At 43.4% G+C, this 59,617-nt stretch overlaps 1 protein-coding gene across 3 annotated transcripts; it reads left to right on the plus strand.

Moving 5' to 3' along the window:
• Nucleotides 1-1,597: 1,597 nt before the first annotated feature.
• neil3 (nei-like DNA glycosylase 3) lies at nt 1,598-55,809 on the plus strand. 3 transcript variants are annotated; one of them, XM_060843127.1, is made up of 10 exons: nt 1,598-1,758; nt 7,787-7,911; nt 10,140-10,274; nt 22,140-22,353; nt 26,069-26,143; nt 31,104-31,270; nt 38,215-38,384; nt 39,028-39,475; nt 44,519-44,690; nt 55,447-55,809. In XM_060843127.1, the coding sequence occupies exons 1-10, from the start codon at nt 1,666-1,668 to the stop codon at nt 55,627-55,629; spliced, it is 1,782 nt and encodes a 593-aa protein (XP_060699110.1). In that variant the 5' UTR covers nt 1,598-1,665; the 3' UTR covers nt 55,630-55,809. The 3 variants fall into 3 exon arrangements, with proteins under 3 accessions (XP_060699110.1, XP_060699118.1, XP_060699124.1); XM_060843135.1 differs by having other exon boundaries at nt 7,820-7,911; XM_060843141.1 differs by lacking the exon at nt 7,787-7,911 and having other exon boundaries at nt 1,716-1,758.
• Nucleotides 55,810-59,617: the final 3,808 nt, after the last annotated feature.

A 59,617-nucleotide genomic window follows, 5' to 3' on the forward strand; every position in this document is an offset into this window, starting at 1 on the left:
TTCCAAAGACATCCACATGCATATATACATATCATTATACCACCTCATTACAAACAAACATAAGAGCCATTTCAAGTCCTGGAAATAGTGCAGCAAAATGTCACAAGAGAAACCCTAGTTTCAGGGATATGACTTCAACATGAGGGATTTTTTATTAATTTATGGGGGCTTGCCACCAGTTGTTGCCCATTCCAATGGCCTTTTGCTGGCTCATTTTATGAATCAGTTAAGATTCAATCACATTGTGTGGGTCTGAAGTCATATATAGGGCAAACCGAGTAAGAACAGCAGATTAGACTTTTTAAAAGGCATTTGATGGGGACTTACATTATTCATCACAATGATCACCATGAGACAGTTTTGTTTTAAGTTGAGAGTATGGTGCCGGAAGAGCACAATAGGTCAGGCAGCATCCGAGGCGGAGAGTCAACATTTTGGACATAAGCCCTTCATCAGGAATGAAACTTGTGGGCCAGGGAGGCTGAGAGATAAATGGGAGGGCTTGGGGTTCAGGGGAAGCGAGCTAAGAATGCATTAGGTGGGGGAGAAGGTGATAAGTAGGAGAGGAGGGTGGAGCAGATAGATGGGAAGGGCGATGGACAGGTCAAGAGGGTGGAGCTGAGTTGGAAGGTGAGGACTGGGAATAATGTGGGGGAGGAATCAGGTTTTTGTGGAATTCAAATTTCAGTATCTGCCATTGTGGGGTTCAAACCCACGCCTGTATGCCAAGGACACTGGAATGCTATTCCAGTGACTTCATCATTACGCCACTGCTGGAGCTAGATGCTTCTGACATCCTGCAAATAATAACTACTGGACATGCTTAAAATCCTTTCTGCAGGTTTCCTGTTCCAGTCAGGCTGCTTAGAGACAAAAAGAAATTGCAGATGCTGGAGTCATGAAGAAGGGTTACACCAAAAACATCAACTTCTCCATCTCCTGATGGTGCCTGGCTTGCTGTGTACTCCCAGCCTCCTGCCACTCCTGAGTGAGAATGCCTATGCCACATGTAAGATGCAGACAGAGTAAGGGGGTAGGTGGGGGTTTTATGTAAGGTGGGCTGATATCAATATTGTTGTGGGGCAGAAAGGTAGAGATAAGATGGGGACAGGGCAGGATGTGAAGGCAGAGGCAGATCAGATAGGGGCTGAAAACTGATATGACCTCAAAGGGACACTTCACATCCAGGACCAAAAACAGCAATTTGAGTTTCTCTTTCAGGTTTGCAACACCCGCAGTTCTTTGTTTCATTGAAGTAGTATAAATACTCTTTTCTAATGGACTCAGCCCTTATCAGCTTCATTGACCTGCAGGAATAGGTCCACAATACAATCAATGTCACCCACACTGTACTTGCGCAGACGCAGTTCCACCCCACGTTTGATTATTTAGGCGGGTTTTTCACTGCGCATGCCCAAATGCTGGCGACGGGGCAAATGTTGAGCAGAAGCGCATGCTCTGTACCGGCAGTGGTGCTCATGGGAATCGCTGAAACGCATGCCCCGTCCCAAATCCGTGGAAGTTCTTTCACTGAGGCGCATGCTCTGTGCCGGCCGCTGTGCGCTGGGCGCATGCTCCATGCCGGCTGCCCGTTTGAACTGGTTTTGGCGGGTTCCTTCACTCTGTGTCGTTGCTGGTTCCTGTTGTTCGCTGACCTCATTGGACATGGTGGAAGGCCCAGGTTGTACCCTAAATGGAGAGAAGATCAGGAGCCGGGTGAAGCAAGGGCAGCGAGTAGTGGAGCTGAGAGGGAGCCTGGTGAGTGGTAGGAATGGAGTATATCACAATAAACTCTGTCAATATAAAGTAACTATCAGTGTAAGGGTGGTGTGGACAGTGCCTGTCGGTGTAGGGGGCGGTGTGGACAGGGACTGTCGGTGTAGGGGGCGGTGTGGACAGGGACTGTCAGTGTAGGGGGCGGTGTGGACAGGGACTATCAGTGTAGGGGGCGGTGTGGACAGGGACTGTCAGTGTAGGGGGCGGTGTGGACAGTGCCTGTCAGTGTAGGGGGCGGTGTGGACAGGGACTATCAGTGTAGGGGGCGGTGTGGACAGGGACTGTCAGTGTAGGGGGCGGTGTGGACAGGGACTGTCGGTGTAGGGGGCGGTGTGGACAGGGACTGTCAGTGTAGGGGGCGGTGTGGACAGGGACTATCAGTGTAGGGGGCGGTGTGGACAGGGACTGTCAGTGTAGGGGGCGGTGTGGACAGGGACTGTCGGTGTAGGGGGCGGTGTGGACAGGGACTGTCGGTGTAGGGGGCGGTGTGGACAGGGACTATCAGTGTAGGGGGCGGTGTGGACAGGGACTATCGGTGTAGGGGGCGGTGTGGACAGGGACTATCGGTGTAGGGGGCGGTGTGGACAGGGACTGTCAGTGTAGGGGGCGGTGTGGACAGGGACTGTCGGTGTAGGGGGCGGTGTGGACAGTGCCTGTCAGTGTAGGGGACGGTGTGGACAGGGACTATCAGTGTAGGGGGCGGTGTGGACAGGGCCTGTCAGTGTAGGGGGCGGTGTGGACAGGGACTATCAGTGTAGGGGGCGGTGTGGACAGGGCCTGTCAGTGTAGGGGGCGGTGTGGACAGGGCCTGTCAGTGTAGGGGGCGGTGTGGACAGTGACTGTCAGTGTAGGGGGCGGTGTGGGCAGTGCCTGTCAGTGTAGGGGGCGGTGTGGACAGGGACTATCAGTGTAGGGGGCGGTGTGGACAGGGACTGTCAGTGTAGGGGGCGGTGTGGACAGGGACTATCAGTGTAGGGGGCGGTGTGGACAGGGCCTGTCAGTGTAGGGGGCGGTGTGGACAGGGCCTGTCAGTGTAGGGGGCGGTGTGGACAGTGACTGTCAGTGTAGGGGGCGGTGTGGGCAGTGCCTGTCAGTGTAGGGGGCGGTGTGGACAGGGACTATCAGTGTAGGGGGCGGTGTGGACAGGGACTGTCGGTGTAGGGGGCGGTGTGGACAGGGACTGTCGGTGTAGGGGGCGGTGTGGACAGTGCCTGTCGGTGTAGGGGGCGGTGTGGACAGTGCCTGTCAGTGTAGGGGGCGGTGTGGACAGTGCCTGTCGGTGTAGGGGGCGGTGTGGACAGTGACTGTCGGTGTAGGGGGCGGTGTGGACAGGGACTGTCAGTGTAGGGGGCGGTGTGGACAGGGACTGTCAGTGTAGGGGGCGGTGTGGACAGTGCCTGTCAGTGTAGGGGGCGGTGTGGACAGTGCCTGTCGGTGTAGGGGGCGGTGTGGACAGTGCCTGTCGGTGTAGGGGGCGGTGTGGACAGTGCCTGTCGGTGTAGGGGGCGGTGTGGACAGTGCCTGTCGGTGTAGGGGGCGGTGTGGACAGTGCCTGTCGGTGTAGGGGGCGGTGTGGACAGTGCCTGTCGGTGTAGGGGGCGGTGTGGACAGTGCCTGTCGGTGTAGGGGGCGGTGTGGACAGTGCCTGTCGGTGTAGGGGGCGGTGTGGACAGTGCCTGTCGGTGTAGGGGGCGGTGTGGACAGTGCCTGTCGGTGTAGGGGGCGGTGTGGACAGTGCCTGTCAGTGTAGGGGGCGGTGTGGACAGGGACTGTCGGTGTAGGGGGCGGTGTGGACAGTGCCTGTCAGTGTAGGGGACGGTGTGGACAGGGACTATCAGTGTAGGGGGCGGTGTGGACAGGGCCTGTCAGTGTAGGGGGCGGTGTGGACAGGGACTATCAGTGTAGGGGGCGGTGTGGACAGGGCCTGTCAGTGTAGGGGGCGGTGTGGACAGGGCCTGTCAGTGTAGGGGGCGGTGTGGACAGTGACTGTCAGTGTAGGGGGCGGTGTGGGCAGTGCCTGTCAGTGTAGGGGGCGGTGTGGACAGGGACTATCAGTGTAGGGGGCGGTGTGGACAGGGCCTGTCAGTGTAGGGGGCGGTGTGGACAGGGCCTGTCAGTGTAGGGGGCGGTGTGGACAGTGACTGTCAGTGTAGGGGGCGGTGTGGGCAGTGCCTGTCAGTGTAGGGGGCGGTGTGGACAGGGACTATCAGTGTAGGGGGCGGTGTGGACAGGGACTGTCGGTGTAGGGGGCGGTGTGGACAGGGACTGTCGGTGTAGGGGGCGGTGTGGACAGTGCCTGTCGGTGTAGGGGGCGGTGTGGACAGTGCCTGTCAGTGTAGGGGGCGGTGTGGACAGTGCCTGTCGGTGTAGGGGGCGGTGTGGACAGTGACTGTCAGTGTAGGGGGCGGTGTGGACAGGGACTGTCAGTGTAGGGGGCGGTGTGGACAGTGCCTGTCAGTGTAGGGGGCGGTGTGGACAGTGCCTGTCGGTGTAGGGGGCGGTGTGGACAGTGCCTGTCGGTGTAGGGGGCGGTGTGGACAGTGCCTGTCGGTGTAGGGGGCGGTGTGGACAGTGCCTGTCAGTGTAGGGGGCGGTGTGGACAGTGCCTGTCGGTGTAGGGGGCGGTGTGGACAGTGCCTGTCGGTGTAGGGGGCGGTGTGGACAGTGCCTGTCAGTGTAGGGGGCGGTGTGGACAGTGCCTGTCGGTGTAGGGGGCGGTGTGGACAGGGACTGTCGGTGTAGGGGGCGGTGTGGACAGGGACTGTCAGTGTAGGGGGCGGTGTGGACAGTGCCTGTCGGTGTAGGGGGCGGTGTGGACAGTGCCTGTCGGTGTAGGGGGCGGTGTGGACAGTGCCTGTCGGTGTAGGGGGCGGTGTGGACAGGGACTGTCGGTGTAGGGGGCGGTGTGGACAGTGCCTGTCGGTGTAGTGGGCGGTGTGGACAGTGCCTGTCGGTGTAGTGGGCGGTGTGGACAGTGCCTGTCGGTGTAGGGGGCGGTGTGGACAGGGACTGTCAGTGTAGGGGGCGGTGTGGACAGGGACTGTCAGTGTAGGGGGCGGTGTGGGCAGTGCCTGTCAGTGTAGGGGGCGGTGTGGACAGTGCCTGTCAGTGTAGGGGGCGGTGTGGGCAGTGCCTGTCAGTGTAGGGGGCGGTGTGGACAGTGCCTGTCAGTGTAGGGGGCGGTGTGGACAGTGACTGTCGGTGTAAGGGGCGGTGTGGACAGTGCCTGTCGGTGTAGGGGGCGGTGTGGACAGTGCCTGTCGGTGTAGGGGGCGGTGTGGACAGTGCCTGTCGGTGTAGGGGGCGGTGTGGACAGTGCCTGTCGGTGTAGGGGGCGGTGTGGACAGTGCCTGTCGGTGTAGGGGGCGGTGTGGACAGGGACTGTCAGTGTAGGGGGCGGTGTGGACAGGGACTGTCAGTGTAGGGGGCGGTGTGGGCAGTGCCTGTCAGTGTAGGGGGCGGTGTGGACAGTGCCTGTCAGTGTAGGGGGCGGTGTGGGCAGTGCCTGTCAGTGTAGGGGGCGGTGTGGACAGGGACTGTCAGTGTAGGGGGCGGTGTGGACAGTGCCTGTCAGTGTAGGGGGCGGTGTGGACAGTGCCTGTCAGTGTAGGGGGCGGTGTGGGCAGTGCCTGTCAGTGTAGGGGGCGGTGTGGACAGTGACTGTCAGTGTAGGGGGCGGTGTGGACAGGGACTGTCAGTGTAGGGGGCGGTGTGGACAGTGCCTGTCGGTGTAGGGGGCGGTGTGGACAGTGCCTGTCGGTGGAGGGGGCGGTGTGGACAGTGCCTGTCGGTGTAGGGGGCGGTGTGGACAGTGCCTGTCGGTGTAGGGGGCGGTGTGGACAGGGCCTGTCGGTGTAGGGGGCGGTGTGGACAGTGCCTGTCGGTGTAGGGGGCGGTGTGGACAGGGACTGTCGGTGTAGGGGGCGGTGTGGACAGGGACTGTCGGTGTAGGGGGCGGTGTGGACAGGGACTGTCAGTGTAGGGGGCGGTGTGGACAGTGCCTGTCAGTGTAGGGGGCGGTGTGGGCAGTGCCTGTCAGTGTAGGGGGCGGTGTGGACAGTGCCTGTCGGTGTAGGGGGCGGTGTGGACAGTGCCTGTCGGTGTAGGGGGCGGTGTGGACAGGGACTGTCGGTGTAGGGGGCGGTGTGGACAGGGACTGTCGGTGTAGGGGGCGGTGTGGGCAGTGCCTGTCGGTGTAGGGGGCGGTGTGGGCAGTGCCTGTCGGTGTAGGGGGCGGTGTGGGCAGTGCCTGTCGGTGTAGGGGGCGGTGTGGGCAGTGCCTGTCGGTGTAGGGGGCGGTGTGGGCAGGGACTGTCGGTGTAGGGGGCGGTGTGGGCAGGGACTGTCGGTGTAGGGGGCGGTGTGGGCAGGGACTGTCGGTGTTGGGGCAGTATAGGAATATCTGGATGTCTGGAATAACAGTCCGATGATGATACCACTCGGCCAACACGTCTTCTCAATAAAGGGCAGGTATGGAAAGTGTCTGGCAAAATAGCAGCAGTACATGCAGTGACTGTCAATACAGGGATGGTGTCTATATTGACCGTCACTGTCCATGCGGTGGACTGTCATCAGTGACAGTCAGTAAAGGTTCTTGGAGCTGCATTTGTCCAGGCGCGTTGGGCATATTCCATCACATTTCAAACTTGTGCTTTTTAGATCATTCACTTCCCTGCATGAGTTCAGCTCCAACAATATGATAAGCTCACCACTATTCTGGACAAAGCACCCCCTTTGATTGACTCCCCATTCACCACCTTCTACGTTCCTTTCCTTTACCACTGTGCGTTCCACCCGCAAGATATATTGCGGCCCAAAATCTCCCCCAACAGCACCTTCCAACTTGTGATCTGTAACACTGAGAAGGACAAGGACAACAGTTGCATGGAATCTGACCCGTAAATTCCCCTCCAAGCTACTTACCATCCTGATTTCGAACAGTAGTGCTGTTCTTTCAGTGACACCGGATCAGAAAAACTATAAGGACATGGCCCAAGAGCTGGAAATTGGGATTAGTGTGGTTAGATCTTTGTTGTGACCGGTGCAGATGCAATGAGTTGAATGGCCACCTGAGCTGCAAATGTTTAGCAGTCCATGTCTGTGGATTTCAAGAAGACACCAGCATCTTTTGAAGGGCTTTTGGGGATGTACAGTAAATGGTGGCTTAGTCAGCTCTGCCCATATCCAGGAATAGGCATATAAAAACAATTAAAATCGGGCTGTTCTGCATTCATGTCAGCAAAATAACTCACGAAAGTCAAGAGAAATCTGCTACTTCCCCTAAAAACCTGTTGAGGATGAGTAAAATCAAAAGCACCGAGACCATAAGAAATGGAAATAGGAGTAGGCCATTTGGTCCCTTGAGCCTGCTTTGTCATTCAATAGGATCATGACTGATCTAAGGTTTCTCATATCCACTTTCATATGTTTTCCCCATAACCCTTGATTCCCTGACTAATGAAGAATCTATCTATCTCAGCCTTAAATATATATGAGAACTCTGCCTTCCACAGCTCTCAGTAGCAGTATTTCAGAAGACTTTCAGCCTGCCAAGAGAAGAAATACTCCCTCATCTCAGTCTTAAATTTACACCACTTTATTCTAAGACTATGTCCTGTTCTAAACTGAGATTTGTATATTTTTGTTTAGCAAAGGGACTCAAAGGTACAAGTCAAGGAGTTAAGGTACAAGTAAACCATGAACAGGCTTGAAGGGCTGAATGGCCTCCCATAGTTCCTGTACTCTTAACATTTTCTTCTGACTTCTAATTATAGTTGAGATATCATTGAAAAATGCTGAAGATATACGACTTTAAAATGAGGATAGAGTAAAGTTGCTTAATTTAAATGATTGAACTCTTTAAGCACATAAAAATGTAAATGCCCTAGTTATGTTCTGCTTCAGAACTGCAAATGAGCGAGAGAGGTTAAAAGTTTATGTTTCAGATCAATGATCTTTTATTGGAACTGAAAAATAAACTTGGAGATTTACCTTTTTATTCTTTCTCCAGATCACTCAAATTAATGGATCTGTTTCTTGTCAGAATGGAATCCTACTCCTCAAAGGAAAGGTTTACACTGATGTGAAGACATTGGGCAAGGAACTTTTCATTTTCTTTGGCCTAACTACGCTAAGGTAGTCTGTCTCTTTTTTAACTGAATAAAGTACACCCTTGTTGAAAGACTCTGTTTATTGTAACAATCCTGCAAAAATGTTGGACACTGAAATGTAAGATTCAAGTTCAATTTTTCCATGGCTGAATTCAATGATAATGTCTCCACTGAGTCCCCTGAAAAGAACAAGTATTGACTGAGAGTTCTGACCTGGGTTGTTGCTCTTAATCACCACCTATGTTGGAGTAATTATAAATATGCACGCAAGAATTTCAAAATAAGTAGTACTTATGAAGTGCTGAGGGTTATCTTAGTGAGCTGCAGATTTTTAAAATATTTATAAATATTGCTGCAATGTATCGAATTGCATGGTTTAATTACTTAGTCATTGGGAATTGTAATTTAACAAAAATGTATCCGTAATATATTTGCTCAATGTATCAATATCATAGAGATCAAATAGTTAGTATAGTCTCTTTCTTATTGCTTTGTGGAATGTATTTATTGCTGAATCAAATTAATTGCAGTGTTTTATTTATAATGTATTGAGCCAGTAAGAACAGTTCTTGTATCATTGAAAAAAAATTGGGAAAACCATTTTTTGAAGCTTCAGTGACAACTTCAAAAATCATACAGTAGAACTGCTGTGGATAAATGATATCTGGAATGTGTTTGCATGTCAGTATTTTGGCTTGTATTGAGAATAGAACTCGACTGTTTGTGAACAAAACACTGAACTCCAACTTAAACAATGCCAATTCCAACATTTACATGATCTTTATATCTGACTTGTTCCACTAGACCTTGATAATCTTTTTTTTTATTCATTCAGGGGATAAGGGAATTGCTGGCTAGGCAGCATTTATTGCTCATCTCTAATTGCCCAGAAGGCAGTTAAGAGTCAGCGGCATTGTTGTGGGTCTGTAGTTACATATAGATCAGACAAGGTGAGGATAGCGGTTTCCTTCCCTAAAGGACATTAGTGAACCACATGGGTTTTTCCAACAATTGGCAATGGATTCATTAATTCCAGATTTTTATTGCATTAAAATTCCATCATCTGCTGTGGGGGGGATTCGAACCTGCTCCCCAGAACATTACCTGGGTCTCTGAATTATCAGTCCTGTGCTATTACCAAAAGGCTATCACCTCTCCTAAATTACAGCCCTAAGATATCTTAAGAGTCTTGGTGTATTACTTGCCCATTTATTTCCTTCATTCTCACTATCCAAGGCCCCAGACATACCTTTCAGGTGAAGCAGCGATTTATCTGCACATTATTCAATCTAGTTGACTGTATTTGCTGTTCACAAATGGCCTCCTCTATATTGGGGAGACAAAATGCAGACTGGGTGATTGCTTTGCAGAACATCTACGGTCTGTCCATAGATATGATCTCAAACTTCCAGTTTCCTGCCACTTCGAAACACCAGTGTTCCTACATTTCTGTCACAGTGCTGCTGTAGTGTTCCAGTTACTCTCAGCGAAAGCTTGAAGAACACATTCTCATTTCCTTGTAGACTCTAGAACTCAACACAGTGTTCAATCACTTTAAAGAATAATTCTTCTTTTTATGTTTTTTTACCCACCCCCACACCCTGCCCCTGTCATGACATGATGCAGTGCAGCCAACCCATTCTTTCCTAATCTCAGTTGTCATTATCACTTATTCAGCCTCTCTTCTCATCAGGTCTACTGTCAAGAAACAACTACCACTCCTTGTGCCTCCCAACCTCTGATCTTTCATATCTTGCACGGTGTTTCTCGCAAACTATCGCCACAGCTCTTTGGCCCCCACACACAACACCCTGCCCACCAAACCTCTTTGTCAGCATGAGTACTGCCTTTTCCTATCTATTATCAGTTCTGATGGTGAGTCACCAGATTTGAAATGTTAACTCTGCACGCTTCTCATGGATGCTCCCAGACCTGCTAATATCTGCTTGCAATGTCTAATTTTGTCTCAGTTCTCTGGCTCTGCAGACTTGCAGACTAATTCGTATTTGAAAATTTTCATCAATTCAATGTTTATTTAAAAGTGAGTGTATCATTATTTTTAAAAAATATTTTCCTGAGTAATTTTTCATTAATGCAGACACCAGTAAATGAACATAGGTTAAGGATAACCAGAAGTTTTTGATTTGATTTTATCTTTCACTATGGAGAGTTTGTCGAGAGGGGCATTCAAGGAAAATTCTGGCATGCCCTTAGTTTGAAATAAGTAAAAATATCATTCATATGCCATTACAGGATACATTTTGGTATGCATGGTTCAGTGTGTATCAATTCATCTGGGAGAAGGCACAAGGATGGAGCTGCAGCAGTTTTAGAAATCCAGCTGACCAATGATTTGATTTCCTTCTTTGACTCCACAGTGGATGTCAGGTAAATATGTATAAACTTAATCTTTTTTTGTTTATTTTTTAGATATTCTTTCTAATTTTATTTATCAATTTATATGGTGTTTTAATCTCTGAAAGTAAATCACAAGTTTCTTATCAAAATATCTGAACTTTAGAACTGAATTTGATGGGTGGATGGTGAAAACATGATTACTGTTATGGTAGGATCTAGAATTAGGGGTCATAGATTAAAAATGCAGGGGCGCCCATTTAAAACAGAGTGGAGGAAACATATTTTCTCTGAGGGTTGAGTGTCTTTGCCTTTTGACAAAGGGGATTCCAATGCATGTAGAATGTTTAAGTACTTTTAAGGCAGAGATATATAGATTCTTTACACCAAGGGCTGAAAGATTATTGAATATATGTAACGTTCAGGTTAAATTCAGATCAGCCATGGTCTTATCAAATGGCAGAGCAGGCTCAAAGGGCCCAGTGGCCTACTTTTGTTTTTTGTTCATGTGTTTGTATAGTTGTGTGTTTTTGGTCCACACATTTATTTCCTATGCTATTTTGAAGTATGGGTTATCAAGCCACTACGTATGAAAAATGTCCACAATTTTATTATCATATTGTTGTCTGTGCACTGTTAATAGTTTTAAGTACTTGCCGTGTCAACTGTGAGTTTTCTCTGTTGTAGATGTATTCTCATGTCAGGCAGTACCCCAGTGAATCTGTGCTGCATCCTCTTCACTTTCTGAATGTTCTATAATAAAGATCCATTAACTCATAGTGTAAAAGATTTTTATGGCACAGATTTGATCCTCATCAGTGAGTATAAAAGTTCCCGTAGCCACAACCAACAGTTATATACAAAAACCACTTTCTCCTAAAAACCACGTAAAGACTGCCACAAACATTACATAGGGCAAACTAGTAGAAAACTACCCATCAGGATACTTGAACACTAACTCGCCACCAAGACACATGATCAACTATCACTGGTGTCCATACACACAAAGAGGGACACCAGTTCGACTGGGACCATGTATCCATCCGAGGACAAACCAAACAGAGACATGCATGGGAATTCCTGGAAGCCTGGCACTCAAACCGGAACTCCATCAACAAACATGTAGAGTTAGAGCCCATATACATGAACCACGAAGAAACAAAACTGGAAGTGATATCATGCATGCCAGCGAACATAATAGCAAGAAGGGCAGAACACCAATGTTTTATCGGAGGCGCACTGATGATGTTACCTAGAATGGTGACAAAATGTCTGCGAACTAGCTCAGCGAACAATACAACCATCTAATCAACAACCTGAACTACAGATATTCTCCAGAACTTTTTTATGGTGTCTGTAGAGCAATCATATCCTTCCTATAATGTGGCGATCAGAATTGCTTACAGTTGTGGCTTAACTAACATCTTGTACAGTTCTATCATAACCTCACAGCTCTTGTATTCAGTGTCTTGACTAATAAAGGCAGGTATCCTATATGCCTTCTCAATCATCTTATCCATCTGACCTGTTGCCTTCAAGTATCTGTGGACACGTACACCAAGGTTCCTCTGATCCTCTAAACTACATAGGTTCTTATCACACATTGTGTGTACTGTCTTATTTTATTAGCCCTTCCAAAATAAATCATCTCTCACTTCCGTGGATTAAATTCTATTTGCCACTGTTCTGCGCATCTGACCATTTATATTGTCCTGTGTTCTTCCACGTTATTTACCACACAACCAATTTTCATTTCATTTGCAAACTTACTGATCAAACCCTCTACATTTCTGCCTGGATCATTTAATGTACGAAACAAAATTAATCTGTATCTCTTAAAACTTCTTCAATTGTATTCTAATTAGGATTTGATATAGATCCACAAATGTATCTTGTTTTTTATATTCTATATTACTTGCCTTAAAACTGGTGAACATTGGCTTTTGTTCCAACCTTATCACTTGTGGTGCTGCTTTTAACTACATGAGAATATGAACGCAAACGTTTTGCTCTTCTTCATCCAGCTTTTCAACCATAGTTATTTTTACTTTTTATAATATTTCCAGTCTCACATTTGAAATCCATCTGTCGTTTTTTTTTCAATCCATTTCACCATCTTGCCATTCTGCCTTTGCAGCTCTCGGTAGTTCTCCTGAGCAGAATAGATGGGTTTAGTAATATAGCACATAGCAGGAAGAGAACATGCAAAAAATGCAATGCCATGAGAATACAAAAAGCGGCATGCACTTGTGTAGAAAAGGAAACACAAAGTAGAGCTTAATTAATTTTGATCAAGAGGGCAGAAGGAGAACAGTTTGTGCAAAGGAAAATGGCAAGTATGATACACTCAGAATGAAATGGTAACATGCAAAGTATGTAATGAGAAAAAAATTGCACAACTGCAAACATATGTCCAGAAAAAATCAGGGGGAAAATGTAGTGCAAAACGTAAGCTCAATGTGACTTGAGATTTTGAAAAAAGTGAAATAACTGAAGTTAAAGGCAATTATGCCTTTGTTATTACATTTTGTAGAGTAAGATAAAAATATCTTAAATATGTCTATAAAATGAACTCTGGAATAGTGTAACCAGGGTAATTGAGTTGGTTCATTTAAATTGTTTGGCACAAAAAAGTGCATAATGAAAATATTTTTGAAAGAAAACCAAATTAGTAGGGACTGACTGCACAGTTACCACCTTTGCTGTTTGAATTCGTGTATCGCTGAACATCGAGTGCATCTGGGAAAATTAACAAACACTGAAATTCACAACTAATCTTGGAGGAACTGTTGGGTGAAGTTCACAGCACAGAACCAGATAAGTTAATTGTTGTTTTAAGTCTGTCCAAGAATAGGTTGCAGTAGTGGGTACAGTGGATTCTTTCTTGATTATATGTTTTTGGAGATAAGTCTCTTGATTAAATTTAAAATATAAGCCATAGCTATTAATTTAACCTGGGGTAGTGTTTGTAGAGGAATAAGATGGTGTTATTTTCTGGCTCTGTAGATTGTGAAGGAGCAAAAATGGCCTTTGCAGTGATATGTACTTCTCGTTAGATGTGGGAGGTTAAAGAGAGTTTGAGGGTTACTGCAGATTATATCTGCCATAAATGCTGTTGGATGCAAATCTTATCAGATCAAGTGGATCGGTTGGAGAGACAGATAGAAGCGATGAGGAATTTGCAACAGCAACAGTATGTGATGGATGGCAGTTATAGAAAGGGGGGAAAGTCTCAGATACAGTCACATAGATGGGTTAGCTCCAGGAAGGGTAAAAGAGGTAGGCAGCGAGAGCAGAAGTCTTTTGTGGACATACCCATTTCAAACAGGTATGCTGTTTTGGAAAATGTAGGGGATGATGGATTCTCAGGGGAATGTAGCACAAACAGACAAGTTTCTGGCATTGAGACTGGCTCTAATACAACGAGGGGTACGTTGGCTTCCAAGAGATCAATTGTGTTAGGGATTCTGTACTCAGAGGTATAGACAGACATTTTTGTGGCCAGCAGAGAAAAAGTAGAATGGTGTATTGTTTCCCTTAGGATATCTCGGAGAGGGTGCAGAATGTTCTCACTGGGGAGAGGGGCCAGCAGGAGGTCATTGTCCACATTGGAACCAACGACACTGGAAGGGAAAGGTTGAGACTCTGAAGGGAGATTATAGAGAGTTAGGTAGAAATTTAAAAAGGAGGTCCTCAAGGATAGTAACATCTGGATTACTCCCAGTGCTACGAGCTAATGAGGGCAAGAATAGGAGGATAGAGCAGATGAATGCATACCTCAGAGGCTGGTATATGGGAGAAGGATTCACATTTTTGGATCATTGGAATCTCTTTTGGGGTAGAAGTGACCTGTACAAGAAGGATGGATTGCACCTAAATTGGAAGGGGACTAATATACTGGCAGGGCAATTTGCTAGAAATTCTTGGGAGGATTTAAACTACTAATATGGGGGGGGAGGGGAGGTTTGGGAACCAGGGAGATAGTGAGGAAAGAGATCGATCTGACATGGGGACAGCTGAGAACAGAAGTGAGTCAAACAGTCAGGGCAAGCAGGGACAAGGTAGGACTAATAAATTAAACTGCATTTATTTCAATGCAAGGGGCCTATCAGGGAAGGCAGATGAACTCAGGGCATAGTTAGGAACATGAGACTGGGATATCATAGCAATTACAGAAACATGGCTCAGGGATGGGCAGGACTGGCAGCTTAATGTTCCAGGATACAAATGCTACAGGAAGGATAGAAAGGGAGGCAAAAGAGGAGGGAGTGACATTTTTGATAAGGGATAGCATTACAGCTGTGCTGAGGGAGGATATTCCTGGAAATACGTGCAGGGAAGTTATTTGGGTAGAACTGAGAAATAAGAAAGGGATGATCACCTTATTGGGATTGTATTATAGACACCCCACCCCAGTAGTCAGAGGGAAATTGAGAAACAAACTTGTAAGGAGATCTCAGCTATCTGTAAGAATAATAGGGTAGTTATGGTAGGGGATTTTAACTTTCCAAACATTGACTGGGACTGCCATAGTATTAAAGGTTTAGATGGAGAGGAATGTCTTAAGTGTGTACAAGACAATTTTTTGATTCAGTATGTGGATGTACCTACTAGAGAAGGTGCAAAACTTGACCTACTCTTGGGAAATAAGGCAGGGCAGGTGAGGTGTCAGTGGGGGAGCACTTTAGGGCCAGGAACCATAATTCTATTTGTCTTAAAATAGTGATAGAAAAGGACAGACCAGATCTAAAAGTTGAAGTTCTAAATTGGAGGAAGGCTAATTTTGACGGTATTAGGTAAGAACCTTCAAAAGCTGATTGGAGGCAGATGTTCGCACGTAAAGGGATGGCTGAAAAATGGGAAGACTTCAGAAATGAGATAACAAGAGTCCAGAGAAAGTACATTCCTGTCAGGGTGAAAGGGAAGGCAGGTAGGTATAGGGAATACTGGATGACTAAAGAAATTGAGGGTTTGGTTAAGAAAAAGAAGGACTAAAGGGTAACTAGGGCGGCACGGTGGCACAGTGGGCGGCACGGTGGCACAGTGGTTAGCACTGCTGCCTCACAGCGCCTGTAGTCCCGGGTTCGATTCCCGACTCAGGCGACTGACTGTGTGGAGTTTGCACGTTCTCCCCGTGTCTGCGTGGGTTTCCTCCGGGTGCTCCGGTTTCCTCCCACAGTCACAAAGATGTGCGGGTCAGGTGAATTGGTCAAGCTAAATTGCCCCTAGTGTTAGGTAAGGGGTAAATGTAGGGGTATGGGTGGGTTGCGCTTCGGCGGGTCGGTGTGGGCTTGTTGGGCCGAAGGGCCTGTTTCCACACTGTAAGTCTAATCTAAAAAAAAAAGAATAGGGCCCCTCAAAGATCAGCAAGGCGGTCTTTGTGTGGAGCCAGAGAAAATGGGGGAGATACTAAATGAATATTTTGCATCAGTATTTACTATGGAAAAGGATATGGAAGATATAGACTGCAGGGAAATAGATGGTGGCATCTTGCAAAATGTCTAGATTATAGAGGAGGAAGTGCTGGATATCTTGAAACGGTTAGAGGTGGATAAATCTCCAGGACCTGATCAGGTGTACCCGAGAACTCTGGGAAGCTAGAGAAGTGATTGCTAGGCCTCATGCTGAGATATTTGTATCATCGATAGTCACAGGTGAGGTGCCAGAAGACTGGAGGTTGGCAAATGTGGTGCCACTGTTTAAGAAGGGCGATAAAGACAAGCCAGGGAACTATAGACCAGTAAGCCTGACCTCGATAGTAGGCAAGTTGTTGGAGGGAATCCTGAGGGACAGGATGTACATGTATTTGGACAGTCAAGGACTGATTCGGGATAGTCAACATGGCTTTGTGCGTGGGAAATCACGTCTCACAAACTTGATTGAGTTTTTTTGAGGAAGTAACAAAGAAGATTGATGAAGGCAAACCAGTAGATGTGATCTTTATGGATTTCAGTAAGGCTTTCGACATGGGAGACTGATTAGCAAGGTTAGATCTCATGGAATACAGGGAGAACTATTCATTTGGATACAGAACTGGCTCAAAGGTAGAAGACAGTGGGTGGTGGTGGAGGGTTGTTTTTCAGACTGGAGGCCTGTGACCAATGGAGTGCCACAAGGATCGGTGCTGGGCCCTCTACTTTTTGTCATTTACATAAATGATTTTGATGCGAATATAAGAGGTACATTTAGTAAGTTTGCAGATGACACCAAAATTAGAGATGTAGTGGACAGCGAAGAGGGTTACCTCAGATTACAACAGGATCTGGACCAGATGGGCCAATGGGTTAAGAAGTGGCAGATGGAGTTTAATTCAGATAAATGCGAGGTGCTGTATTTTGGGAAAGCAAATTTTAGCAGGATTGACACAGTTAATGGTAAAGTCCTCAGGAGTGTTGCTGAACACAGAGACCTTGGAGTGCAGGTTCATAGCTCCTTGAAAGTGGAGTCGCAGGTAGATAGGATAGTGAAGAAGGTGTTTGGTATGCTTTCTTTTATTGGTCAGAGTATTGAGTACAGAAGTTGGGAGGTCATGTTGCGGCTGTACAGGACAGCTGTACAGTTAGGCCACTGTTGAAATATGGCATGCAGTTCTGGTCTCCTTCCTATCGGAAAGATGTTGTGAAACTTGAAAGGGTTCAGAAAAGACTTACAAGGATGTTGACGAGATTGAAGGATCTGAACAGGCTGGGGCTGTTTTCTCTGGAGCATTGGAGGCTGAGGGGTGACCTTCTCGAGGTTTACAAAATTATGAGGGGCATGGATAGGATAAATAGGCAAAATCTTTTCCCTGGGGGTCGAGGAGTCCTGAACTAGACGGCATAGGTTTAGGGTGAGAGGGGAAAGATATAAAAGAGACCTATGGGGCAACTTTTTCACGCATAGGGTGGTACGTGTATGGAATGAGCTGCCAGAGGAAGTGGTGGAGGCTGGTACAATTGCAATATTTAAGAGGCATTTGGATGGGTACATGAATAGGAGGGTTTGGAGAGAAGATAAAAATAATGATTGCAGATGCTGGAAACCAGATTCTGGATTAATGGTGCTGGAAGAGCACAGCAGTTCAGGCAGCATCCAAGGAGCAGTAAAATCGACCTTTCATCATAATAAAGACAGAGAGCCTGAAGGATGGAGAGGTAAGCTAGAGGAGGGTGGGGGTGGGGAGAAAGTAGCAGAGAGTACAATAGGTGAGTGGGGGAGAGGATGAAGGTGATAGGTCAGGGAGGAGGGTGGAGTGGATAGGTGGAAAAGAAGATAGGCAGGTAGGACAAGTCATGGGGACAGTACTGAGCTGGAAGTTTGGAACTAGGGTGAGGTGGGGGAAGGGGAAATGAGGAAACTGTTGAAGTCCATGTTTGGAGGGATATGGGCCGAGCACTGGCAGGTGGGACTAGATTGAGTTGGGATATCTGGTCGGCATAGACGGGTTGGACCGAAGGGTCTGTTTCCATGCTGTACATCTCTATGACTACTAAGAACAAATGCAAGCACAAATGAACCATCCTGAGAGGACAGAACTATTTTGCATTGCAATAAGATGCTTTACTGATGTTGCAATCCTGTCATATGACAGCATTTAAAACACCGAAGTTCTTTGTATTAGATAAAGATTTCATATGTTTGTATTTGATTTGATGCTTCTCATTATATCAGAACATCTCAAAGATTATACAGCCAATCAAGTACATTTGAGCCATTGTAGTGACATAATAAACATGGCAGCTAATTTAAATGCAGTAAAGTTCCACAATTGCAACATGATAAATAACCAGATAACCTAATATTTAGGTGTTGGTTCAGCAGTAAAATTGTAAGGTATGGGAGCCAAAGTAGGCCATTCAGATGAAGTGTTCTCTGCCATTCAAGGAGTTATGGCTGATCTGATAATTCTCAACTCCACTTTCCTGTCATTTCCCTGTAAACCGTGATTCCCTTAAAGATTAAAAGTCTATCTCTGTCTTGAATATATTTAACAATGGCCTCAGAGACACCCTATTATTTGCAGGTTGTCATTCTGAAAATGTCCTCTTATCCTAACGCTCTGTTTGCTATTGGGTCACTAATTCTCTACCTATGCGTTTTTTTAAAAAAAATTCTCATGGGTATAGATGTCGCTGGCCAGCTCTCTGCAGTAAAGAATTCGACAGATTTACCACTCTGAGGTGAAATTCCTCCAAATTTCTTTCTTAAATGCGTGATTCCCCTTCATCAAAGATTATGTCGCTTTGTTCTAGATTCTCCCACAAGGGGGAACAATCTCTCCACATCTACCCTGTCAAGCTTTTAAGAGCCATATTTGTTTCATTAAGGTTGTCTCTCCCACTTCTAAAATCCAATGTGTACAGGCCCAGCCTACTCAAACTCTCATTAAAAATATCCCTCCATATCTGGGATGGGTATAGCTTTAAAGACCAGTATAAATTTCCTTAGATTATGGACAAAAAACCTGATCACATTATTCTAGGTATGGTCTCACGAATGCCTTGTGTAATTACAGCAAGACCTCCCTATTTTTATACTCCATTTCCTTGAAAGTAAATGCCAACATTCCATTTGCCTTTCCTATTATCTGCTAGACTTAGGTGCTTGAACTTTAGTGATTCATGCACAAGGATACGCAAACCCCTCTGCAGACTTTTTTATTTAAATAATATTCACCTCCTCTCTACACCTTGCCAGGGCGTGTAACCTCTCATTTTCCTACATTTCATTCCACCTGTCAAGTTTTGACCATTCGTGTCACCTGACTTTGTCCCTCTGCAGACTCTTTGTGTCATGCTCACCACTTGCCTCCCCATCTATTTTTCTATTATCTGCAATCTTGGCGACTGTGCATTCACTTCCTTCATCCAATTCGTTAATATACATTGTAAATAATTGTGGCCTCAGTGGCACCCTATGATTTGAGGTTGCCATTCTGAAAATGTCGTCTTATCCTAACTCTCTGTTTGCTATTAGTTCACCAATTTTCTACCTATGCAGTTTTTTTGTAATTCTCAAATCATGTGGGTGTCACTGGCCAGCCCTCTGCAGCAAGGAATTCCACAGATTCACCACTCTCTATGAGAAGAAAGTCCTTCAAATATCTTTCTTAAATGGGTGATCCCTTATCTAAGATTATGCTGTCTTGTTTTAGATTCTCCCACAAGGGGAAACAATCTCTCAGCATTTACCCTGTCAAGCATTGAGTGCCCATCCTTAGCTGCCTTTAAGGAGGTGATAGTGAACTGTCTTCTTAGTAGTACAATAGTACATTTTAATATATGATACCCATTACCATGGGTCTTTATTAAGTAGCCTTAGAGAGATCTTAGCTCGGACATTTGGAAGAATTCTCCTTTTTTTTTCAAAATAAAGTTCTTCAATATTTTAACATCTCATCTAAAAGGTGGCCCTCTGTGTGTGCTGCCCTTCGTCAGTAATGCACTGGAATGTCAATCAAGATCTCATGATCAATGCTCTGGAATGATACACAATTTCTGACTAGAAGCACAACTGATGCCATTCTTCCATAGACTGTTGGGAATAGCATGAAATCTGCCCAGCTTAATTTTCAGAGAAGGTATCCCAATAAGTATGGTTGATTTATTTTGATAGTACATTCCTTGAAGGAAATAGTCCGAGCTGATCATTTCCTTCAATGCCATTTTCCTGTACTATCACTGCATTCCCCTGATGTTTTTAATGTGATAAAATCTATCAAGCATAGTTTCAGCATACCAAGGATGGAGCCTCCATCGTCCTTTGGGACACATCATTCTCAAGTTTCACCATCCTCTAAGTGAAGGAATTCCTCCTCATAGCAGTCCTTAATGAGCTATTCCCTATTCTGAGAATGTATCCCTTATTTCCAGAATCCTGGTTCCGGTCTGTTTGTTGTATGTTTGAAGGAGGCCATTTCTCATTCTTCTAGATTTCAGAAGATATTATTTCAGTTACTTAATCTTTTCTCAATTGGATTGTAATTCAGTCCCAGTAATTTCTATAGGTATGTGAAGAATAAAAGGATAACTAGAGTAGGACTAGGGCCAATCAAAGACAGAAGTGGGAAGTTGAGTGTCGACCCTTTGGAGATCTGAGAGGTGCTAAACAAACATTTCTCATCGATTTTCACTCAGGCAAAGGAGAATATTGTAGAGATGAAGAATGAGATGCAAGATATTAGACTAGAAATGTTAGATACAAAGAGGTGTTAGCAATTCTAGAAGGAGTGAAAGTAGACAAGTCCCCTAGGCCGGGTGGGATTTATCCAAGGATTCTCTAGGAAGCTAGGGAGGAGATAGCAGAGCCTTTGGCTTTGATATTTGAGTCATCATTGTCTACAGGTTTAGTACCAGAGGACTAAAGGATTGCAAATGTTGTGCCCTTGCTCAAGAAAGGCAGTAGAGATGATCCAGGTAATTATAGACCAGTGAGTCTTACTTCTGTTGTAGAAAAGTTTTGAAAAGGATGATAAGAGATAGGATTTATAATCATCTAGCAAGCAACAATTTGATTTCAAATAGTCAACATGGTTTCGTCAAGGGCAGGTCGTGTCTCACAAACCTCATTGAGTTTTTTGAGAAGGTGACCAAGAATGTAGATGAGGGTAGGGCAGTTGACGTGGTATACATGGACTTCAGTAAAGCCTTTGATAAGGTTCCACATGATACGCTGTTGGAGAAAATGCAAAGGCATGGGATTGAGGGTGATTTAGTACTTTGGATTAGAAACTGGCTTTCTGAAAGAAGGCAGCGAGTGGTGGCTGATGGAAAGTATTCAGCCTTGAGGCTGGCTACTAGTGGTGTGCCGCAAGGATCTGTTTTGGGACCACTGCTGTTTGTCATTCTTTATAAATGACGTTAGACGCAGGCAAATATGGATGGATTAGTAAATTTGTAGGTGACACTAAAGTCGGTGGAGTAATGGACAGTTTGGAAAAATATTTCAGGTTGCAGGGGGACTTGGATAAACTGCAGAATTGGGCTGAGAACTGGCAAGTGGAGATCAATGCAGCAAAATGTGAGGTGATGCACTTTTGGGAAGAATAACAGGAAGGCACAGTACTGGGTCAATGAAAGATTTTTGATAGTGTGGATGTGCAGAGAGATATTGGAGTCCATGTACATAGATCGCTGAAAGTTGCCACCCAGGTGGATAGTGCTGTTAAGAAGGCATAAGGTGTGCTAGATTTCATTGGTAGAGGGATTGAGTTCTTGAGCTGTAACATCATGCTGCAACTACACAAAACGCTAGTGTGGCCACACTTGGAATATTGTGTACAGTTCTGGTCGCCATATTTCGGGAAGGATGTGGAAGCATTGGAAGACTTGCAGAGAAGATTTACCAGGATGTTGCCTGGTCTGGAGGGAAGGTTTTATGAGGAGAGGCTGAGAGATTTAGGTCTGTTCTCAATGGGAAGAAGGAGGCTCAGAGGGGATTTGATACAGATATATTGATAGGATTAGTTAAGGTAGACAGTGAAAGTCTTTTTCCTCGGATGATGACGTCAGCTTGTACGAGGCGGCATAACAACAAATTGAGGGGTGATAGATTTAAGACAGATGTCAGAGGCAGGTTCTTTACGCAGAGAGTGGTACGGGGGGGCGTGGTGGAGGCTGGTACAATTGCAACATTTAAGAGGCAATTGGATGGGTATATGAATAGGAAGGGTTTGGAGGGATAAGGGCTGGGTGCTGGCAAGTGGGACTAGATTGGATTGGGATATCTGGTCGGCATGGGTGGGTTGGACCGAAGGGTCTGTTTCCATGCTGTACCACTCAATGACCTGTCAATGTAGTTAACTCAGTCGCATTAAGTTGATTTAAACAATCCTTGGATTAACACATGGATGATGATGGGATAATGTAGGGGGAAATTGTATGTAATTTTTAACACTGATTTTGTTTTCTCATCAATCAGGAATACATCTGAGTGCGAACAGAAATTAAAATTGTTGGAAGAACTGGATGTTTGTTCGGCTAGATTCAGTCATTCCCGAGCTGAGAATGAGTTGAAGCAACATGGTGCTCGCATGATCTGCGATGTGCTGTTGGACCAGACTGTGTTTCCTGGAGTGGGAAATATCATTAAAAATGAATCCATGTTTGATAGCAGCTTACATCCTGCTGTGAAGGTAGAAACCTTATTTAGCTGAGTCTATATGTGAGTGCCATTCATTGAAACTGATCAGCATTTTTAAAAAAATTAATTCACTGCTGTCACTAGCTGCGTCAGCATTTATTGCTGTGTCCTGAATTCCCTGGTTATTGTTCACACCTAGCTGCATTTGGTCATGGACTGTTCCAGTGCCTGAGAAGTCATGAATAGTGCTGAACGTTGTGCCATGATCAGTGGAGATGTCCACTTCTTACTTTACAATAGTAAGACAGTTATTAATGGAGTCGCTGAAGTTGGTTCTGCCTACATTGAGGGTCTCCTGCAAAGATGTGCTGGAGCTCAGATGGCTGACTTCTGACAATCATGCTCATTTTCTTTTGTGCCACTTATGACTTCAATCAATGGAGAGTTTTCTTCTGATATTATTAATTGCAATTTTGCACAGACTTCTTTATACCATACTTGGTCAAGTACTACCTTGATGTCAAAGGAAATCAAACCTCCTCTCTGGAGTTTCGCTCATTTGTTCATAATTAATTAATTGAAACCATATTTGGACAAATGCTGTGATGAGATCAGGAGTTGCGCGAGCCTGTTGGAACCCAAACTAAGTATCAATAAGCAGTTTATTGTTGAGTGAATACCATTTTAAGGCAACGTCAATGGCCCCTTTCATCACTTTGCTGATGATTGAAAGTTGACTGATTGGACAGTAATTGGCCAGATTGCGATGGTTCTGATTTTTGTTGACAGGATTTACCTGGCAGTTTTGCACATTGCTGAGTACATTCCAGTGTTGTAACTGTATTACCTAGGCTTGGCTAGAGGTGTGGCTAGTTCTGAATCATAAGTCTTTGGTAGTGTTGCTGGAATATTTTGAGGATTCATAGGTTTTGCGTTATCTAGTGCATTCAACAGTTTTTTGATATCAAATAGTGTGAATAGAATAAGCTGAAAATTGGTGTCTGAAATGTTAAGGATTGGAAGACGGATCTGAGATGGCATAAATGGTAGATGTTTCTGGCAGAAGATGCTTGTGGATGTTTAGGCCCTGTCTTTTGTACTGATATGCTGGATTCCAACCTGCCCTACCTCCCGTAATTGAATGGGATATCTGTAGAACTTCTCTTTCCAATGAGTTATTTGATTGTCCACTATCATTCACAACTGGATGTGGCTGGACTGCATAGCGTGGACCTGATCCATTGGTTATGGGATCACTTAGCTCTGTCTATTGCATGCTGTTTATGCTGCTTGGCATGCAACGGAATAACATCTTTATTTTTAAGATATGCTTGGTAATGATGCTAGACTGGGGTATTCTGGGCTATTTTGTTACAGATTGTGGTAGAATACAATTCAGTTGCTGCTGATTGCCCAAAAATGGGTCATGGATACCAAGCCTTAAGAGGCTATAGATCTTTCCAAAATCTATCTAACCTAATTAGTGCATTGTGAGTGTCACAGAATGTGGGAGTATGCTCCCTATGAGAGTGGAACTTTGTCTTCACAAAGGCTCTGCAAAGGTCACTTCTGTTGATAATTACATGGACAGATGTATCTGCTGTCGTTGGATTTAGGTCAAGTAAATGTTTTACTGAAAGCTGATTTCCTGAAGCCTTGCTGCAAACTAGTTTAACAGTCCTATCCTTTAGGAGTAGGCAAGTTCACCTAGATACATATAATACTGAGGTGATGACACATTCTGGGCCATTGCTACTGTCCGTATGTAGTCTCAGTGGTGTTACATGTGGAGGAGAGCTAATTCATTGGCAGAGGATGGGATGAATAAAAAAGGAGCGACTTCATTTGAAAGGACATTAGATGTTTGTTCAGGGTCCACTCTGTAGTGTTGGATCCATGATTGAAACTTGTCAATTAGGTTGCCTTTTAAATCAGATTTTGAGAGCATTTGAATTTATGCTGGCGTTCTAGGTTTCCTAGAGCGAGGGAAACCCTGAAGCTAAAAGGAGACCAGAACAGATGGACCAAGCAAGTGAGTGTTTTTCAACAATTCTTTGGAGAGCACACAAGCATGAGCTCATCTTTCTCATTCACCCCCCCCCTTGCTTAAGCAATCTGCTGCAAGGATTGTCCGACACACTGAACAACATGCACACTTCTCACCATCCCTTCGACCCAAACTGCAACCTATTTATTTAGCGCCTCTCTCTCCCATTGTCTCTCCAGCTCTTTACCCCACTGCCACATGAACATGAACATTTGCTGGGCATCATCTTCATAGACTCTTCCTATAGCTTTCTCCCCGAGCTACCCTGTTGACCAGTCTCTCAACTGGCCGATTGCTAGGAGATCGGTTTCAATTCATCATTGCACAGATCCCAGAAACTTCAAAGCTTTGGTCTCAGAATTATACAACACTCTAAAATTCTGTCAAATGCAGAATGCTACAGTCCTAATTGTGTGTTTAATACATTCCACACAATTTAGCCATTTGATTTTGAATGTTTGTTAATTCTGTTTATGAATTGCAATTCTAAATGGGACTTGTCTCTATGACATTTGATAAACTTCTTCAATATTTGGTTAACCACTTGTGCAGTCTTCCATGCACACACGTTTGATTTCAAATGCAAGAGCAAACTGCAATCATTTAATGCTTTCATAGTAAATGTTCCAAGGTTCTGCACAAATCCCAGTGCTGGATTGCTGCAGACTTCCAAAGGTGGGTCTCATTCAAAGTTCCTTAGTTCCTCAACAAGGGATCCAGCTGAGAGCTGCACCCCTTCCTTTACTGCTGACCCCACCACCTCCACGATTCTTGCTCTGTGACACCCATTCACCATTATGCACCTGAGGCCTGCAATCCAGCAAAATCATTTTGCCTTGGCATTGGGATTTACTAACAACAGGCACCAGCTTCCTTGTGGTGCTGCTGTTAAATAAAATTGCTGGTTCCTGAAAGGCCAGCACCTCTTGATAGGCAGAACCTCTGTCCTGGAAAAGGTTGCCATTATCCAGTTAAGTGCCTGAGTGCCAGAGATATGGCAGGCTTTTCCTCAGGGAGGTGGTACAGTGCTCTTGCTGGCTATCCAACTGGCAGACATGATCTTTGAGGCCTCCCTTAAATGCTGCATATAGTTGGAAAAAAGATTACCCATTACACTTAAACTGAGGTACAAAATAATGTAAACCTGTGAGGGTTAATTTTAATTAATTATTTCTGTGTTTCAGACCTGTCTCTCTTTTTGTCAAGTAATTCTCTGACCACTTTAAATTAAAAGATTAATCTCTGGCCAACCTCCTGTTCAGACACATGCTCCAGGCAACAACTGCACCTGAAGGAAACTACAGTGGTGGTTAAAGTTTGCACTTATATTTGGAGTATTTTCATTTAGTGATTTCAAAAGGCACTGTAAGGCCGGTTAGTTGTTTCAAGTTAATTTTAAAATCAAACTGCAACTGTAAATGATTTGAGGTAAACCAACATCTCTGACACATTGAGCTCTTCTGATGCAGTGATAATGTCCCTACCTCTGAGTCAGAAGGCCCTGGTTAAGTCCAGCCTCCTCCAGAGGTATGCCATAATGTCATCGATTGATTGATTAGAAAATATCTCTGATGCATTGGTGCTTGTGGTACAGTGGTAATGTCCCAGTCTCTGGGCCAGAAGACAGGATTCAAGTCAAACCTATACTAAAAGTGTCTCACAACACCTCCAAGCAGGTTGTTTCGAAGTACTTACCTCAGACATATATCCTTTTTCATAGATTTGGCGCTTATCAGCTGAACAAATACACCATGTTGTAAAAGTGACACATGACTTCACAATTCTGTTCTATAAGGTAAGAATGTGTATCTATTTGTTGGAAATAAAACTACAGTTCACATAATCTAAATGACTACTAACTCCCTCGAATTGAAGTTGACAAAAACTTTACTCTCACTTGAGCATTATTAAATTGTTTTATTTGAAAAATTCTTTTCAAGCTGTAAGCTTGGGTATCTACTGTGGTATGTGTGTCAAGTAGTGATAGTGCAATGGTTTACACCTATGATTTTCTATATATCTTTGCTAAACTACTTGGGCCAAACTCAGCATTATTGAATCTTGCAACGTAAGAATGATTTAATCAAAAATTGTGACTTTAAAACAGCTTTTAATTTATATCTTGTCAGATTCACAGCTGTTTTCATGAACAAATTATAAAAAGGGATCATAAGTCATATTTAACTTCCTGTATTTTTCTTGAGCTTGACAGTTATAAAGCTGATTATCTCCAACTTGTCTTAGCTAAGACATTGAAATTCTCTGTAGGATATCTCATTGTAAATTTATCGCTTGTCATTTGTGTCTGTTCCTGTTTATTTATACATAGCAAAGCACCACAATAGTTACTGTTTCAGAAACACAAAGTACCAACTATAATTAGATTTAGAATTAGGTCTAATGTAATTTTGGGCGGCACGGTGGCACAGTGGTTAGCACTGCTGCCTCACAGCGCCTGAGACCCAGGTTCAATTCCCGACTCAGGCGACTGACTGTGTGGAGTTTGCACGTTCTCCCTGTGTCTGCGTGGGTTTCCTCCGGGTGCTCCGGTTTCCTCCCACAGTCCAAAGATGTGCGGGTCAGGTGAATTGGCCATGCTAAATTGCCCGTAGTGTTAGGTAAGGGGTAAATGTCGGGGTATGGGTGGGTTGCGCTTCGGCGGGTCGGTGTGGACTTGTTGGGCCGAAGGGCCTGTTTCCACACTGTAAGTAATCTAATCTAAGTAACATGTATTCACATGAATGCAGTGAAAGGTTTACAAGGTCACCACCATCTTAGGCACAAAGGTTCCTAGGTACAGGATCTTGGAATAAATCAGAAAAATAAACAAATAGGAAGTTCAGCATCTTCTGTGGATATGATCGGCACTATAATTTCTAGTTCCTCTTTTTCACTGTCCTAGTACAGCTTGATGTTTTACTGCAATTTTACAGCCAATATACTAACTGAAATAATTTTTGTTCCACCTTTGGTTTGTCCTAACGCTCCATTTTTGATAACCACCTTCATCCTGACTTTAATGATAATTATGGATTTACAGTCATGCCTCTGGATAATGCCATTACTCAAGACTTTTTAAAAAAATTTATTATGGGATGTGGGCTTCACTGGCTGGGGGTAAAAAGTGAGGTCTGCAGATGCTGGAGATCAGAACTGAAAATGTGTTGCTGGTTAAAGCACAGCAGGTTAGGCAGCATCCAAGGAACAGGAAATTCGACGTTTCGGGCCAGAGCCCTTCATCAGGAATGAGGAGAGTGTGCCAGGCAGGCTAAGATAAAAGGTAGGGAGGAAGGACTTGGGGGAGGGGCGATGGAGATGTGTTAGGTGGAAGGAGGTCAAGGTGAGGGTGATAGGCCGGAGTGGGGTGGGGGCGGAGAGGTCAGGAAGAAGATTGCAGGTTAGGAGGGCGGTGCTGAGTTCAAGGGAATCGACTGAGACAAGGTGGGGGGAGGGGAAACGAGGAAACTGGAGAAATCTGAGTTCATCACTTGTGGTTGGAGGGTTCCCAGGCGGAAGATGAGGCGCTCTTCCTCCAACCGTCGTGTTGTTATGTTCTGGTGATGGAGGAGTCCAAGGACCTGCATGTCTTCGGTGGAGTGGGAGGGAGAATTAAAGTGTTGAGCCACGGGGTGGTTGGGTTGGTTGGTCCGGGTGTCCCAGAGGTGTTCCCTGAAGCGTTCTGCAAGTAGGCGGCCCGTCTCCCCAATATAGAGGAGGCCACATCGGGTGCAGCGGATGCAATAGATGATGTGTGTGGAGGTGCAGGTGAATTTGTAGCGGATATGGAAGGATCCCTTGGGGCCTTGGAGAGAAGTAAGGGAGGAGGTGTGGGCGCAAGTTTTGCACTTCCTGCGGTTGCAGGGGAAGGTGCCGGGAGTGGAGGTTGGGTTGGTGGGGAGTGTGGACCTGACGAGGGAGTCACGAAGGGAGTGGTCCTTGCGGAACGCTGATAGGGGAGGGGAGGGAAATATATCCCTGGTGGTGGGGTCCGTCTGGAGTTGGCGGGAATGACGGCGGATGATACGCTGTATGCGGAGGTTGGTGGGGTGGTAGGTGAGAACCAGTGGGGTTCTGTCTTGGTGGCGGTTGGAGGGGCGGGGCTCAAGGGCGGAGGAGCGGGAAGTGGAGGAGATGCGGTGGAGGGCATCGTCGATCACGTCTGGGGGGAATCTGCGGTCCTTGAAGAAGGGGACCATCTGGGCTGTACGGTATTGGAACTGGTCCTCCTGGGAGCAGATGCGGCGGAGACGAAGGAATTGGGAATATGGGATGGAGTTTTTACAGGGGGCAGGGTGGGAGGAGGTGTAGTCCAGGTAGCTGTGGGAGTCAGTCGGTTTATAGTAGATGTCTGTGTTGAGCCGGTCGCCCGAGATAGAAATGGAAAGGTCTAGGAAGTGGAGGGAGGAGTCTGAGACAGTCCAGGTAAATTTGAGGTCGGGATGGAAGGTGTTGGTAAAGTTGATGAACTGTTCAACCTCCTCGTGGGAGCACGAGGCAGCGCCGATACAGTCATCGATGTAGCGGAGGAAAAGGTGGGGGGTGGTGCCAATGTAGTTGCAGAAGATGGACTGTTCCACATATCCTACAAAGAGACAGGCATAGCTGGGGCCCATGCGGGGGCCCATGGCAACTCCTTTAGTTTGGAGGAAGTGGGAGGATTGGAAAGAGAAGTTATTCAGGGTGAGGACCAATTCAGTCAGTCGAAGGAGTGTCAGTGGAAGGGTACTGGTTGGTGCGCCTCTTCCAGACCTCTCCGGCCTATCACCCTCACCTTGACCTCCTTCCACCTATCACATCTCCATCGCCCCTCCCCCAAGACCCTCCTCCCTACCTTTTATCTTAGCCTGCCTGGCACACTCTCCTCATTCCTGATGAAGGGCTCTGGCCCGAAACGTCGAATTTCCTGTTCCTTGGATGCTGCCTGACCTGCTGTGCTTTAACCAGCAACACATTTTCAGCTTTCTTCACTGGCTAGGCCCATATTTACTGACAATGCCTAATTGCCTGGAGAGCCATTAAGACCACATTGTTGTAGTTCTGGAGTCAAATGAAGATCAATCCATGTTCTTGTTACTTCCAGATTGTTATTCTCGTCCCTTTTTTGCTAACTTTACAAGTCGTATCCTTTTTCAAACTACAACACCTACAAGCCCCTGCTACCCATTGTCCTATGTACCATAAGGGCCGTTCCCTATCATGAGTGCAAGGTATGAGTTATTGGTAGCATTCTTATGTCACAATCAGGTGTTTTCTCAGTTAAGTCCAATTTCTACATTTTGACATTCCAGTGTGTTAAAGAATGACTTATTGCTGTCTTTGAACTGAGGCAATAAATCAATGCTCCATCTGTTCCTCAGGTCAGTGTTAAAAAAGAACAAGGTTGTATCTTGAAGAAGAGCAGGAAAATTCTTCCCATCAACCTTGTCAATATTAACTCCTCAACCAAAAATACTAAAAACGTTTATCTGGTCATTATCGTATTGTTGGCTGTAGCACCTTTGACAGCTGCTTCTCCTTACATTACAATGCAATGTAGTACGTTGGTGTTGAGACGTTCCAAGGCCATGAAAGATGCCCTTCCTCATGCTTTATCACAGCTGCACTCGCCAACCTTTGTGCAATAGCTGTCCATATTCTTTGGTATGACTCTAGACTCTGAGAAGGGCAGTTACGGCATCATGATCCATTCTGGCACTATGAGCTTGGAATCCTGATTAATACTTCAGCATTTCACTGAGTGAGCACTAAAACATTCAAATTGTTGAAATGATGTCTACTCAAGTGAACTCTCAAGATACCTGGGCAGCATTACTCAGGGTACTTCTCCCAGTGTTATGGCCAATACTTATTCCCCATCCAACAAGTTGCTGTTTATCGGACTGTGTTGTCGAATTTGGTTGCTTACGCCCTGAGGAGAGTTAAGGTGATATGCAGTTGAAGGGCATGTTTACCAATGCACTTGGAGATTGATTACAAAATCCTAAGCTCATTTATAATTCTGTATGTGGCCTCCTTACTTGACTCTATTTTGTCTTGTGTTCAAAGGCTTTCAGTCACTATGTGTAAAGTTGTTTTTATAGACTGGGTAAGTGTGGTAGTCAATCTCAACAAAACCAGGACTGACAAACAGCAATGAAATAATGACCAGCTAATTTGTTGTAGTAATGTTTTGTGTTAATTAGGATAGATGGAATTCTCTAACTTTTTCAAGGCATACCAAGGAATCTGCTGTATGCAAGTGAAAAGATAAACTGGATTTGCTTTATCGACCCGTCTAATTGTCCAGCTAGATTATTTGAGTCTCTAGAGTGGAGCTTGAACCTACAAGCTTCTGGCTCAGCTGAAGCAGATGTTTGGAGAATTCTACTTGAGCCCTGTTTTCTTACTGCTTCAAAACCTATCTTTCCTTGATATTCTTCCTTTTTGTTACCATTGCTTTCCTGAAATTCAATGTCTTTTATTTTTGATGTACTTGAATTATTTTTAAAGTTATATTAAAGATAGTATACAAATACACATTATTATTGAATAACGCTGTCATTAGTTGTTTCTATGAAAATCAAATATGGGGGAAAACGAGAAAACTTTTACACAAGGTAAGTATCAAAATTGTCACTTCTGATCCTGAACTACTGTTAAGCAGTCCTGATAAACATTTACATGTATTTAGCAGTTTGAGCTCATACTAAATATTGGAAGATTTGTTTTTTTTCATCATCAGTTATAATTTAATTCTTTTTCTTTTGACATTTTAGTGTCGTAAGATGGGGTCAGCTTTGTATAAGCATTACAAAGTATACAAGCGTTCCTCCTGTGGACAGTGCAATGGTAAAATCACTGTCTGTCGTCTTGGGGAAAATAAACGAATGACGTATTTCTGCCCGTGCTGTCAAAAGGAAGATCCCGGTCAAATTAACATTAGGTATTGAATATGTACAAAATACATTATTTTGTCATACATCTTGAAAATGAAGCAAAGATGAGACTATGAACTTGTCCATCATTTCAAAATTGTAATTTAGATAAATTTTAGATCAGACTATGCAACACATGGCAAACTTGCTTGACTTGAATTTTATTACAAACTCATTTTTACTTTTGAAGGCATCCTTCAATCTAAAGTTATCTTCCCAGCTCATTTAACTTTCTTATTTTTGCACTAGTTCCAAATGTTGTAATCTTCATTCATATTTCTTGCTCCCCACTACGTTGCCACTTTGAATGTTTTTGTACCCTATTTATTTCTGATCACTCTCAGCCATTTTCTCTATTGTGTACTTATTGCTTCTCATCAGTAGTTGCCTCCCTTAACTCAATATCTCTTCACCTATTTATTCAACATTTACTTTGACTTATGGCTTTTCAAATATTGCAAATCTCAAATAAAGAGCCAGTATTTTAAACTCTCACTAGACCAGCTACCCTTGGTCTTTACTCATTGCTTTTCTTTTCATTAACCCTTCCCTCTTAATGACCTCCTTTCGGAATCATGATCTAAGTCAATGGAGTGAATGAATTACACTGATGCCTGTTGAAGATATTTTCCATCTTAGTGTGCCATCACCAGCCAATACTGTCCATCTTTGCTGCACTTGAGAAGGTTGTGTTGAGTCCTCTGAGTCGTTGCAATGTGAAATTTTGAATGAACCTGGCCAAAATGTCAATTGAGAATTTTGTGTTGTTAAATTGTATGATGTATGAACAAGATAACTATAATCTCATTGTGATGCCTGTATGAGATTTGCAAAACTTTGATTTCTAACAACAATAAGCATGCTGGGAGACCATTCAAGTTCTGGATTGTGTATGATTTTAAGGAGAACTTGTAGATCATTCTGGCCTTGCTACCTACAGGCATTCTGCTATAACATGCTGGTTGTGTTCTTCTGCAATCTTCTGCTATAGAAAATCATGTTATGGGAAACTGCTATAGAAATCACACTGTAGATGATCAGAAGATGGAAATCCGGCTAAACCCATTCAGCAGAAAGTTCATGTTACGCAAACAATGTCCACAATTCATCAAGTGTATTATAGCCAATTCGCATTGACGAAATGGGTATTATGGAAGAAATAACTGCATTGCCTGCACTTATATTCTTATGGATGGTGCAGGTTGTATATGTAAAGGTCCCTTGGCGGGTTGTATCCATGCAGGCTCCTGATAATGTAGTCTGCGTCTAGGATATGGCGCTTGTAGAGAAAGTGAATGTTTTGGCATGTGGATTGTTGCCAGTCAAGTAGATAGCTTTGTCCTGGATGACATCAAATTTCTTTAATATTGTTAAACCTATATCTTAGCAAGTTTTAAGAAGATTTGTAACTGGATGTAAGTTTACTCGCTGAGCTGCAAGGTTCGTTTTCAGATGTTTTGTCACCATACTAGGTGGAGAAAGTGAGGTCTGCAGATGCTGGAGATCAGAGCTGAAAATGTGTTGCTGGAAAAGTGCAGCAGGTCAGGCAGCATCCAAGGAACAGGATATTCAACGTTTCGGGCATATGCCCTTCATCAGGAATGAGGAAAGTGTGTCCAGCACGCTAAGATAAAAGGTAGGGAGGAGGGACTTGGGGGAGGGGTGATGGAGATGTGCTAGGTGGAAGGAGGTCAAGGTGAGGGTGATAGGCCGGAGTGGGGTGGGGGCGGAGAGGTCAGGAAGAAGATTGCAGGTTAGGAAGGCGGTGCTGAGTTCGAGGGACTCGACTGAGACAAGATGGGGGGAGGGGAAATGAGGAAACTGGAGAAATCTGAGTTCATCCCTTGTGGTAGGAGGGTTCCCAGGCAGAAGATGAGGCGCTCTTCCTCCAACCGTTGTGTTGTTATGGTCTGGCGATGGAGGAGTCCAAGGACCTACATGTCCTTGGTGGAGTGGGAAGGGGAGTTAAAGTGTTGAGCCACGGGGTGGTTGGGTTGGTTGGTCCGGGTGTCCCAGAGGTGTTCTCTGAAACGTTCCACAAGTAGGCGGCCTGTCTCCCCAATATAGAGGAGGCCACATCAGGTGCAATGGATGCAATAGATGATGTGTGTGGAGGTGCAGGTGAATTTGTGGCGGATATGGAAGGATCCCTTGGGGCCTTGGAGAGAAGTAAGGGAGGAGGTGTGGGCGCAAGTTTTGTACTTCTTGTGGTTGCAGGGGAAGGTGCCGGGAGTGGAGGTTGGGTTGGTGGAGGGTGTGGACCTGACGAGGGAGTCACGGAGGGAGTTGTCTTTTCGGAACGCTGATAGGGGAGGGGAGGGAAATATATCCCTGGTGGTGGGGTCCGTTTGGACCACCATACTAGGTAACATCATCAGTGAGCCTTTGGTGAAGCACTGGTGGCATGGCCTGCTTTTTATTTGTGTTTATGTTTCCTTGAGTTGGTGATGTCATTTCTTGTGGTGATGTAATTTCCTATTCTTTTTCTCAGGGAGTGGTGAATGGGATCCAAGTCAATGTGTTTGTTGATAGAGTGCCATGCTTCTCGGAATTCTTGTGTGTGTCTCACATTGGCTTGACCTAGGATGGATGTGTTGTCCCAGTCGAAGTGGTGTCCTTCCTCTATGTATAAATAGTAATGAGAGTGGGTCGTGTATTTTTGTGGCCAGTTGATGCTCATGCATCCTGGTGGCTAGTTTTCTGCCTGTTTGTTCAATGTAATGTTTGTGACAGTTCTTGCAAGGTATTTTATAAATGACATTAGTTTGGCTTGTTGTCTGTATAGGGTCTTTCAAGTTCATTTGCTGCTGTTTTAGCGTGTTGGTGGGTTTATGGGATACCATGATGCCAAGAGGTCTGAGTAATTTCCGAGATATCTTTATTGTAGGGGAGAGTGGCTGGGGTTTCTAGACATGTTTCTTCTGTTTCTTTGGGTTTTTTTGCCGATAAATCTGCGGATTGTATTAATCGGGTACTCGTTCTTTTTGATGTGTGGTGATATTTTTCAGACGATAGGATGAAGAGCAAAGGAAAATCATGGTCCAGAAACCCGAGCCACTCTCCCCTACATCAAAGACATCTTGGAAATGACTGTCAGACTACTTGGACGTCTTGGCATCATGGTAGCCCACAAACCCACCAACACACTGAAAACAGCAGCTAATGAACTTGAATGACCCACACATACAAGCAAAACTAATGTCATTTCCAAAATACCTTGCAAGAACTGTAGCAATCACTACATTGGACAAAGGGGCAGAAAACTAGCCACCAGGACCCATGAACGTCAGCTAACCACAAAAAGACACAGCGTCATAGAGATGTACAGCATGGAAACAGATCCTTCGATCCAACCGTCCATGCCAACCAGATATCCCAACCCAATCTAGTCCCACCTGCTAGCACCCAGCCCATATCCCTCCAAACCCTTCCTATTCATGTACCTAGCTGAAAATGTGTTGCTGGAAAAGCGCAGCAGGTCAGGCAGCACCCAAGGAACAGGAGATTTGACGTTTCGGGCATAAGCCCTTCTTCAGAAAGCCCTGAAGAAGGGCTTATACCTGAAACGTCGAATCTCCTGTTCCTTGGATGCTGCCTGACCTGCTGCGCTTTTCCAGCAACACATTTTCAGCTCTGATCTCCAGCATCTGCAGACCTCACTCTCTCCTATTCATGTACCTATCCAAATGCCTTTTAAATTAGATTAGATTAGATTACTTACAGTGTGGAAACAGGCCCTTCGGCCCAACAAGTCCACACCGACCCGCCGAAGTGCAACTCACCCATACCCCTACATATACCTCTTACCTAACACTATGGGCAATTTAGCATGGCCAATTCACCTGACCCGCACATCTTTGGACTGTGGGAGGAAACCGGAGCACCCGGAGGAAACCCACGCTGACACGGGGAGAACGTGCAAACTCCACACAGTCAGTCGCCTGAGGCGGGAATTGAACCCAGGTCCCTGGCGCTGTGAGGCAGCAGTGCAATTGTACCATCCTCCACCACTTCCTTTGGCAGCTCATTCCAGGCATGTGCAAAAGGTTGCCCCTTAGGTCTCTCTTATAACTTTCCCTTCTCACCCTGAACCTATGTCCTCTCGTTCTGGACTCCCAGACCCTAAGGAAAAATCTTTGCCTATTTATCCTATCCATGCCCCTCATAATTTTGTAAACCTCTATAAGGTCACCCCTCAACTTCCAACACTCCAGGGAAAACAGCCCCAGCCTGTTCAGCCTCTCCCTATAGCTCAAATCCTCCAACCCTGGCAACATCCTTGTAAATCTTTGCTGAACCCTTTCAAGTTTTACAACATCTTTCCGAAAGGAAGGAGACCAGAATTGCACGCAATATTCCAACAGTGGCCTAACTAATGTCCTGTACAGCTGCAACATGACCTCCCAACTCCTGTACTCAATACTCTGACCAATAAAAGAAAGCAAATCAAACGCCACCTTCACTATCCTATCTTCCTGCGACCCCACTTTCAAGGAGCTATGAACCTGCACTCCAAGGTCTCTTTGTTCAGCAACACTCCCTCGGACCTTACCATTAAGTGTTTAAGTCCTGCTAAGATTAGCTTTCCCAAAACGCAGCACTTCACATTTATCTGAATTAAACTGCATCTGCCACTTAGCCCATTGGCCATCTAGTCAAGATCCTGTTGTAATCTGAAGTAACCTTCTTTGCTGTTCAGTAAACCTCCAATTTTGGTGTCATCTGCAAACTTACTAACTGTACCTCTTATACTTGCATCCAAATCATTTATGTAAATGACAAAAAGTAGAGGGCCCAGCACCGATCCTTGTGGCACTCCACTGGTCACAGGCCTCCAGTCTGAAAAACAACCCTCCACCACCTCCCTCTTTCTCCTACTTTTGAGCCAGTTCTGTATCAAACTGGCTAGTTCTCCCTGTATTCCATGAGATCTAACCTTGCTAATCAGTCTCCCATGGAGAACCTTGTCAAACGCCTTACTGAAGTCCATATAGATCACATCTACTGCCCTGCCCTCATCAATCATCTTTGCTACTTCATCAAAAAACTCAATCAAGTTTGTGAGACATGATTTCCCACGCACAAAGCCATGTTGACTATCCCTAATCAGTCCTTGCCTTTCCATGACCCCCTCTTACTAGTATCCTTATATACAGATGAGGAAGGACAGCACTTCGACTGGGACAACACATCATTCCTTGGTCAAGCCAAACAGAGACATGTGTGAGAATTCCTAGAAAGCATGGCACTCTAACCGGAACCCTACCAACAAACACATTGACATGGATCCCATTTACCACCCCCTGAGAAAAAGAACAGGAAATGCCATCACCAACCCAAGGAAACATAAACACATAAATAAAAAGTGGGCCATGCCACCAGTGCTTCACCGGAGTCTCACTGATGAGGTTACCTAGTATGGTGACGAAACGTCTGGAAATGAACCTTGCAGCTCAGCGAGCAAATTTACATTTAAAACCTGCATCTAATTATGCAAGTAGCGATTTGTCCCTTGTAGTCGTATAGTGAGTTTGGGGTGGCCAGTAAGTGAGCCAATTTCCATAAAAACCCAGACTCTGACGTGCAGTAGTATCCATGATGTTTGTATCTGGTGTATGTTTCTATTTAAATACCCAGTGAGGTGCAAGATTACTTTACAGCATAAACAAGTAGGAAGTTTTCATTCTCTTTTCTGATTCATCCATCCAGAAAAAAAAACTTAGTCTCCTTTTTATCCTCCACGTCAACATCTATTATATTAAAATAATTTGATTTTTTTTTCACATGTATACCTGGAAAAGTATTTAATAGATTGGTCATTCTTTGTGGTTATGTAACTCTTCCTGAAATCTGTACTACATTTAAAGATTGTTACATATTCTGTTCTGAAAAACGTTTGTAAATGTTGTAAAGAGATATAGATAAGCTGCAGAGCTGGGCCGAGAGGTAGCAAATGGAGTTTTATGTGGAAAAGTGTGAGATGATTCACTTTGGAAGGAGTAACAGGAATGCAGAGCACTGGGCTAATGATCAGATTCTTGGTAGTGTTTCCAGGTGCATAGATCCTTGAAAGTTGCCTCCCAGGTTGATACGGTTGTTAAGAGGGCATACAGTGTGTTAGCTTTTATTGGTAGAGGGATTGAGTTTTGGATCGATGAGATCATGCTGCGGCTGTACAAAATTCTGATGTGGCCTCATTTGGAGTATTGCGTACAGTCCTGATCACCGTATTATAGGAAGGATGTGGATGCTTTCAAATGGGTTCAGAGAAGATTTACTGGGATGTTGCCTGGTATGGAGGGAAGGTCTTACGAAGAAAGGCTGGGGAACTTGAGGGTGTTTTTATTAGAGAGAAGAAGGTTGAGAGATGACTTAATTGAGATATATAAGATAATCAGAGGGTTAGATAGGTTGGACAGTGAGAGCCTTTATCCTCGGATGGTGAAAGCTAACACGAGGGGACGTAGCTTTAAATTACGGAGTGATGGATATAGGTCAGATGTCAGAGGTAGTTTCTTTACTCAGAATAGTCGGAGCATGGAATGCACTACCTGCAACAGTAGTAGCCTCACCAAGCCTAAGGGCATTTAAATGGTCATTGGATAGGCATATCGACGAGAATGGAAAAGTGTAAGTTAGATGGGCTTCAGGTTGGTTCCACAGGTCAGTGCAATATCGATGGCTGAAGGGCTTATATTGCGCTGTGTTCTAGAAACAGTATTGTTGCTGTGTACCAAAGTTCTCTCAAATTTTCTTTACAAGCAGCCTATCTTTTTTACACATTCTCCTAAATGTAAGCAAAACATATATAACAACATGGGAATTCTTAAGAATCTTGTTGTCAACGATTTCAAACATTTTAAGTGGAATGTCACATTTTTATTATGTAAATGTCTACTTAAAACACAGCAAAACTACTTTTCTCATGTTTTCAAATGTATTTTTTAAACAGTAATTTGCCTAAACGGAATAGCCTGATGGGATGGGCACATGCCTTTAGACATCATTCTAATGACAACGTTGCCAAAAAAGAGGAGGAAGAATGGACCTGTTCACTTTGTACATTAATAAATACACCATTGTCCAAGTCATGCAATGCCTGCCTAACACCAAGGCCTGTGAGTAAGTATAGTCTTCAGCAAGTGGACCAAAACACTTAGTGTCATGATCAAGTTAATTTATTTTTGGTATGTTTGTGATTTAATGTCTCCAATTTCTTAGCTCCCTGTAGCATAATCAATATCTATTAAAAGAGATGTATTACTTTTTGGAAATGTAACATGAAATTGCATGAACTTAGAGGAAATGTTTAAAAGGTCAGTTAAAGTTTTCGAATTGTTAAATTTTATTTATACCACGAACAAGATATTGATGAATGTTTACATATGAGAATTTCCTTCACCTCTGGGATGTAGCTTTACCATACCCCTCTCAGGCCCGAGTTCTATTGTAGATATAATAGCAATTTTAATAGCTTTGTGGTGCAAAGGTAAATGAAAATTGCAAAGCGTTGAAAATTGTAGCTGAGTCCTTTACTAGCATTTTGTTGAGCTGAGTATTTAACATTGTAATGAACATTTTATTCACAACTAAATTAATCTATACAATCTCCTTTGCCACCTCATATGAAAGTATAGTATTTAGCTTGCAACAGGAAACTTTAAAAATAACTTCCATTCATGACATTCAAGATTCATCATGTTTATCAAAGTAAAGTATGTATTCTTTCTGCAATGTTAACTGTGTGTTCTGCATCTTTTAAAAGAGGAAACCTCACCTAAGATGTCTGACTTTGACACTGATCTCATAAAATACCCATGTAATAGTTTTGGGAAGCCAAAGATTGAGTGGAAACTGAATCGAAAGACAGCATTTGGTACAACAACCTTAGTTCTCACATCGCTAAGGAGTCCTGGAGAAAGCCCGGAAGCCACTGCCTCAGTTGATGACGAAATGAAAAGGAAGACCCCATTATCACATGGAAACGCTTCATGCCAAGCTTTGTCTTTGATTAAAAGCAGTTCTGCAAATGCAATGAGCTGGAGCCTCAAGATGAATGGCCCCTTTAATAACTATGCAAACCAAATGGCCAGCAATTCAATAGCTACAACTAGTACAAACCAAAGTTTATTTCATCAACCTCCCAAAAGAATTAAAACTGACCATAATTTGTCTTTTGATTCCCAGACAACTGATAAAATTTCCGTTGCCAGGTACGCCCGTGTCTTATCTATTTAAATGAAATGTCAATGCAGAAAGTTGTTGTGAAATGTCACTGTTAAAGTAAGCTAGCTGCATGATAGAACTGTTGAATGCTTTCCACACCTTGGAACATTTACATTTAATCAAATGTTATGGTGGATACATTGCATGGAGTTGGAGGATATTGATAGAGTGTTAAGTAAGTATTTCACGCTTGTCTTCATTTTTGAGGAGGATTTAGGTACAGAATTTGGGAAGAGAGTCTGTGAGGTTCGTGAGCAGTTTGACATGGGAGTGAGGGGGTATTGGAAGTTTAGGCAAGTTTAAACGTGGACAAATTGCTCGGTCTGGATGAGTTGTATTCCCGACTGCTGTGAGAGAGAGGAAATTACAGAGACTTTGATACAAATTTTTAATTTCCCTCTGACCATTGAAAAGGTGCCAGAAGACTAGAGAATAGCTAATATGGTTCCACTTTTCAAGAACAGTGATAGAAACAAAACAGGGAATTACAGACAGTGAGTCTTAAGTCAACGATAGAGAAATTATTAGAGAAATTTCTGAAGGAGAGAATTTATCTCGATTTGGAGGCAAGGTTTGATCAGGCTTTGTCAGAGGGAGGTCATGGCTAATAGATTTGATTAAATTTTGCAAGGAGATGACAAGTTGTACAGGTATTGGTACTGAAGTTGATGCAGTTTACATAGATTTCAGAAAAGTCTTCAACAAGGTCCCAGATGGAAGGCTAATAAACAAAGGGAAAAGCACAGGATATGCAGCATAACTTGGCACGTTGGATCCAAAATTAGCTCAGTGGTAGGAGACAGAAGGGTGACGGTAGATAACTGTGTGACTGGATGGCTGTGTTCAGTGATGTACTACAGGAATCAGTGCTGAGTCCCTTCTATGAAGGGCTTATGCCCGAAAGGTCAATTCTTCTGCTCCTCGGATGCTGCCTGACCTGCTGTGCTTTGCCAGTGACACACTCTTGACTCTAATATCCAGCATCTGCAGTCCTCACTTTCTCCTGGGTCCCTGATTGTTTATGATGTAGAAGAAAAAGTTAGTGGAATAATGAGAAAGTTTGCAGATGACACAAAGATTGGCGGGATGGTTAACAGGAAAGAAGGAGGTCTGAGTTACAGGAAGATATAAATTAATGGTCAGATGGGCAGATCAGTGGCAGACAGAATTTAATCCTCGAAAGTGTGAGGTAATGCATTTGGAAGAAGTGATAAGACAAGGGAGTATTCAATGAGTGGCAGGTCACTAAAAAGCTCAGAGGAACACAGGAATCTTAAGATACTTGTCCACAGATCCCTGAAGGTGGCAGGACAGGTTGCTAGGGTAGTTAAGGTAAATGGGACATGTGTATTTAACAGTTGTGGCGTATGTTATAAGAGCAGGGAGGTTAATGTTGGAGCTGTAAAGGTCTTTGGTTAGACCACAGCTAGAATACTGTGTGCAGTGTGGTCACTGCACTATGGAAGGATATGGTTACACTGGAAAGGGTGCAGTCATGATGCACAGTGATGTTGCATGGATGGTATAGTTTAGCTATGAAGAGAGACTGGATGAGCTTAGGTTGTTTTCTTTGGTGCAGAAAAGGCTAAAAGGGATCTGAGAGGGTATAGACAGGTGGATTAAAAAAAAACAGCTCATGACCTTTTAAAAGTAATCAAATGTCATAACAATGACCCAAGTGCTGGCAAGTGGGGCAAGTGTAGATTTAGAGTAGTTTTTTGGTGCAGACTGGATACCCCTAAAGGCCTCTTCTGTACCGTACGATTCTATGATTGCTCTATCTACCCCCTGCAACTTTATCTTCATTCGTTTTGCAGAAAATTATGTCGTCAACTTTTGAACTGCTTAGTTCATATCTAAGCAGCTTCTAATAATTTTTACGGCACTGGATCTGATGTATGTAGACTGCATTATTTTTCCACATGTAACATGTGATTTAAAGAAAAAGTCCTGTGTTTTTATAAGTACAGATTTTTACTTTCAGATCTTTTTCTTTCTTATGTTTGCACATGGGTTGGATGTTCTGTCAGTGGTTTGTTTAAGAAATTTTTACACATTTTAAAATGCAGAAATGACACAATCAAACCGTGACAGCTGCGTGCTGTGAACAAACTAAAGAGGAAATTAAGAACAGTTTCAATTGTGTAATGAGCACGGCAGAAAGGCTAGTATTGTTTTTAAGGTGGATGTAAATTTAATGAAAGCTTCCTTAATTATTTTTATTCATGGGATTTGGGCATTGCTAGCTGAGTCAGCATTTTTTGTTCACCTGCAGTTGTTATTGAGGAAGTTGCTATTAAGGAGCAGCTTTTTAAAACTGCTGCAGTCCATTTGCATTAGGAAAGGAGTTCCAGGATTTGGAACCTGGGGCAACGGAGCAATATATTTCCAAATAAGGATGACAAATCGCTCCGAGGGGAACTTGGACATGGTGGTGATCTCATGTAGCTGCTGTCCTGACATCTAGATGATAGTATTCTTGAGTTTGGAATATTCTGTCCAACGAGTCTCAGAGAATTTTGGCAGAGCATTTTGTGGATAATACGCACTGCTGCTACTGACCATCAGTGGCGGAGGGAGTAAAAATGTTTGTAGATGTGGTGCAATTAACGCAGACTGTTTTGTGCTGGATGGTGTTAAGTTTCTTGATTGTTGTTGGAACTGCATTCATCCAGACAAAGAGTATTCCATCATTCTCCTAGCTTATGCCTTGTAAATGCTCGACAACCTTTCGGCAGCCAGGAGGTAAGTTACACACTGCAAGATTTGTGACTTCTGACCTGATCTTGGAGCCACAGTATTCATATGACTCGTCCAATTCAGTTTCTGATCAGTGCTAACCCCTAAATGTTGATAGTTGGGGATCCAGTGATCGTACCTGTAAAGGTGATTTGGAGCTGACTTGACTGGCCTCCAACAACTGTAACCATTTCCCTTTGTGCCAAATTTGACTTGAACCAGAGAGGAATTACCCCCGATTCCTATTGATCTTAGTTTTGCTGGAGCCTTTTAATGCCACAATTGGTCAAGTGTGGCCTTGATGTCAAGGACAATGTTTCTCACCTATCTCTGGAAATCAACTCCTTTTTGTTCATGTTTGGACCAAGGCTGTAATGAGGTCAGGAGCTGAGTGGCCGTGGCAGAATCCAAACTGCATGTCTGAGTGGGTTATTGCAAAATGCTGCTTAGTTCAAATGGAAAGAGATTGAAATTATATCACAGCCTTGGGTTTCCAAAACTTTGTGAGTAAAAGTGTGAACCGACTTTTTCTTTCGCTTGTGCAATGGTGTCACGTGGGCCAGGAAATGAGAATTCCTGTTTTTGGAATGGTGATGAGAAGGGACTAGCCTCATCGATTACCACTGATTGACAGAGCCTCTGTTAGCATCTCACCTGAAATGCAGCACTTCGGTAATATCCTCGAACTACCCTGGTATCGAGTAACTTTAACTCAAATTGAACCCATCAGTGATTCTTGTCTTGACTAGGCCAGACCTATGTTTGGGTTTGGTCTGTAGCTGATGTTAGACGAGCTCCAGTTGAAGTTCTATTGTTATTCTTACTATCCCTTGGTTAGTAATAAGAGGGATTAATACAAAGGAGTTTCTTGATCTAAACTGAGACACGTGCCATTGTTTTAGCATTCGGGTGTCATGCTCAAAAGATTTATGGGTCACTTTGAGGAGTTAACACTTTGTGGGCAGCACCGTGGTTAGCACTGTTGCCTCACAGTGCCAGAGACCCGGATTCAATTCCTGCCTCAGGCAACTGTCTGTGTGGAATTTGCACATTGTCCCCTTGTCTGCGTGGGTTTCATTCAGGTGCTCTGGTTTCCTCCCACAGTCTAAAAATGTGCAGGTTAGGTGAATTGGCCAAGCTAAATTGCCAGTAGTGTTAGGTAAAGGGGTAAATATAGGGGAGTGGGTCTGGGTGGGTTGCTTTTCAGAGGCTCGGTGTGGACTTGTTGGGCCGAAGGGCCTGTTTCCACACTGTAAGTAATGTAATGTAATCTAATCTTAACAAATCCAGTTGATATTGATGGAAGAGGCAGTGGATTTTATCTATCTAGATTTCAGGGAAACACCCATCCAATAGGCTATTATGAGTTTCAAGATCATGAGATAGATGTGAATGTATTAATACTGATTGGTAAATGATTGTTAGCCAACAACATAGTAGTACACGGATAGGTAATTAGAAATATACCAATGGAATGCTCTGACCAGTTGGACTAGATGGGCTAAAGCCGAAAATTCAGCGTTTTGGGTAAAGGCCCCTCACCAGGCTCTATTCCTGATGAAGGACTTTTGCCCGAAACTTCAATATTCCTGCTCCTCGAATGCTGCCTGACCTGCTGTACCTTTCCAGCACCACTCTAGACTCTGTTTTCCACCATCTGCAGTCCTGTTTTTACCTAGATGGGCTAAAGGCCTTCTGCCTGCCTGCAGTTGTTGTTATGCAAAGATCTTAATGAATTCCAGGTTCTTATTGCTACCTCAAAGTATATGTTGATGTCATATGAGGACTGGTCATACTTCAATGATTTGGCTCTCATATATTGAAGGCTCTGCAATTTTGTGTCACTAGTGAATTATACGCCTTCCTTCAATCTATAAGCAATATGGTTTCAGTAGCAGAGATGTGGATAAAGCTTGCTGAAATGTCAGAGATTTACCTGCAGTTAAAATTGAAATAGTTTAACAGACAGGAGAAAAATGACTGTCATAAAGTAGTTTGAATGTCAAGGTTTGAAAAACACCATGCATTTGTTTTCTTTACCATAACCCCTGAGTGAATCTGAATGACAAGCTAACGTCCTAGAGTAAATAATTCTAAAATGGTGTATCATTTATAATTATTTTGAAGGTCAGTAACTTCTTACTGCAAAATGGTGATATTTATCAAGCTTCAGCCTGCAATCTGGTTGTCCAACAAGCACTGATGCCTGAAATTGCACAAAAGGCAGCTTTATTGCAGGATTTTGATAAAAGAATGCCGTTAGATCAATAAAAAAAATCATGTGTTCACAGGAGTGCTGTTATTATGAATGATGATCCTGCAGTTGTAAATCCTGAAACTCCACGTTGCAAAAAGCACAGTCGTCCCTGCGCATTGAGACTGGTCAAGAAAGAAGGAGACAACAAAGGGAGGCAGTTCTATGTGTGCTCCCTTCCTCGAGAATCACAATGTGACTACTTTCAAGTGAGTGTTGCTATACTTTAGAGTAGTCTGTCTGAAATCCTTGACGTGATGTTCTTCCAGAATGATTGAAGCCCCAAATATACTTCTAAAAGCTGCCATAATATTATCCAATTTTTTAGCTCCTCCTCATTATCTCTATTTGTTGCCTCACAATCTCCCTATCTTACTAAACCTGCTATTGATCAAAGAATGATGCCAGAATACTCGCCACAGTGACAGTCACAGCCCCTCTACTTCGGAGCTGGTGTTGAAATAAGTATCCACTCTATTCGGTGGTGGGCAAGTTGTTGGAGGGAATCCTGAGGGACAGGATGTACATGTATTTGGAAAGGCAAGGACTGATTAGGGATAGTCAACATGGCTTTGTGCGTGGGAAATCATGTCTCACAAACTTGATTGAGTTTTTTGAAGAAGTAACAAAGAAGATTGATGAGGGCAGAGCAGTACACATGATCTATATGGACTTCAGTAAGGCGTTCGACAAGGTTCCCCATGGGAGTCTGATTAGCAAGGTTAGATCTCATGGAATACAGGGAGAACTAGCCATTTGGATACAGAACTGGCTCCAAGATAGAAGACAGAGGGTGATAGTGGAGGGTTGTTTTTCAGACTGGAGGCCTGTGACCAGTCAAGTGCCACAAGGATCAGTGCTGGGCCCTCTACGTTTTGTCATTTACATAAATGATTTGGATACGAGCATAAGAGGTACATTTAGTAAGTTTGCAGATGAAACCAAAATTGGAGGTGTTGTGACAGTGAAGAGGGTTACCTCAGATTACAACAGGATCTGGACCTGGTGGGCCAATGGGCTGAGAAGTGGCAGATGGAGTTTAATTCAGATAAATGCGAGGTGCTGCATTTAGGGAAAGCAAATCTTAGCAGGACTTATACACTTAATGGTAAGGTCCTAGGGAGTGTTGCTGAACCAAGAGACCTTGGAGTGCAGGTTCATAGCTCCTTGAAAGTGAAATTGCAGGTAGATAGGATAGTGAAGAAGGCGTTTGGTATGCTTTCTTTTATTTGTCAGAGTATTGAGTACAGGAGTTGGGAGGTCATGTTGCAGCTGTATAGGACATTAGGCCACTGGTGGAATATTGCGTGCAATTCTGGTCTCCTTCCTATCGGAAAGATGTTGTGAAACTTGAAAGGGTTCAGAAAAGATTTACAAGGATGTTGCCAGGGTTGGAGGATCTGAGCTATAGGGAGAGGCTGAACAGGCTGGGGCTGTTTTCCTTGGAGTGTCTAGGATAAATAGACAAAGTCTCTTCCCTGGGGTTGGGGTGTCCAGAACTAGAGGGCATAGATTTAGGGTGAGAGGGGAAAGATATAAAAGAGACCTAAGGGGTAACTTTTTCACGCAGAGGGTGGTATGTGTATGGAATGAGCTGTGGTGGAGGCTGGTACAATTGCAACATTTAAAAGGCTTTTGGATGGGTATATGAATAGGAAGGGTTTGGAGGGATATGGGCCGGGTGCTGGCCGGTGGAACTAGATTGGGTTGTTATATCTGATCGGCGTGGATGGGTTGGACTGAAGGGTCTGTTTCTATGCTGTACATCTTGTATAAGACTCTGGTGAGGCCTCATCTGGAGTATTGTGTGCAGTTTTGGTCGCCATACTATAGGAAGGATGTGGAAGCTTTAGAACGAGTGCAGTGGAGGTTTACCAGGATGTTGCCTGGAATGGTAGGAAAATCTTATGAGGAAAGGCTGAGGCACTTGGGGCTGTTCTCATTGGAGAAGAGAAGGTTTAGGGGAGATCTGATAGAAGTGTATAAGATGATTAGGGGTTTAGATAGGGTAGATACTAAGAACCTTTTACCGCTAATGGAGTCAGGTGTTACTAGGGGACATAGCTTTAAATTAAGGGGTGGTAGGTATAGGACAGATGTTAGGGGTAGATTCTTCACACAGCGGGTTGTGAGTTCATGGAATGCCCTGCCCGTATCAGTGGTGAACTCTCCTTCTTTATGGTCATTTAAGCGGGCATTGGATAGGCATTTGGAAGTTATTGGGCTAGTATAGGTTAGGTAGGATTCGGTCGGCGCAACATCGAGGGCCGAAGGGCCTGTACTGCGCTGTATCCTTCTATGTTCTATGTTCTATCTCTATGACTCTATTTAGCGGGACAGGCCTCATTTGAACAAGTGGCACAGATTTTCATATCAACAGCTTCACTAAGGTCAGCACTGCCAAGGTTGCTGCGGTGATTATTGTAGCTGAATATATACCAACTTTAGATCTGCTGGTTGGCTTTCCAGTCCCAAAGCCGAAGTTCTCGGTTCTGTATCAGGATTCACAGCTGGAACTGCAGACAAGTGCACAGGAAACTTTGAATAGTGAAAAGAAAAGACTTTTTTTTAAGAAACTGCTGCTGATGTTGAATCCTACAGACCATCAATTCTGAGATAATCAAGGATACCAGACCATGAGGTTACACTGTGTGACATTATCAATTTAGGAAAAATTCTGTGGTAATTAAAACACAACAGTCATTTGAACATGAGCATTTTATGATTTTCATTGAACATTTTTATTATTTCAGCTAAATATGGCAAAAAGAATCTGTGAACCTGAAGTCAGTTTTATCGATGTCCGACAGTGATTAACAACAAATTTCATTTTTAAAAAGTCCAATGTTGCAATGTCACAACCTAAATTTAGTGTAATCTCAATTTAATTCACTTTGATACCTCTAATGATTATGTACTATTACACTAAATAGCCTCCAGAGGGCACTTCAACACCATTCAAAAACCTGAAGGTGAATAACCACAGGATTCAAGACTTACTATGACTTATATCCCACAGCAAATGAATTAATACAGAATTTGCTTTAAACCTCAGTGGCACTGCAGCTAGACTGTTGATTGAACTATTCAAAATTACTTTGAAATTGCAATAATTGCTATCTGTACTAGGTAATGGATATAATTGAGTAATATGTTACAGTAAATTGTGTAGAACAGTGTTTCTACTATTTATAATTTAATTACATTTGTTCAGCTCAGTTACACATCATTTGTATAATACGTTTGCAAATCAAAAAGATTTTGCTAATTAACTGAAGATTATAATTTTAATTATGTAGATCTGAATATATTTTACACATCTAGAAAACTGCTGTAGAAATAGACTTGTTTGCATCAGCCATGTTATACAGAAAATGATCAATTAAAATAATTATCTGCAAAATAAGAGATGAGAAGGTTTTTGAATTGCACTCATCAAGATTGGGATGCAAGAAGTAGATTAAAAAACAGTTACACCAATTTAGACAGCATGAGGATCATAATTGGCAGTGTGATATAGCAAGTTATCTGTCAATATGAAGAAGAGCTAATCACAAAGAACTGTAACTCTGAAACAAAATGGAGTACGCTAGAGCAACACAGCAGCTCTGAGAAGTGTTTTGATGATTTTAAATTTGTTTCCAATGTGACTCTTAGAGCAATCTATTATTTAATAAAAGCAAATTACTGCGGATGCTGGAATCTGAAACCAAAAGAGACCAAAGGAGAAAATGCTGGAAAATCTCAGCAGGTCTGGCAGCATCTGTAAGGAGAGAAAAGAGCTGACGTTTCGAGTCTAACTGACCCTTTGTCAAAGCTTTGACAAAGGGTCAGTTAGACTCGAAACATCAGTTTTTTTCTCTCCTTACAGAAGCTGCCAGACCTGCTGAGATTTTTCAGCATTTTCTCTTTTGGTATTATTTAATAAAGATGTCCAAAAGCAGAATTATCTTAAATTATGGCATTCTTTTCTGAGGCTTGCAAGTACTTTGGGTGGCACGGTGGCTCAATGGTTAGCACTGCTGCTTCACAGCACCAGGGTCCCAGGTTCGATTCCAGCCTTGGGCGACTGCCTGTGTGGAGATTGTACATTCTCCCCATATCTGCGTGGCTTTCCTCCAGGTGCTCTGGTTTCCTCCCACAGTCCAATGATGTGCAGGTCAGGTGAATTGTCCATGGTAAATTGTCCATAGTGTTAGGTGCATTAGGTCAGAGGGAAATGGGTATGGGTGGGTTACTCTTCAGAGGGTCGGTGTGGACTAGTTGGGCCAAAGGACCTGTTTCCACACTGTAGGAAATCTAACCGGTGCAATCTGGTTAAGTGCAATTGGCATGCTGTTTCACTTGAGCTGAGCAGTCCCCAGTCTAACTCAGATTACACAGTAAGGGGAAGGTGACCCAAACTTTGAACAGGTATGCTGCTTCTTTGTATTAAACTCGCAAAAGATTTTGTCCATTAACAAGATGCCACATTCAAGACAAAATGTCATTTTGCCTACCACAAAAAATTAGTAGTGTGATATGATTTTTCAGGGCCATGTGATGCCAGTATGCAAGCAGTATATTCCAATTGGCAAACCATACCGAACAGCAGGTCCTATTGACTAATCATTGTGGGCAATATATAGATTGTGCTCAACCACCTTAATCTGGCAAACTTCAAAGGTATGCCCATAATTAGATGTGATTCTCCTATTGGAAATCATTTATCAAATAATCTGGACTATGTTGAGAGTTACACTGGGAACCAACTTAAAATCAATAGTTAAGCTCACAGTGTGATTTATTTGTGCATGCTGGAAGCTACATATATTAATACACAGGGCCCTGTTTTATGTAGGCAAAAGGAAATAGCAACCAACATTGGCAAAATCCAATCTCTGCTGCATTTCCTTGATATCACCTTGAACAATCAGAGTCCACCTCGTTGATCTGAAACCAAAGATTGCTAGCTAACTGGTCTTGCAGCACATCCATGTTAATGATGGACCAACCAGTCAGCACCTTCTTCTCATGCTGTATAAACCAGTGTGTCCACTTTTCATGTCCGTTTCTGACATCATAATCCCTAAAAGGGTGAGACGAAGAGCTTCAACGTCTTATCTCCTTTGAACAATATTTAAGTTCTGTACTAAGGAGCAATTATTAATATGTAGAGATTAATTACATCTGGACAGCAAATTCAAAACTCTCCGACAGATGAGTTCTGATCGTATTCACTGTCTCCTTTGTAAATACCACAATATCAGCAGCTTCCAGTTATACAGCAACTTTAACATACTCAAACATCCCAAGGTACTTGACAGAAAATAATCAGCAAATGTTTTTCATTCGGCCTGAAAAGACAGATACTAAGACAGTTGACTTGGTTAATGTGGTAGATTTTAAGAAACATCCTAAGGAGGAAATGGAGGTAGAGAGGTGCGAGTAGAAAATTTTAGAGCTTAATGCCTTGATAGTTGAAGAAATGACTAGCAGTGCTGGAATACTGGACATGAAGGACATGCAAGAAACCAGATTTGGCATGGCGTGGGTCATGAAGTTTGGAGAAGTTAATGACAACGGGGAGAGGTGCAAGAGGAACTGGAGAATTTCAAATGTTTCTGTGTTGGTAATGGAGGCTGAGTTTAAAAGTCAGTGCCTACGGACCAATCAATTTAATCTTGTAGGAAATCTTTAGGAATGATAATCCAGGACTGAATTAATCTTCACTTGTTCAGTTGTGCATTTAAGAAGAAAACCAGTATGTACATATTACAGTCATACAGAATTTTGATGTAACATGTAAATGCAAGAAAGTCTTGCCCTTTTTTTAATGTGTATATCTATTACTGCCATCGAAGATCTCAAAACACTTTACAGCAGTTAAGTATTTTTAATACATAGTCACTAAAGTAAAAGATTTGGCAGCCAAATGGCATACCACATTACACAAACAGCAGTGTGATAATTATCAGATTTCGTTTTGTGATTCTGACTGAAAAATAAGCATTGACAAAGATACAGGGAAAATACAGAAACTCCTCCACAGAAGGGATATACTGTCCTTCCTGAAATTAAATGCAAAACCCCTCCCCTCCCCACCAGCGTTCCTACCATAAGACATAGGAGTGGAAGTAAGGCCATTCAGCCCATCGAGTCCACTCCGCCATTCAATCATGACTGATGGGCATTTCAACTCCACTTACCAGCATTCTCCCTGTAGCCCTTAATTCCTCGTGACATCAAGAATCTATCAATCTCTGCCTTGAAGACATTTAGCGTCCCAGTCTCCACTGCACTCTGCGGCAATGAATTCCACAGGCCCACCACACTCTGGCTGAAGAAATGTCTCCGCATTTCTGTTCTGAATTGACCCCCTCTAATTCTAAGGCTATGTCCACGGGTCCTAGTCTCCTCACTTAACGGAAACAATTTCCTAGTGTCCACCCTTTCCAAGCCATGTATTATCTTGTATGTTTCTGTTGTCTCCCCTCAATCTTCTAAACTCCAATGAATACAATCCCAGGATCCTCAGCTGTTCCTCGTATGTTAGACCAACCCTTCCAGGGATCATCCGTGTGAATCTCTGCTGGACATGTTCCAGTGCCAGTATGTCCTTCCTGAGGTGTGGTGACCAAAACTGGACACAGTACTCCAAATGGGGCCTAACCAGAGCTTTATAAAGTCTCAGTAGCACAACGGTGCTTTTATATTCCAACCCTCTTGAGATAAATGACAACATTTCATTCGCTTTCTTAATCACGGACTCAACCTGCATGTTTACCTTTAGAGAATCCTCAACTAGCACTCCCAGATCCCTTTGTACTTTGGCTTTACGAATTTTCTCACCGTTTAGAAAGTAGTCTATGCTTTTATTCTTTTTTCCAAAGTGCAAGACCTCGCATTTGCTCACGTTGAATTCCATCAGCCATTTTCTGGACCACTCTCCCAAACTGTCTAGATCCTTCTGCAGCCTCCCCACTTCCTCAGTACTATTTGCCTGTCTACCTAACTTCGTATCATTGGCAAACTTCGCTAGAATGCCCTCAGTCCCTTCATCCAGATCATTAATATATAATGTGAACAGCTGCGGCCCCAACACTGAACCCTGCGGGACACCGCTTATCACTGGCTGCCATTCCAAAAAAGAACCTTTTGTCCCAATTCTCTGCCTTCTGTCAGACAGCCAATCCTCAATCCTTACCAGTAGCTCACCTCAAACACCGTGGGCCCTCACCTTGCTCAGCAGCCTCCCGTGTGGCACCTTATCAAAGGCCTTTTGGAAGTCTAGATAGACCACATCCACTGGGTTTCCCTGGTCTAACCTACTTGTCACCTCTTCAAAGAATTCCAACAGGTTTGTCAAGCACAACCTCCCCTTACTAAATCCATGTTGATTTGTTCTAATCAGACTCTGCTCTTCCAAGAATTTAGAAACCTCATCCTTAATGATGGATTCTAGAATTTTACCAGCAACTGAGGTTAGGCTAATTGGCCTATAATTTTCCATCTTTTGTCTTGATCCCTTCTTGAACAAGGGTGTTACAACAGTGATGGTTACCATGAGGGAACCATGATGCAGTTACTGAGTTTTGGTCTGAGGTGCAAACCTTGTGTGCTAACTGGAAATTTCAGTGGGTGCAGCATATGGCCCTGTTTTCCTCAAGTGGCTACCTGCCACTTGCAGCTAATTGGCTGTTTCGATTCCAAAAAAGACTCTGAAATTCGCTCAGGGTCAGAATGTAATTCTAAACTCGCACTATGGCCAGCTATGCAAAACTTTGGGCCTACCCACTTCTAATCCCAATCCCACAGCTGACTGAAAACCTTGTCCAAGAGGACTGTTCTCATTGGTTGGAAGGCAAAAGTGAAGACTTCAGATGCTGGAGATTAGAGTCAAGAGTGTGGTGCTGGAAAAGCACAGCAGGACAGGCAGCATCCAAGAAGCAAGAGAATCAACGTTTCAGGCAAAAGCCCTTCATCAGGAATGAGGCTGGGAGCCTCAGGGGTGGAGAGATAAATAGGAGGGAGGTGTGGCTGGTGGGGAGGTAGCTGAGAATGTGATAGGTAGCTGGAAGTGGGGGTAATGGTGATAGGTTGGAGAGAAGGGTGGACCGGATAGGTGGGAAGGAAGATGGACAAGTAAGACAGGTCATCAGGGTGATGCCAAGTTGGAAGTTTGGAACTGGGGTAAGGTGGGGGGAGGACGAATGAGGAAATTGGTGAAATCCACATTGATGCCGTGGGATTGGAGGGATTGGAGGCGGAAGTTGAGGCATTCTTCCTCTAGGTGCCAGGTGGTTAGGGAGTGATGATGGAGGATGCCCAGGACCTGCACTTCCTCGGCAGAGTGGGAGGGGCAGTTGAAGTGTTCGGCCACAGGGCGGTGGGGTTAGTTGGTGTGAGTGTCCCGGAGATGTTCTCTGAAGCGCTCTGCAAGTAGTCATCCTGTCTCCCCAATGTAGAGGAGACCACATCGGGAGCAACAGATACAGTAAATGATGTGTGGAAGTGAGGGTAAAACTCTGGATGTGGAAGACTCCTTTGGGACCTTGGAAGGAAATGAGGGGGGTGGTGTGGGCACAGATTTTGCAATTCCTGTGGTGGCAGGGGAAGGTGCCAGGAGGGAAGGGTTGCCTGGTGGGGGGGGATGTGGACCTAACAAGAGAGTGCAAGGCCGAGTGATTGGTGAGCCTACCTTAGGTGACAAGGGGAAGAATAGTCTGTTATGTGGAGTGATGATTTTTGATGCAGAAACATTACCAGATTAGTATTGGAGATTTCTTTAAAATGTCTGTGGAGTCTGTAATAGTTTTTTAGCATGTGTGAAAAGGACCTTTACGAGTTTGCAGCAATTGCGAATGAATCAATTTCAATTTTCTTGGATAGCATGAAATACTAGTATATGTAATCTGGTGATGTTTGACTGACAAATTGCACAACAGCAAAGAAATTAAGATCAGAAATAGATCAGACCATAGTGAAAGCCACAGGTAGAAGAGCTGGACGGTGAAAGTGACTGGCAGACATAAAGTGGAACAAGGAGTTTGTGTGAGAAGAAACCAGCAAAATACCACAAAGATTGATTTTCTATTTGGCAAGAAGGAAAATTGAACTTCAGGATCTCCATTTGGGGAAAAGATGTATAAGCGAGTTAAAGGCAGGTGACCAAACTGTTGGCACTGTTGCCTCATAGCACCAGGGACGATGGATTCAATTTGGCTGACTGTCTGTGTGGAATTTGTACATTCTCTCTGTCAGCGTGGGTTTTCTTCCTACAGTGGAGAAAGTGAGGTCTGCAGATGCTGGAGATCAGAGCTGAAAATGTGTTGCTGGAAAAGCGCAGCAGGTCAGGCAGCATCCAAGGAACAGGAAATTCGATGTTTCGGGCATAAGCCCTTCTTCAGGAAGGGCTTATTCCTGAAGAAGGGCTTATGCCCGAAACGTCGAATTTCCTTATCCTTGGATGCTGCCTGACCTGCTGCACTTTTCCAGCAACACATTTTCAGCTTTCTTCCTACAGTCCAAAGTTGGGCAAGTTAAAATAGATTGGCTGTGTTAAAAATTGCCCCATAGTGTGCAGCGATGTGCAGGTTAAGTGGGTTAACCATGATAAAATCTTAGGGTTTGTTGAAAGGTAATGCTGGAAGACTACTCCATCAAGATTCTCATGATCTGACTAAGAGAAGGCCGGATAGTAATGTGCCATGTCAGTGCTACTCATGTCAAGGACTTCACATGGAATGCGTCTGCCTGTGAATGGGAATCGGGAGCTGAATTGAGTTGGACACCTATTGTGCAATTGTATGCAGTGCTACTTTTTGGATAACCAGTAATGTAGGTCGTTTAAGATGCATCTTTGTTGTATAGGCTATTTGAAGTGAAATTTCATCTTTTATACTTTGCTGTCATTTCATGTTTAATTTGCATGGTTCTGATTGGTATTAAGGTAAGTTACAGGAAGTGGAATGCTGAATAAAGACACATTTTGTGGAAGCTTTTTACACTCAAGGAATTTACAAGATATACCAAAGTAAAGAGAAAACGATGTTTCTACAGTGTGAGTAGAGAGCGCTGATTGGTTGGTTAGTGGACTCTGATTGGTAGCGGCATTATCATTAGAAAATACAACGATTAAATGATGACTGACAGTTAATTGCTAAGATTTGTCTGAATTTTAAACCAGGCAGATTGATTCTGAATTAATCAGAGTTGAAATCAGGGCAGTGTGTGCACATGTTGTTTGAAGACAAAGAACAAGTCCCTGTGCATTAATTACAAAGCTTCCAGTATGTGAAAGGCTTCGACAAAATGCCTTTATTTTTAGCAGTACTGAAGTAATTGGAATCTTGTGGTAATTTCTTCTGTTGGGGTCCTTTAGTAAATATGATTAAATTGTTTTGTGGTTCAGTCCCACCGGGATTGTAACAGTATTGAGTGGTGAGGCTCCACACTGTACCACCTGAGAGTGTGGTGATTCAATCATAACTTCAACAATTACCCAAAGAGAGATCTTTTCAGAACAATGGGGCTAAGATTTAGGTGAGGGTGATAAAGCGAATTGTTGTTCTGGAGTGCCAGAAGGGATGTGAGAGATTGAATGAGGTATAATTGTGCTGTAACCGTTCTATAAATTTAAAGTAGGGATGATTCTTTTAAAAAGATGTTTGTTGGATGTAGTACTATTGTAAGTCAGCGAGCGTTTTGGATCCTGGGTATTATTGTTAAATGTAAACAGCAAACATTGTAAGCTTTACATATCACTTGGGATTTTGTCTTTGATGAAAAGGTCATCATTGTTTTGCTGAAAATTGCTAACACTTGACAAATATTCACTTATGTCATACAATTATGTTCATTTGCTGTACTGCAATGTGGAAAGAAATGCAGTAAGCACCTGAAGTATTGAAACTGATTTTGTAAACTTGAAGTAAACAATTATGTGCAAATTCTTGAGAATTAACTCTACTTTGTATTTCATAGTGGGCTGACTTGCATTTTCCATTCTGCAATCATGGAAAGCGATGCATCATGAGGACAGTGCTGAAACTTGGCCCCAATAACGGACGTAACTTTTATGTGTGCTCACAAGGAATAGGAAAACAGTGTAATTTCTTCCAATGGGCTGAGAATGGACCAAGCATCAGGATCATGCCAGCCAGCTGAAACTCCACCAGTATTGCTGAGGCAAGCATTTTTGGAATAGCGCTAGAAAATGAAGACATCTTTGAATTACAATTTTAAGTGTTTATAAAAAACTATAACTGTTTCTGAAATCTTTATTTTGAATCAAGATTATATTTATTCCTCCCATCATTCCTAACTTTTCCCTTAGCGCTGACCATGTCAAGTGAATTTTTCAAAATTAGTATTTTTAAGTAATGTCTGTTTTTCTTTATTTTATCTCTGTATCATTCTGTAATGTGTTTCAGTAAATGATGAGATCTTCCTTGTCACCTGGCTTTTTCTATGTATCCTTGTAATAAAGATTAATAAATTGGAGAATCTGTTTTTAAACACACTTGATTTTATAGGTTATTAAAGGTGTAATAAGCAACAGAATGTGAATTTCCTCAACTGAAATTTCAGATTCTGACTTAATCCAAGGATTATGTACCTCAATAAGGTCTGTAGATTTCAGATTTTTGAAGAGGTGACAAAGAAGAGTGATGAAAGCAGAACGGTAGACATTGTTCACTCGGACTTCAACAAAGCATTCAAGGGTCCGCATGGTAGACTGGTTAGTAAGGTTAAATCACATAAGATCTGAGGGAGCTAGGCAATTGGATACAAAATTGGCTTGAAGTTAGGAGACCGAGAGGGGTAGTAGAGGGCTGCTTTTTGGACTGGAGGCCTGTGACCAGCACAGTGCCTCAAGGTTCAGTGCTGGTTGCACTGCTTTTTGTCATTTATATAAATGATTTACATCTGAATATCAGAGGCATTGTTAGTAAGGTTTGCAGATGACACCAAAATAGGTAGTGTGGATACTGAAGAAGATTATCTCAGAGCACAATAGGACCTTGATCAAATGGGTCAATGGGCTGAGGAGTGCCAGATGGAGTTTAACTTAGATAAATGTGAGATGATGCATTTTGGTAAAGCAACTGGGGCAGGACTTGTACACTTATTGGTAGGTCACTGGGGAGTGTTGCAGAACAAGGCACTTAGAGGTGCAGGTGCACAGTTCCTTGAAAGTGGAATTGCAGGTAGACAGGGTGGTAAAGAACATATTTGGCATGCTTGCCTTTATTGGTTAGTACATTGAGTATACAAGTTGCAGCTGCACATTGGTGAGACCACTTTTAGAATATTACATACAAATCTGATCACTCTGCTCTATGAAGGATGTTAAATTTGAGAGGGTGCAAAAATATTGATAAGGATATTGCCGGGACTGGAGGGTTTGATTTATAGGGAGAGGCTGAATAGACAGGGGCATTTTATCCCTGGAGCATCAGAAACTTTGGGTGTCCTTATAGAGGTTTATAAAATTATGAGGGACATTAGAGTGTAAAGCTAAGGTCCTCTTCCCTAGGTTGGAGGAGTCAAAAACTAGAGGGCATAGGTTTAAGGTGAGAAAGGAGGGTCTTAAAAATTATTTCGTACAGAGGGTGGCGCATTTCTGGAACAAGCTGCCAGAGGAAGGTGGAGGCAGGTACAATTGCAACATTTAAAAGACATCTAGGTGGGTATATGAATAGGAAGTGCTTTGAGGGGCATGAGCCAAATGCTGTCAAGATCAGTTTAGGATATCTGATTGACGTCGACAAGAAGGACTGAGGTTGGACTGTATGACTCCAAGTGCAAAACAATCCTCTGGTCCTGTGAAAGGATTCTAAGAAATTTGGTTGGGATATCGGTATACAAACAGTAATTCTGAATATAGTTTATCCACCAGCAAAACAATTAAACATCTGTCCATGAAAGGGAAAATGGAATTTAAATTGTTGCATTTATTCTGTCAATACTGTCTTGCTATGTTCTCTGCAAACCCAACCCAATTATTTTTAATAGTAAGATTTGAGTAGTGATTTATTCTTCTCAAAATTAGTTATAATTGTATTGACTTAGCAAGCTTCACCCTCTAGGATGTATGGGAATTTTGTTACTTGATTAAATCAGTCATTATCCCATTCATAAGCCTAATTTATAATTTATTAATAAAGTATGCACTGCTTCTGATTTGTCATACTAGTTATCCAGTATTCATTCCTGGATGTGCTATAATTTTTTATTGATAATACACTATCAAGGATCAAACTATTGTTTTTGAACAATCAAATTCCTGTCACAAGCTAATGATTCCATTCTTGTACCGCCCCATTTGTTCATATTGATTAATGATGTCCTGTTAGACCCTGAGCTGTGTCCTCTTCATCACTAAAGAAAATCAAACTTCATTCCTGTTACATCAATTACTAATGCACTATCTCAAAAATTTTTCATCTATTCTTTTCCCTCCAGACATAATTATTTTATTAGTGAGTTTTGAGAACATTTGTAGCTCAGGTTGAGGGTTCTGGATGTAAGTTTGCTCGCTGAGCTGGAAGGTTCGTTTTCAGATGTTTCATCACCATAGTAGGTAACATTATCAGTGAAGCACTAGTATTAGTGACCTGCTTTATATTTATGTATTTAGGTTTCCTTGGTGACATCATTTCCTGCGTTGTTGCCATTTCCTGTTCTTTTTCTCAGAAGGTGGTAAATGGGGTCCAAGTCAATGTGTTTGTTGATAGAGTTCCGGTTGAAATGCCATGCTTCTAGGAATTCTGGTGTGAACTAGTGTCTTTCCTCATCTGTACATAAGGATACTAGTGAGAGTGGGTCATGTCTTTTTGTGACTAGTTTTTTTGCCTGTTTGTTCAGTGTAGTGTTTGTTACAGTTCTTGCAAGGCATTTTGTAAATGACATTAGTTTGGCTTGTCTGCATTCGGTCTTTCAAGTTCATTAGCTACTGTTTTAGTGTGTTGATGGGTTTATGGGCTACCATGATGCCAAGAGATCTGAGTAATCTGGCAGTCATTTCCCAGATGTCTTTGACGTAGGGGAGAGTGGCTAGGGTTTCTGGACACTTGTTTGGGTTTTTTGCTGAGAAATCTGCGGACTGTGTTCATTGGGTATCTGGTCTTTTCAAATACGCTGTATTGGTGATTCTCCTCTACTCTTTGTAGTTCCTCTGTGCTGTAGTGTGTGGTGGCTCATTGAAATAATGTTCTAATGCAGCTTTGTTTGTGGTGTTGGGATGACTGCTTCTGTAGTTCAGTATTTGGTATGTGTTGTTTTCCTGTAGACGTTGGTTTGAAGTTCCCCACTGGTTGTTCGCTCTACTGTGACATGTAGGAATGGTAGTTTGTTGTTGTTTTCCTCCTCTTTAGTGAATTTTATGTCAGTAAGAGTATTATTGACGGTCTTGTAGGGTTCCTCTAATTTGTTCCATTTGGTGGTGATAAAAGTGTCATTCACGTAATGGACCCAAAGTTTGGGTTGGCTGGTTGGCAGAGGTGTTTGAGTCTCTGCATTTCTGCCTCTGATAAGAACCCTGATATTGGAGATCCCATAGGTGTTCCGTTGGTTTACCTGTAGGTTTTGGTGTTGAAAGTGAAGTGGGTGGTAGGGTGTAGGTCCATTAGCTTGATGATATTGTCCTTGCTGATGAAGTTAATGATGTTTGGTGTGTGTGTCTTTTGGTTCTTCTAATAATGTAGTCAGTGTTTCCTTGGCCAGGTTGATGTTGATGGATGTGAACAAGGCAGTTACGTCAAAAGAGACCATTATTTCATCATCCTCTATCTTCATGTCTTTGATCTTTGGGAATTCTTGGGTGGAGTGAATGGAGTGGCGTGAGTCTTCTCCTAAATGTTTTAGTCTTTGATGTAGCTCCTTGGCTAATCTATAAGTTAGTGTTCCAGGTAGCGAGACTATGGGTCTGCGGAGGTTCTTAGAAAATAGAACAATACAACAGAGAACGGGCCTTCAGCCCTCGATGTTGCACCGACCTGTGAACTAATCTAAGCCCATCCCCCTTCACTATCCCATCATCCATATGCTGATTCAAGGACTGTATAAAAGCCCCTAATGTGGCTGAGTTAACTTCATTGGCAGGCAGGGCATTCCACACCCTTACCACTCTATGAGTAAAGAACCTGCCTCT

The sequence above is a fragment of the Hemiscyllium ocellatum genome, chromosome 2 (genome assembly GCF_020745735.1).
Source record: "Hemiscyllium ocellatum isolate sHemOce1 chromosome 2, sHemOce1.pat.X.cur, whole genome shotgun sequence".
Lineage (NCBI taxonomy): Eukaryota > Metazoa > Chordata > Chondrichthyes > Orectolobiformes > Hemiscylliidae > Hemiscyllium > Hemiscyllium ocellatum.

Excerpts from the sequence above, each read along its gene's own strand:
- neil3 (XM_060843127.1), top strand. The coding sequence starts at position 1,666 with ATGGTGGAAGGCCCAGGTTGTACCCTAAATGGAGAGAAGATCAGGAGC. Across the intron at positions 38,385-39,027 it reads CCTAACACCAAGGCCTGTGA|AGGAAACCTCACCTAAGATG; the intron begins GTAAGTATAGTC and ends ATCTTTTAAAAG. Across the intron at positions 44,691-55,446 it reads CACAATGTGACTACTTTCAA|TGGGCTGACTTGCATTTTCC; the intron begins GTGAGTGTTGCT and ends TGTATTTCATAG.